At 36.0% G+C, this 72,089-nt stretch overlaps 2 pseudogenes across 1 annotated transcript; both read right to left on the bottom strand.

Moving 5' to 3' along the window:
- The window catches only part of LOC145687205 (DNA repair endonuclease XPF pseudogene), a 1,611-nt pseudogene extending 1,070 nt beyond the window's left edge, over positions 1-541 (bottom strand).
- Positions 542-18,048: 17,507 nt separating this feature from the next.
- Positions 18,049-70,413, bottom strand: LOC145688056 (DNA repair endonuclease XPF pseudogene; annotated as a pseudogene). The gene is made up of 3 exons (XR_014131837.1): positions 70,047-70,413; positions 52,937-52,990; positions 18,049-21,503 (listed from the first exon to the last, which is right to left on the bottom strand). The product of XR_014131837.1 is annotated as a DNA repair endonuclease XPF pseudogene (transcript).
- Between the last annotated feature and the right edge of the window lie 1,676 nt (positions 70,414-72,089).

Genomic DNA, 72,089 nt, shown 5'->3' with positions numbered 1-72,089 from the left:
GTGGCCACAGGTGCAAATTGCGCACAAATAATGTACGCATTATACGATCAACCCTTGCAGACTCTACAGTGAAGGACTGTGGGGAGCTCGAGAACGCTTTTATAAAACCAACTTTATTAGTCTGTCTATAAAGGCGCAAAGCAAAAGCTTCTTCGCACGATTCAAGGATACGATGGGCCTTATAAATCAAAATACCAGTCACGAGAGAAATGGGAACACGATCTTTCAGAAGATCGACCACTAGAATTCGCGATGAGATAAACAACACTCCACCTTCCTTGTACACAATTTCTCTTTCAGAGGCTGGAAAGTCAGCTGTAATGACACGCGGCAAAGGTTTAACTCCTTCCGTATCAAGCTGACTAATTACGAATTCTTCCTCTTTGTTTGTAGTTCCTAGAACTAACACTAAATTACCTGGATCGGAGTAAGATTTGATTAGGTTAAGGAACACTTGTTCTATTCCTAAACCTTTGGCTGCAACCAACAGTCCATCTTCTTGTAAAATGTCTATAAGCATTTGATTTTCAAACTCCAACATCATGCACAGATTATCAGTTCAAGCAACTTTGTACTTAAGGCACAAAACATTTGGTTCCTCCGCTGGCTATACGCCAAAACTCCTTTAAAAAAAAGAAACAAAATATTTACAATTTTTACGAAAAAGAATTATGCACAATAAAAATATTAGGAATAAAAGTTACGCTTTTTTCATTATCTTCATATCACTTCTGTACATGAAGGTGATATCATTAAATAGACTACGTTGGCAATTTTAACAATGTATTATATAAGGGGAAAGCAACATTTGACATATGTTACTGCTCTCACTCTAACAGCATTAAAACCCTATTATGTATGTTTTTCTTTATGACGTTCATTAAAATACCAAGGTGTACGGTGGCTCACCTAAAGAGCGCTTACGTTTGGTGCGTCAGGATTCTGGTTACATTCTCCAACAAGAAAGTTCGTGGTGGACAACATCCTGTCCGTGGAACTGCTCGGAGTACTCCCGTTTTCGAGTAATCAATTTCTATTATATACAGAACTTGTTATGCATGTTAATGAAACAATAACAAGTAATGTGTTGAGGGGTAAGCTGTTCGTAGAAACTTAAGCACATCAGCGAAGAGTATCTGCCACAGGTAGGGTCATAATAGATGGTAGAAAAAGATAAAACGTGTTTAATCTTAGAATACAAATCTGATTTAACGTATATTTCCTGGATCTAGGAAATTATTAGGGTACATATTGGAAGTTTTATTGAATTTGCACGAATTCTTGTTATAACACATATGACGTAGTATTTTCTTGGAAATAAATCAAGCGAAACGAGTCAATACAGCGTTTGCACAAGTTGACCAAATTCGTTTAAAAAACCCACCTGTGATTTTCAGCTTTTTATTAGGGTATTATTGGTATAACTAAACTATTATTGGTATAACTGTGATATTAATTTCCTTTTAACGAGATTTTCGACATTTGTTGACTCAACTCGATTAGATATTTTTCCATTGTGTAAGCTTTGCTTTTAGTAGACTAAAACCTGAAATAACCTACTCGCTCAGCAAAACGTTTATTGTAAAAAATACTATCGCGTAACAGTTTTGCCAACTATCCATTTGACTTCATCAGACGCTAACAGGATAGTGTCAGATGAAGCTAAGTAGATAGTTGGAGAAGCTCTTACACGTTAATAATTTTTACAAGTAACGTATTATTTTGCTCAGCGGGTAGTTTAAATCAAATTTAAGTATATAAAAGCTCTTGAAGAAATAATTTAATCTATCATTAATGGATTAAGTATAGCTAACCGTTCACCAAGTAGTTTTATTAAAAATGAACTTTTCAATCCTTTTCGTCATTGGCATTTATCAAAATCTGATACGTATTTTGAAAGTATCCTTGGAATAATTAACCCCATTGAATAAACGTTACATTTTTGGAGACCGTATCATTCACATGTGAAAGGGCTGTGTAAAAATTGGCATATCACCTTTTTGTGCGCGTACCTGAGCATGGTATTGTTGAATTGCGGAAATATTTGAAAATATCGTACTCCTTTTAGCAGAAGATACAAATATCGTCATTAAGGTAAACATCCTAGATTGTAAAATAAAGCCGAAGGTCATATGTACTTCAAGATTTAACTTTCTTCACGAATAACTTTTAAAGAAGAGAAACGTGCGCCTTATTATTTACACTTTGCCTTCCCTAAGTATCATTTGACTTGTTTTGTGTTGTGATTTGTTATTACGTGAATTATATAGTGACATTGTAAGCATATATAAAAGAGTGGGATAATTACCAGGAGTACAGCAGTAAAAAATTGAATATGTAAAAATATATTTATCTACTTGTATATAAATTAATAACTGAGGGCGTAAGATGTCGCGTTTTCCTTCAAAAAGTTCCCATGCGGAATGTTAAATATTATATTTTGTTTTGGTACATCGAGATTTGAAAGCGTTGTTAAAATTAGCCTACGCGGAAATTGACCTCTCGACCTCTGGGGGGAAAATGCGCGCATATGCAAACTAGACGGAAATCACACTCGGAAGTACCTTGCATCAAATATGTGAATGTAAGTACTACATCTACGAACTGTTTGCTTTTAACATATGCTGAAAAATCTTTCAAAACTGAAGGGAAAGAAACTAAAAAATCTACAGACATACGTACATACACGAAATTGTTATGTTTTTTTTTATATATCTACGATTCGAACTACATTCTAAATACACAGAAGCAGAGATAGAAATTTAACTCATACTTAAATTTGACACTCACACCTACATATATCTGGGTACATGCGCTCGTATGTTTTCAGAAGCACGGAAACGGTCAATATATTTTAACTGGCACATAGATGTTACTTGTTTGATTGCCTCTCGTGAACTAAAATTGCTCGATCTGTTGCTTGTTAATTGCACCCCTCAAAAGAATGAAGAACCGTATATTACCGTGGGCTATTGGCGAAGCTACCTAGTTGACAATACTTACGCCGAGAGAAAATTTCTCATTAAACAAGGTGGAAGGGGCGGAAATGCGAGAAAATAATTAAAAGCACATGTCCCTTGTCGCTCTTATTCCTTTCTGCCTAATAAAACCTACCAAGAAATGGTTATCTTTTACCCTTATACAATTTACGAAGAAATTGCTCTATGGTTAAAGAAATATTAGAATATTATGTCAATCTTTGAACAATTTACATATGATTTACATATATGTAGCTTACTAATATGTGGATTGAAACACTGCTGTTTGGTTGAAATCCAAGAGGGAATTACATGGTTGACAAAAATTTTACATTTCATTATAACACGCTTACATTTAGAAAATCATACTTTTCTTGCCTCTTATGTATGTTACTGGTCTTGTATGCATGTTTAAATCGGTTGTAAATAACTTGTGTACACAGTTTAAGACTACATTATGAAATGTTGCAGAAAATTCTTTAAGCATGAATGTGTGACGGGGGTGAGGTATTTACGAATAGGCGGAAGGTTCCGATTGAATGTGCAAAAGTCTCCAGTTTCACCAATCAGGGACGGTTGGCGACTATGTCCGTAGGATCACATCATAATATTTTGAACGGCATTTCGTTGGAATCAATGAAAATGTCGAATTGAATAAACAACATGGTAGACGGTCTATGGCATATATAGATATTGTTATACCAGATAATATATATATTTTGGTCTTAAGAATGTATTTTTGTACTTAAATTGACTATGCAAAGAACACGGAAATACACAAAGTATTTTCTTTGTAGTTCGTGCTCATTTCAGTTGCATTCAAATAAGTAGTCTCAATGCAATATATTAAACCCTTACCCCACGCCGTGCCATACATGGCACATACTCTTTTTTCACTTTAGCTTTTTTGTAATTTATCAAAGGTATCAAATGACTGTTTTGTCTGCTGTGTGAGATATTGACTTGTATGAATAAGAAATTTTGGTGTCATCTGGCATGTTCTTTGTGAGTTGTGTGTCATATATGGCACTTATTTATTTCTCGTCGGAATTAAGTGAAAAATCTCAAATTTAAGTTTTAATTCATTTTTCAAGTTCCCATATGAGGATTTCTAATACTGATTACTTTTTTTCGCTAAAAGTGAAAAAAATTAATGCAGAAAGGGTTTTAACTTGGTATTTTTCGAATATTTGATATATTTCGAATAATACGAGTTTTCTAAAAGGTTTTGAGTGTATTTTTAAAAATTTGTATACTGAGTTATCCAAATTTTACTTTAACTTTTCGCATTTTTAGAGGAAGCTTAACTTCTTGAGTTGAAACAAGTATTATTTAGTATAGTTATGCGTACTGTATGCAATGAATATAAACCTAATCACTTTTTGGCATTTATATGTAAAATTGTGTATACTGTATAACAGTATGTGGTTCGTGTCCTGTAGTTCCCTAGGAGGGCTTGGGCATTTACAACGGTCCGGGATTCGATCCTCTATCTTTTGGGCGTCTCCTTTAGACTTTAATGACAGCTTGGATCTTTTGCCAAAGCCGACCATATAGCCACTGGACAACACGGTTCAGAGTTCGAGTCAGAACGTTCTGGGAAATCGACACAAAAGCTGATTCTAATTGTATTCTCAATGCCGATGCCATTTAATAATGTCAAAATTATTATGTTGCATAGGCACTGGTTATTTATGCTGGAAAAAAAGTAAATTAGGATATTTCTTACGACTAGCAAATGTAAATTTATACCATGATAATTATTTGGTAAAGGATATGCAAGATTTCACTTTTCACTTTAATTATCAACACTAAAACTGCACAAACACATATTACTTTACATTGGCACTTTAATTTGAGTGACTGAATATGATAATAGAATTTAACACTCGGCCCAATAATTATTATTATTATCGCGGAAGGCGCGAGTTACCGGTTGTGTTTCGTTACATCATTATTTTCCACAATTACATATTGTCAGTTTTCACTTGTTTTGGTGCTGAAAGAAAATCACTTTTGGTGGTTCCAGAGGGGAAGTCGTGAAGACTGTGGGGTGTATTCCCTTTCTTACCATTTTGTCTTCCTTAGGTACATGGGAAACTATACGCTGCTCTGCTGCTCCTCGTCGTCAAAATGATGTTAAAATTAACTAACACGTGCAAATCTTTTGAGATTTCAAATTATCTTCTTAAGACTACATTTTTACAATTATCAACGTACTTTTAATGTTAAAGCACTGAACTTAACAACGTAACTAATATACAATAATATACGCAGTGTTGTGTGTTTTCACTCTTCCAGAACAGCCTCCATGGTAACTAGCTGTTGTCACACTAGGAACAATTGTCAGACTAACTTAGTTCTTCTCCCCGTCTCCTCGCGTTTCTACGCAGTGGACAAGCTCTCGATGCAGCCTGGTGATTTCATAGCTAAAAATAGCTATGACAACCCATGGGCAGGAATTTTTAGAGACGAAGTTTGCTCTTTGTGCTGAATTTTAGCACCTTATTTGGGGAGACGAGAGGATGACCAAGATTTCCGTCGCAGATGCGACGCGCACACACATATATGCATATTCGTCTGTTTGCTGAGAGAAAATTTTTTACGAGTGCTTCTATAGAAAATCTACTTAAAAATTAAAATTTTCTTCATTAATATTCGATCGGCTAGACCATATAGTTACATATGCGCCCGACAAGACGTTTGTTTTGAGGGGATTGAAAAACAAACAGGACCCTGCAACACAGATCACTTCACTATTGTCACCAAATTTTTCACTAGTCTTCAAAGGGTTAACATCAATGAAGCCTTCTTGTGATGATACGGCGAAAAGTTTTTAAAGTCCATTCGGAAGTGCGGTAACGAACACGTGGGCCATAAAGACGAATTTCGGATTACGGTTGGGCCATAATTTTCATAAAGTTTATTAATATATTTTATTATATTAATATTTGTTGTTTTAAAATACAGGGCCAAATACTGTACTTAAGTGCCACAATTTCAAACACATCAAAATACGAACAAAGTTACTATCATTTTCTTTCAAAATAGCATATTTGAGGATTTGAATAACTAATTACTGGCATTATTCACCATTAAACACAAATATTATGCTTATAAATATACTGAATAGTTATTACAACATAAAACATTTACTAATGTAGTGCCTTGTACTCTTAAGTTTGACACGAATTAGTTTTATTACTGCTATCAGAAAGCATTCATTTTCTATATTTACTTTCATTAAAAACAACTTCAAACATTGGAAAAAGAACACAATAAATATATACTTGTTTTCATTTATTTTTTTATTAGTAGTAGTATTATTTTGATTATCATTACTACTATGAAACAACGATATGGCACACAATTTAAATTCAAGTAAGAATACACGTAAATATTTTCAAAATATTAGTTACGATATGAAAAATTTTACTTAAATCTACAACAACACTAGCTAATCATGATACTTTACATTTATTACATTCTGGTTAAGAATTGACCAAGAATGGACTGAGCAGTGGATGGTTTGTCAGACCATTACACTTTTTATAGTGTCTGCCCCCCTAAATTTAGAAGATGCCACCCACATTAAATTTATTTATTTTCCTCCCCGAGATGAGGATTAATGATAGAATAAAATATTAATATTAAAAAGAATACAGAAGGGTATAATACGAAAATAGCCTACTCCGGGCTTTACATAAATGTAATATTACCCAAAAGTGGGAGGGAACCTCATGTCATGCCTTGGCAAGCCACTTGGCATGTTTCCTTCTACAATATAAAGCTTCGGCCGTCCGGAGGTCACATAGTGGGTCACGGACGCCTACTAACGCCGATACGTACTATGCAAGTGCTGCAAATCATAACAGGGTAATTATTTTGTTCCACACTTTCTTTGAATTACCACAATCACTGCAAGTGTCGATTTCATAAAATACAAGCAGCCCGGCACAACGAGGTTTTTGCTTACCCTACCCTTACTCGAGGCTTTTTCAACACAAAAAAAAATTCAAAAGGTTTCATTTGCCAATAAAGGACTAATGTGAATTTATAAGCTACTAAGTGGTTTTCACCAATTCTGATTGCTTTAGGAAGCAATAGCTCAAAACGCAAAATTGGTTTCTCAACATGTATGATCGCTGCATAACACAAGAAGTCAACTAACTTATTACTGCTTGAATTGCAAGTACTTTTCTTTTGTGATGTTTTTCTAAGCACACCAATTTCACTGTATAAAAATTGAACACTAGATTGTCTTTTTCGCTTCATTAGGTTTTTCCGTTTACTTGTGTGCTTGACCTATGTTACTGCATCACGATCAGCTGATGGCACATCACTGATAGTAATTGGTGATTGACAATTAACCTTGCTATTACATACATTTTCAAATCGCTTAGACGTAAGAGGTTTATTCACCCAATTACCACATTCTTCCTGAAAAGGTTTGTGATTTTTGTGAACTGCAGGTGATGCGTGGTCAGCACCTGACCCCTTTACTAAATCATTAATTACCAAGTTGCTACTATGATTCGATTTAAAATTTTGGACACCTCTTTTAAGAATATATGCAGAATATTGATTATCATGGTGTGACAAAACAACTTTACGTTTCCACTACTTGTCTGAGCATTGCTTTGACTATGACATTTATTTCTCAAAGAACATTTACGAACAAACTTGGAAATTTTACAAAAACAATACAACATACGTTTAACGCTTTCTTCGTTTGACTTTATGAACTTTCTTTTTATGTTGTTGGTGCCTTTTGCTACAACGAACTTGCAAATTATATTTCCTTACAATGTGACGAATAACATTTTGTAACCTACTAAAACTTTCTTGCCAGGTTTTTAATTCCTTTTCCCACGTTACTGAGTTATGGTTACTATAATAAGGCCTACAAGGCATAAAGACATTCTTACTATTTTCTAAATTCACAATTTGTGTGCAAATAACTACGCAGAAAGTAACACATCTCATTTCTTTTATTTGTATTTCCTTTTAACTTTCAACTCTCAGTTTAAAAAATTACTCTTCTCTTGACATATCTCAACAACCGTAACAGACACAAAAAATAAACAAGTTTTGTGAGAGGGAACACATTCTAATTTATTGGTTAGCAAGGTGCCGTAGAAGCAATTTTGCTTTAACTAACATAATACACTACAAAGATGCGTGAATGGGCTATCTTGCCTTCATTTTCAACGCAATTTATTACTACTTTCGTAAACCTCTTCGTAGTGAAGCACGCGTTGCACCCAAGAATGCTTTTCGTTCCTTTACAAAACAAACAAATAGCGGAAGCAGCTGACCGCTGATTCACACGTACAGCTGCGGTAGGCGTGACTAACTCGGTGGTTGAGGGTTGCGATCGAGAAACATTTTTTTCAACAGCTGGGTTTCGTTCGTTACTTTTTTCTTTTTCTGCTTTGCTCCTTTCTACTACAACACAATTCGAAAGAGAGAGGACAAATTTTTTGGCCTTGTTTAACTTAACATTAACATGACTGAAAACATGAATTATTTCTTTTCCTACATTTAATTCACAATCGGATATTTCTTCAACCTGTTCAAATTTATTGTCAAGAAATTCAATGTTGGCTTGATTTAAACCAACAGCTGGTTGTTGTGGACTAACACATGGTAAAATAATACAACTTTCAACACATTCATTTTTCACTGCTCGTGCGTATATTTTTGGGGCTACTGGGGCAATGTCCCACAAAATACCTTCAAACTCATGTTTAACAAATTCTCAATTTTATTTAGCAAATTTTATTTCTACTGGTACTGTTTTGCTTTTACAATTCTCGCAATTTTGAATATTTTCTAAATTACTAACTTTTACAGAAGGATGCGCAAATGTTACAATTTCAGGAGAATCAGAACTAGTTTTGGTGGTACGGTTTCACAATTTGCCTTCCGATCATCGCTGGAATCCTTATTACAACTAACGTTGTGATACATCAAATACTTTTTGCATATTCCTTCAGCTAACCTTTCTTTCGCAATGTGTATAATGTCTGAGTTTTCATAATGAACTTATGCTTAATATCTGACAAAGAAACAAATTCTGATTCAAGAACACACTTACCTTTGACTTTTTGATAGATATCAGATTTACGTAATTCATGCATTTTAGCAACAATTATATCTTCAATTTCGCCCCTGTATTTTATGTTCCTTTCCGAAATAGATTTTGCAATTTCCTACTTGGCTCTTTTACGAAATTCACATAGTTCCTTATCTACTTTTAAAGCATTCTCAACTTCTAACAATCTAAATGGTTCTTTTCTATATCTGAATTGACTTCCTACTATTAAATACTGTTTCTTTCCATATTTCCCGCATTTCATGCAAAACAGTTATTATTTCTCTATTTACGGGCATGATGATTAATTTGTTAATGCCAAAACAACAAAATTAAATAACACTAAAAAGGCACTACAATTTATCTTGATAAAAGATACAATTAGCGTCGCTTTTATGCGATTTTACCAAACGTTCCTTTGCCATCGGGCGCCATATATTACAGTATGTGGTTCGTGTCCTGTAGTTCCCTAGGAGGGCTTGGGCATTTACAACAGTCCAGGGTTCGAGTCCCTGTTCGGGCGCCACTTTATAACAGTATGTGGTTCGTGTCCTGTAGTTCCCTAGGAGGGCTTGGGCATTTACAACGGTCCGGGATTCGATCCTCTATGTATTGGGCGTCTCCTTTAGACTTTAATGACAGTTTGGATCTTTTGCCAAAACCGACCATATAGCCACTGGACAACACGGTTCAGAGTTCGGGTCAGAACGTTCTGGGAAATCGACCGAAAAGTTGATTCTGATTGTATTCTCAATGCCGATGCAATTTAATAATGTGAAAATTATTGTTGCATAGGCATTAGTTATTATACTGGAAAGAAAAGTAAATTAGGTTATTTCTTACAACTAGCAAATGTAAATTTATGCCATGATAATTATTTCGGTAAAGGATACGTAAAATTTCACTTTTCACTTTAATTATCAACACTAAAACTGCACAAACACATATTACTTTACATTTTGGCACTTTGATTTGGATAACTGAATATGATAACATTTAATACTCGGCCCAATTATTATTGATGTAAGCGCGGAAGACGCGGGTTACCGGTTAGGTTTCGTTACATCGTTGGTTTCCACAATTTCACATTGTCACTTTTCACCCACATTGGTGCTAAAGGAAAATTATTTTTGGTGGTTCCAGGGGGGAAGTCCTGAAGGCTGCGGGGCGCATTCCCTTTCCTACTATTTTGTCTTCTTTAGGCAGATGGGAAGCAATACGCTGCTTTGCTGCTCCTCGTCGTCAAGATGATGTTACAATTAACAATCATGCGCAAATGTTTTAAGATTTCAAATTATCTTCTTAAGACTACATTTTTATAATTATCAATGTACTTTTAATGTGTTAAAGCACTGAACTTTACAACGTAACTAATATACAATAATATACGCGGTGTTGTGTTTTTACTCGTCCAAAACAGCCTCCATGGTAACTAGCTGTCACACCAGGAACAATTGTCAGACTAACTTAGTTTTTCTCCCCGTCTCCTCGCGTTTCTACGCAGTGGACAAGCTCTCGATGCAGCCTGGTGATGTCAAAGCTAAAAATAGCTATGACAACCCATAGGCAGGAATTTTTAGAGACGAAGTTTGCTCTTTGTGCTGAATTTTAGCACCTTATTTGGGGAGACGAGAGGATCACCAAGATTTCCGTCGCAGACGCGACGCACACACATATATATGCATATTCGTCTATTTGCTGAGAGAAAAATTCTTACGAGTGCTTTTATACGAGGTTTATTTAAAAATTGAAATTTTCTTCATTAATATTCGATCGGCTAGTCCATATAGTTACAACTATATGTTAAATAGTCTATAATATTATCAACAAATTGTGAAATAATTCAGAGCAAATTTTGCATACTAAAATTATATCAAGTTAGTGTATACAGTAATAAAAAAACCTCAATTCATTGCATTACTAGGGATGACTCGGAGTATTAGTATGACACACCTTTGATAAACTTGTACTATATGAACATTGCACTTGCAAGCTGTATGCTTTTAGATGTACTATCTAATTATGGAATGCATGGGGAAGTCATAAATTGAGCGTTATATTGGTTTATGATGTTCTAAAGTATTTGTATCTCTTATTTATCCTAAGATTCAGTATAAAGTATTTAGATACCCACTTTTGAGTTGATGAGATACATGAAAAGTCTTGTACTAACTTGTTCAAACACGTTTCTCTGCGTATGCTGGTGTTACAATGACACGTTTACAGTAGCGTAGCAAGAATTTCTTCAGGGGGGAGAATGAAGGGCCCAAGAAAATTTTGAGGGGGCCATCTATGACTGAAAAATTTTATTCACACACACCTATATATATATATATATATATATATATATATATATAGGGTGTTAATGAACCATACCAACACACTGTAAGAGGTGATTCCTCACATCAAAATAAGAGAAAATGTTCATATGGACCTACGGCGAAAAGTGCATAGTTTTAGAGCTAGGGGTGCCCAAAATCGCGAAAAGCCAAATTTCAAGAGGCCTTATTTCGTAATTCCCAGACATACCATTAACCGAATCTTGAGATATGCTCTGACTTTCAGATTGGTACAAAGTAGGGAAATGATAAGCCTTGATAGAAGTGAATACAAAATCATTTGGCGCAATGTCGAAGTGTTAAGGATCGTCAGCAGCACTCTCTCTCGTACTCGGGAAAACGCATGCTGCGATTTTTCCTTTTACGCTTATAAGTGAAGAAAACGTGATATATACTGTGACGAAATACATCAAATCACACATTATTCAGAACACACACACGCAAAAGAAAACATCTAGCTGCCGGTTCCTAATACTTCCGACTTCCCTCCGAAGCACTGGATGTCCATTATTGTGAAGGCTTAATTCCTGCCTGCTTTGGACCCTCCTTGAAATAGGGTATATCTAAAAATTTTATTGAGTTCATATCTGAGAATTACACCTCGTAGGGAATAGCCTGTGCAGTATACGTGGTTTCCTTTATGCAAATAAGGAACACCATCCACAGTTTCTGGAATTCGAAATAGGACCTATTGATATTTAGATTCTTCGCGATTTTAGACAGCCCTAGCTCTGAAGCTACGCACTTTTCGCCATCGTTCATATGAACTTTTATTCTTACTTTGATTAGAGGAATCACCAAGTAAGTTTTCGGTATAGTTCATTAACACCTTATATATATATATATATATATATATATATATATATATATATGTGTGTGTGTGTGTGTGTGTTCAAGGTGAATTTTTCATCTTTATTGTTCATGATTTTCTTTTTTAACAGTGAAAATGTAAGAATTTACTACATCAAACAATTAGGACACATTAATATAATTGATTTATAATATAAGTAAGTAGTTATTTAATCACTGCGTTTAAAATGTGTGTGGCAGATTGATTTAAGTGAAAGTAGAGAAATATACTTTTACACGTAAAGGAAATAATTTATAGGTTCATAACTCTGCTTAACCCCTTGCACTGAAATGACGAGTCTAGCTCGTTATGGCCTTCTGGTGCCAAATCGCACAATGACGAGCTACACTCGTCATAAAATTTAGACTATTGTACATCATGTAGTGTTACTATATTGATGTTTTGAAACTTATATGATAAACCATCTATAATACACTTTTATAACGTATACTTCAATTATCAGAATTTAGAAAATAAATCGTAGTGGAAGGGGTTAAAAGAGGATCTTTCTATTCTTGTGGATAGCAGCAAACTTATCAAAAACTTCAAGACCTAATGATTTAGCAATTTTCTTCAATATAAAGTAATTCTAAGTTTTTCAGCCTATCATCAGTCATTGAATTGCGTATGCCTTTAATCTTTTCAAACACGAGAATGGCCTTTAACATGTAGTATTAGAAACTACCAATTACACTGAAGCTCTTAAAAGTGTCATGTGACAATATTCTTTACCTCTGACAACAGTGGTACATAGAACGAGGAGAGAGTATTTTAAAGAGGGTCGCAAAGATATGCAGGAAAAAATGTTCTCTCCTCCTTGCTTGTTTTCCCCTTACTTGACAAATGTTATATTGTTTTGCTTGGTGAATCCTTTTCCCTCTGCCTTCAAAAAATCGACTTAAACTATTGCTTTTGCAAAGCTCTGCTTTCTTTTAAGCACCAAACGAAACATAATGAAAGTTTCGGAAATTCGTGCTATTTTTACTGCTTGCTTTTCATTTTAGATAGCATAAATTTACAAGGAAGGGGGTGTACGTACACCGGTATACCCCCAAAATCCGGCCCTGGTCACAGAGATTATACCTAGCTTATAGGTTTCTAGGAAGCGTTTTTGTACACGCAAAAATCAACGAAATTCATCAAGGAATCAACTTCGGTTTTCTCTCTTCTTAATACAACCTGTGTTTGGGAGCATTTTGAGTTCAGATTTGAATATTTCCAGATCACTTCCATAATACTGGGCCATAGGGTCCACAATGTAATTTAGAAAGTTTTCACTTTTTGGATGTAGAGTGGTGATTCATGTACTGATTTTGCTACATGATCCGAAACGTTTATCCGTCTCAGTCATTGCCTTATCAATAGTAGGCATAAAAATTCTTTTAGTACATTACCTTTAGAAAATTCTTTTTCTGCCTCCAATGAAGGAAGAGGTTCATTCAAAATTTATGTTTATGTTTATCCTTCAATTCGAAACTTCGCACAGCACATTTCACAGCATTTCACATATAACATATCCTAAATTTCTTCAAAACAGTTGTAGGTTTTGAAAAAATAACCTTACCATTGGGTTTCTCTTCGAACGAGGATGTTGTTTAATATGTCACACAACCAAGTTGCCATTTAAAATAAACAAATAGATTCCAAGACGGCGGAGGACAACCTTAAACATGTCATAATGTTTCCCCCCTTGCACCACCATTGATCCCAATTGGCTTCGGATCGACTGCATTTACAGTTTCTCAAATATCTAGCCCGGTCCAGATTTTGTATTTCACTTAACAAAATATTATCTTTCAATTACTTCGTACATTTGTACATTTTCCCATATGGCGAACGAAGAAGTTGTGCGATTTTAGTATGTCTTTTAAATAATCTTTATCAACATCTATGTCAAATTTTAACTTGTTAATAATTACATCCTAAGTTTAATAAAATTTTAAATGTTAGACAGCAGTTTTCGGAATTTTAAAATTTAAGAGCTAAATATTTCTAAAAGTATGCGTTTTATGAAAACTTGTTTCTCTTTAAAAATATTTATCTATGTTCTATAAAACGACTCTATGTTTATCTGAGTTTATCTCTTTATGTTCAACCATAACGAAGATATTGCTATTTTTAACTGGGTATTGTTCATTTGACACTTCCGGCCGCCATTTTCCAATATGGCGGCGAAGGTCACCTGGGATTTCAGGGGACTTTTAGTATGTTTTCTTGAACATCATTCCCAACATCTGTTCCAATTTTCAGCCTGTTACTAATTTATTCCTTACTTTTTGCTAATTTGACTGCACTATTGGTGTTTCTTTCCTTTCGCCAAATACTTCAAATATTGAAGTGCTAACAAGATTCTTCATGTGATTCTGCGAAACAGGTATGGGTAAACTTGGCAACGTTGCACACTAATAAGGCACTCGGGCGCTGATAAGGCGGATTAACGGGGGAATTTCTCCCCTCAAATCACATTTTGTTCCCCCCAAATAAATCAACGGAAGTATCCCCACCGGGAATGCTCGCCCCCCCCCCCCAAACCGTGCTTAGTGTAACGCGAAGTTTCACTGATTTGTCATTTCTTGCAAGCTAATCTGCTAGTTGTATGTCGGAATGAACTATCTAAACTATTCAGTTTTGGTGTTTCTAATTTTCGTCTGTTTTCACCGTTGTTTAGTCGAACTATATTATTCTGGCTACAATTGTTACCTGCTACCGTATAAATCCTTTCAGTTGGTCGTTGTTCGTTAATTTGAATTTATTAATTGCGCATAATAAAGTCAATAGGGATAAACAAATTGCTTTACCCACCAACTGAAGATCTGCCACAGGGTCTCCTCATGCTAGTATTGCGAATTGATTCTCCAGTTCCTCAGCGTGATTTTCTTCTTTAGTGTATCGGTGACAGTAGCTGGCAACGCTGGTTCTTGGTTTGTCACAGTCGGAAACTTACACTCACACCTCATCCAATATAGGAACGTACCACCATATTTGGTTTGCCAGATGCTGTTTGTACAGATTTAAAGAATTATACTTACGTTCCCGTCAGTAAACATTGCTAAGGTTTTGACGACTAGCCTTGGATACTTTTCCAAGATTCAGGCGGTGGCATCAAGATGCGGTTGACAGTTCGCGAAGACATGTAGACGATCTGAAATCTGTCTTTGGGTCGGGAGATTCTTTTTCACGCCCTTCTGCAACATTTCGCCTACGTACTGGTAGTGGCTTGGGTTTTCGTCCCTTTTCTTGAAGCAAAAACTAAGACCACTGAATATTTATACTTGCCCATCACATTCTTGATTAATGTCAAGTTGTCAGAAAACTTTATCTTATACTGTCTCCAGATCACAAACATTACACTAAGCGCCATGAAGGGGTACAAATAACCCTCCCAAAAGCAACTCATTTTTGCCGACATTTTTAGCTCAGTGAAATAAACACAAATACTTGGTAAAATTAAATAACGTATTCCTCCTGAAAGCGGTTGTTTGGATGTAACTTTCAGCCCAGCGAGAAGATACAAAAACTCACCGTTCACACACTACACTGACAAATAATAATGATAGTAAAAATCTCAGAAATCGTAACAGACAGAGAAGCAAAATTTTGCGCCAAGAAGCTATAGGCAGGGGACAACGTCCTAGGTATTTTGTAGCATCACCGGATGAACAGTATTGCGAACCCGACATAAAGTGTTGTTTTTTTAAATGGCACTACGCCACGTTACTACATTTTTTAAATCAACATGTAAAACAAAAAGTTAAACAAAAAAATGTATTTATTATTCAGTGTTGGACACTAAGGATGCTATAGTATCACAAACATTCAAAGTTTGGAAGCCTCTATCTCACATACAACACAACGGACATGGACAGGGTAATTCACATCGAAAGTGCCTTAGGGTTGGATACCATGGATGGCTTGTTTCGAATGAATAGGAACGAACTTAACAGGGCTTCAGATTTTGATTTTTTTTTTTTTTTTTTTTTTGAAAGGGTTTACTTCGAAAAATTGCATAAATAAATTACAATATCTTGTTACTTGTATGGTTTGCAATGAACGTACAAATTAATTTGCCGTTTACAGCACTTCAGTATCTCAAACCGTTCCAGTTTGTGTTCACAAGGTACTTTCGATGTACATTACCCTGTCCATTTCCGTTGTGTTGTGATAGAGGCTTCCAAACTTTGGATGTTTATGACAACATACCATTCTTAGATCTCAACATTGAAAAAGAAATGTGATATTTTAAGTTTTTCTTTGACATCTTGATTTCAAATATGTAAAAACCTAGCGTAGTGCCGTTTAAAAAACAACTTTATGTTAGATTAGCAACACTATTCATCCTGTGATGTTACAAAATACCCAGGACGTTGTCCCTTTTCCTATAGTTTCTTGGTGCAAAATTTCGCTTCTCTGCCTTTCACGATTTCTGAAGATATTTACTACTATCATTATAAATGGAACACCGTGTACGACATCTTTCCATTCCGTTCCAATTGTCAGGATTCGAGTTTCGATTCCAAGTTGGCACCCCTGTCACTACACGACGCAGTATTCGGCAACATATACGAGAACTTGTCTTTTTTTGACGTCACGAATCACCTCTCGGAGATTGTGCACATGTTTTTTTCAAGCTCACCGTACATTTATAATGTCCAACCGTGGTAACGAAGAAACCAAAAGAGAGAGAAAAGCGAAACTTTGCACAAAGCAACTACAAGGAGGGAGATAATCTCAACTTGATCAATTTTGACACGAGTGAACCATGGAGAACTTAGTCTTTTATCATATAATCGGCATGGTGGGTGCGAAGAAGAGGGGTGGAAGGTGGATAACATGTAAAAATAATCGAAAGTGACCGAAATAAAAGTCTAATTCATAGTTTTGGGCGTCTATGAGATGAATAGGACCCTCTCGATACCGTTTATGCCTAAATTAATCTTACATAGGCATCAGAGTTAGGGATGGGATGACGTAAAAATAATTGAAAATGTCCGATATTAGTATCCAATCAGTTTTCGGAGTTTCTCAGATGAATAGTAACACTATCAATATTGTTTAAGTCCATATTCATCTTCCATCGGTTTAGGAAGTGACAGGCAGCGGCTAACATCTAAAAATAAATGAAAATGTGCGATATTAGTACCTAATCCATAGTTTTCGGAGTCTCTGAGTTGAATAGTGTCACTCCAGATGCCGTTTAAATCCAAATTCATCCCGCATCAGCACAGGCCAAATATCAGGATTTCTTAAATTACACTTTCATTGAAATGCGTATCCTAAGGGGAAAATGTTTAAATACTTTCCAAAAACATATTCCCCTCATTGGAACAATGGGCATTTCAGCTAGTCAAACATAAGCAGAAGCACTGCACTGATATTTTCGCCTTGACTACTACGTTTTAGAGAAGACACTTTTGCTTTATGAGCCTAAAACCTAACAAAAACTTTAAAGATGTAGGTATGACAAGTTTTAACACTTGGTGCACCTTCAAGCACCTGCCTAACATTATTACGTGACTCAAAACAACAGTTTGTAATTACAAAAATGATTTATTGGTATAATTATCTCAACAGCAATCTCAACATGTGTGGTACATAGATTGAATCCAACCTAAATGTTAGTTACAGATGAAAGTTAAACCTCTGATACAGAAAACTACATCTTAATTAAAGTCTATTATTCACAGTTTTCAACAATTTTTAATTAAACTAAAATAACCACATTTGTTCACTAAAAGATCCTCACTGAAACAATGAAATAAACATAATTGCTACAAGTATGACATAAATTATAACAGAATATTGCACATTTTGGTATCTCGCTTTGCACCAAGGTACAGTATGATGTGCCTGATAGCATACAACTTGTAACTGAGTAGAGAAACATAACTTAAAAAAGGTTGTAAATCTACAACTCAGGTACCTCAATAACAATGTCACAATACAACCAACCGACAATAATTATTCACAGTCATGTGTATTAGCTAATAATGTCCAGAAAACTAATATATATCAACACGAATAACGAAGAATGAGAATTTCAAGTATGAAACTTGTTATATGTATCATTACATCTATATGATATGGAAAATTAACAAAACCAAAGCTACCTGATAACTAAAAACAATCATGGTTTGATAAATGTATCTATATACAGTCAGTGTGGAGTACAGATTCTGTATTCCCATCAATCTGTGAAAAGAACAGTATGAAACGAACATACACCTGCATTCTCTCTTTCAGATTTTTATTACATATGTAATTAACTCAAATATTCTACCTACAACTGCCAACATTGCCTTAAAAATACTACTACTTAGTAATGTATATAATAATATATACATAACTTACATTAATAATAACCCAATCAATGGATAATAAGGTACATAGGTTTTTCTCAATTTCTTATTGTGTATAAGAAGTTAAAGCTATTCTACTTTAATCATGAAATTTCATCTCTTCTGACAGATGTCTCTGTGTTACTCTTCTTGTCCTTCCGACGGAAACCCCTCCTCTTTTCTTTCTTATTCGGCTGTGCAGCACCAGAACCAGAATCCTCTTGTGGACGAATCGGATTATGAAGAGCTTCCCATAAAGCAACGCCATTTGCACTATTTTCCAATATCTTCCCCAAATCCTCCTTTGTTTGGCTCACCAGTACATCTAGAGATTCAATTTTCCGCAGAAGAATATGCACATTTTTCGAATTCACACCAGGTAGTTTGCTTACAAGATCATGAACCTTACTATGATGTTCTTCATTGTCATTGTCCATTACCATATCAACACCTACGACTGCTGCTTTCCCAACATCAGGTTGGTCTTTGCCTTGTTTTAACTCTTCAAAGAGCTCTGCCGTTGCATACGGACTAGGAGACCATACAATTCGTAGCTGCGGAAAATGCATTGTCAAGAGCTGAAGTTTCCCTAAAATACTATTAGTACTTATATCATTTGATACGTAGTATCCTTGCATAGAGAAAGGCTTGTTTTGATCAAACTCTATCAACAACATGGGTTTGTCATAATGTCTTGTCATAGCTTTAGCTTGAGAATACAAACGTCCAGAATTGAGTGAGCCAATTAAATCACTGACACTTTTTCGTTCAACACATATTTCAGGTGTTAAGATATAGTCTCCAATCTGCAATGTCACTGGTTCGATATCAATACCACGATAGTGAATAAGACCAGGTAGTTCACTACGAAATTCTCGCATATCCACTATTATTACTTGTTTCGTAGGTTCCTCCGATTGTACACCTCCACGTCGAGTCGATAAATTAAGATTTCCTATCTCACTGGGTTTCTTTACATTTCGCACGAGATCAGGGTGATCATCTTCCCGGCCTTCTCTGTCTTTGGGAACGACCATCAGCGCCTTCTCCTTGATCAAAAATTCAAAAGCTTCCTTTTCGCGACGGATTGTTGTCAGATAAGCTTGTTCTTCCACAGATCCTTCGTACATCAGGAAATATACCCTAAGATTTACGTCGGGATGAGAACTGGAATAAACTTCCAACTGACGAACCGCCGCCATCTCAGCATCATAGATTATAACATACGACGGTTGATGATCTTTCAATGTTTGTAATAAACTGCATGGTTCTTCACCTTTTAATGGTTGGAAAACAATAACTGGAGACCTCATAAATTTTACTAATCCAGTAGTTGAATTGCTTATATTCAACTCTTTTTCGTTTTCACTCACATCTATATTCTCCTCTCTTTTATCTCTACATTTTACCAATTGCGTTAAAGTTTGAGTTGCGTTGCCTTTGGGATCTGTTTTCTCTTTGTTTTTAAGTGATTTCTTCGATTTTGTTTCCTCTGAAACTGGCTTAGAGTACTCTTTATAACCGACTACTTTGTTGTACAATTGAAGTAGTACATCACGTGGACCTCGCGACAGAACGTCCGCTAACTGACTACATATTCTACTATCTTCAGCAAGAATAAGCACTTTTTGGGCTACGAATTTTTCTTCCTTTGCTTCTTGTTGCTCTTGAATTTCTGACAAGATTTCTGATAATGCAAGCCACTTAGGATTAACTTCTAGTTTCAATAACGATATGTTATCTTCATCTTTGTGATCACGTTCACTCTCTTCCTTCCCTTTTAATTTATCTTTCTGAGAAGAGCTACAACTCCCAAACACTCTCTCTTCAGCCTGAACAAACAAGGTTTCAGCAGCGCCGAGAATAACCCACCCTGAACTTTTCATTGCATATTCAGCACTTCTTAGTGATTGGATATAAGTATAAAATGTCACACAATCGTGCTGCGTCAGGTAGCTAAGGACTATTCTCAAAGTTTTCAAATCTGAAACAAGTTGCTTTGTTTTAGCACTTAACTGATGCCAAATAGGGTCTAACTGCAATTGTAAGATTTTGTGAAATGACTTAGATATAGCATTTTCCACGGTTAATTCGTCTGTATCTAACGTTGGATTTACTCTTTTCAGTTCTTTAACGGTGAAGTTCATCAGGTCTAACACAGCAGTCTGAATCTGTAGCATCCCAGATGTCATTTGTAAGTGAATTTCTATAAGCTGAGGCTTATGCTTCTCTAAACTGTTTTTAACTGTAGCATGAAATCGTGGCCACAGGTACAAATTGCGCACAAATAATGTACGCATAATACGATCAACCCTTGCGAACCCTACAGTGAAGGACTGTGGGGAGGTTGAGAACGCTTTAATAAAACCAACTTTATTAGTCTGTCTATAAAGGCGCAAAGCAAAAGCTTCTTGGCACGATTCAAGGATACGATGGGCTTTATAAATCAAAATACCAGTCACGAGAGAAATGGGAACACGATCTTTCAGAAGATCGACCACTAGAATTCGCGATGAGATAAACAACACTCCACCTTCCTTGTACACAATTTCTCTTTCAGAGGCTGGAAAATCAGCTGTAATGACACGCGGCAAAGGTTTAACTCCTTCCGTATCAAGCTGACTAATTACGAATTCTTCCTCTTTGCTTGTAGTTCCTAGAACTAACACTAAATTACCTGGATCGGAGTAAGATTTGATTAGGTTAAGGAACACTTGTTCTATTCCTAAACCTTTGGCTGCAACCAACAGTCCATCTTCTTGTAAAATGTCTATAAGCATTTGATTTTCAAACTCCAACATAATGCACAGATTATCACTTCATGCAGCTTAGTACTTAAGGTATAAAACGTGTTCGCACTTAGAAGATCACATATATTTTCCGTTGGTTATACTTCGAAATTCCCTTGAAAAAAAAAATAAATATAAATAAATACAATATATATACAATTATTACGAAAAAGAATTATGCACAATTATTAAAAAATATTACGAGTGCAAGTTGCGTTTTTTCTTCATTCTATTATATCCATGTCGTTTCTTTACACAAAGGTAATATCACAATTAAATGAACTACGCTAAGAATTCTAACAACGTATTATATAAGAGAAAGCAATTATATTCGACATTTGCTGCTGCTTCGGAAACTTTCTTTCACCAAAGTGTGCGACTAACAATATTCAATTCCCTATTATGTATTATAAATATGCAATTCGTACCAAAAGGTTGTGATATTGCCTATTTTCTCTCCCCTTATTCACTGTCTAAATTTATTCAAATCAATTTCCAATATCTAAAGAACTTCTTATACATGATTGTTAATTAAAAAATAACCAGTAATATGTGTTGAGGCAAGCTGTTCGTAGAAACTTAATAATGACATCGGTGAGGAGCCCGGATTTCCATGCACAAACAAACCTCAAAATATGCACGAAAAATATATAAAATATGCACTACAATATGCATTTAAGAAATTTAATATATGCACTGAAATATACACTAAGAAAATAAAATGTCAGTTTCTTACAAAAATATCTTAATGGTCTCTGTTGCAATGAACAATTAACATTTTCCTTAGGTATTCTTCTGCCAACCCTCTGTGTTTATCAGTAAGAAACGTTTTGTAGGTCGAGAAGTTTCTTTCTACATTAGCAGAAATCAATGGTACATATGAAAAACACCAAGTGTCTTCCTGTTACATTCTCTTCCAATTCCATTTTTTCATCATTGAGTACATTTGCAATGGCACAGATTACTTTGCAAAGTTTATCTGACGCTATTTTCGCAACACCGTGAGTTGTTTCACTGGAACAAGTCTGAGATAATTCGCCCAACAGGGAGAGTGAACGCTGCAAACCATTCTTACAGGATTCCAGCTGTCTGATAATTTCAGGTATTCTCGAGAAGTGGTTGTGTATGTACTTAATTTTGTTCTCAATGCCACTTGTAGAGAAACATTTTTTAGACACATAAATAGCGGCTGCATCACCGGGACTTAGTGAGCCTACAGTTGTCTTCGCTTGATTTAAGTTATCTGCATAATACGGCACAGCTTCTAGCCACGAGCTCCACTGGTTGAGAAGGTACTGAAACACTTTTCGCAACTTCGCGAAAGATACTACAGCGAGGTCCGGAAGTGAGCGCACCCCTAATTGGTTTTCTGACGGTTTTAGGTTTTACCCACCTTTGTTTGGTAACATTGCTTGGCGTTGTGGCAGTGCCTCAACTAAAAAAAAAAATGTTATCAAAGATACTGTTGTGATACAGCAGGATGAAACACCAGCGCACTTCGCGATTCACGTGCGCAATTACCTGAATCATACGTTTCCTGGCCGCTGGATTAGAAGAAGTTGTGTATCTTCACCTGCTGCCTTTGCCTGGCCTCCAAGAAGCCCCAATCTGACGACAACAGACAATGCTCTATGGGTTATGATCTTGAAGCTTTGCTGGCGTCTACTATTAATCCAATGTTCTCGGGATTGCTGCCAGAGTGAGTGTTGCTGTGCTGAGCTTTCGTCACCATACAGCGGCAACATCTTCCGAGCTATGAAGATGTTGCCGCTGTATGGTAGCGATAGCTCAGCACAGCAACACTCACTCTGGCAGCAATCCCGAGAACATTGGATTAAAATGCTCTATGGGGTTTCATAAAGTAACAAGTAAGAAACACTCGATATCACACAACACAGGAATTACGAGCAGCTGTGGAACACGCCTTCACCCTCGTCACTCCGGAGTATCTCCGCAAAACATCTGCGAGAACTTGGCATAGAATTGAGCTGTGTTACGACATGGATGGTGATCATATCGATGTTTATGAGTCTTAAGACTCTTTAAGACTTCAAGGTAACTGTGTACAGACATTCTACCATAACTAACACTATCCTGTTGAAACTAAAGGGGAGGGGGTACGCACACTTCCGGACCACCCTGTACATGCGATGGAGCTTTCACAAATACTTTTTTACATTTGATACAAGCGCGTCTTATGCTAGATATTAACATCTGATTGTTTCTACTACGCAATGAAAACTGTGTGCAAGACAAGTCAGGTGGACTAATTTAAGATAGAATACAACATTTTCTACTATTATTCTATACATTTTATTCTACATCTGCGTTTACAGAGTCAGTTCACTTTAAATATAACCTACTTTCTTGTGATATACTCTCAAATATGCTAGTATGCAACATTAAAATTCGGAAATATGTATTATCCTTCGAAGTTTACGAAATATGCATGCACATCGAAATTCACTCAAAATATGCACTTATATGCAGCATCACATGCTTCTCAAATGAATCCTTGTAAGTTCGTCGAAAAAAAGAAAACGTTTTACATATGTTCCTGCATGTTACTATAAACATGAATTTTACATATAAACCCGGGCTGTAGTGATGAGGATTCACCATGGGTCATACGAGACGGAGGAATAGAAAATAAGACATGCTTAGTTGTAAAATACAAATCTGACAAACCTCCTTCCATCCGACTTTACAAAATAATCAGAATGGGTTCTCTCTTCATGCTATATTGTACTTCAACTGGGAACTTTTACAAAACTTAAATTATCTGTCAACATAACAAGTGTCCCTCTGAACACTAGAAATATATTTACACTCATTTACAATATTTTCACTGCAATTATGTATATAATATGAGCAATGTCCAACAAGTGTCGTTGATATAGAATGAAATTTCTAGTACCACACTGTCACTCATTTGAAATATGCACTTCGTCCACATATGTGAAAGCTTACACACTGTAAAAACACCAGTTAGTCAGCAAGCTATTGCTCCATAGCATGTGTTGTAACTTTTACCCGCATCATTTTCAAACTTCTACCCGCGAATATGCTGTTTTAACTCGGGGAACAAATGGAAGTCGCTGGGAGCGAGATCTGGGAAGCAGAAAGGATGTACTCCCATGCGCAAAAAAAATTGCGCGTATACTGTAACTCACGATTTTTCTCAATTATTTCATTTTCCTTATGTTTATGGGTAAAATTCAGTTATTAGTATGTGGAGATGATAGAAAGCAATCCATCTAAGGAGATATTTCCAAAAAATATAATAATAAAATAAAAATATAACCAAAAAACAAAATTATGTTCGGTTTTGTGTATACTGGCAATAATGTTTTCGAGGGAATTTTTGGAGCAGCACAGCACGATTGTAGAGGGAATTACAGAATTGGTAACAGAACAGTTGAATCAAGGAACACGAAAGTGGAGTAAAATATTGCATTTATTGGCTTAAATCTAGGGTGTAAATTGTCTGCCAAATATAAATTAGCTTCTGTAACCAATATGTTGTACGGACATATACAAACAAAGAAAAAAACTGTTGTCTTAAGTTTGGAAGTGACATGCTCTATAGCCATGAGCATTTATTTCTTAAGAAAAAGACAAGCAACTAAAGAAAGTCTGTGTGGTCAAGTGGGTAGAGTGACGGACTAATAATTCTTATACTGTTTTGACCCCAGATCGAATCTCATCCGATCCTGTTCATTTTTTTTTTTTTTTTTTTTTTTTTTTTTTACGAAATATTATAGAAGTGTATAATTTGTATGTTAATAAAAACTGAAACAATACAATAATGAAATAACTTTTTGTTTCCTCTGATGACGTATTTATTTAGAATTAGTGTACTATTAGTAATAGCGATTGCTTTCAGTTTATGCTGTTGTATAGCTTCTTTTATCATGCTCTTTTCTTGAAAAAAATTGTCTCCAATAAAGTATGAAAAATATATATAAACAGAAACAGACATCTTAGTATCAAACGTGATTTATCGTGATGAAATAAACAAGTTTCCCGTTATTAAAAAAGAAAACTATAGAAAATCATTAAATTTAGTCTTAGGTTTTTAGCATGCTATATATATTCTTTATAAGACTATACTTTATAAGGCAAGATGTGCGATCATACCCACAAATTTAGCTAGTGGTTGAAAGATGTTTTCGGCACAAATATTTTACAGGTCTAGGTGCATGAAATACCAATACGCCATGGTCTTGACCTTCGTTTATTTCACATTATTATCCGACATATCATAGCAAGTAAAAAGCAGCATCAATCGGCAAGAAAAACTGCAAGTTGTGGTCTTAGTCTGTTTTTGGTGCTCCGGACTCGATCGCCTAGCACGCCCGTCTATACCTTGACTCATACGTCTATCATTCAGTGCAGGCACATATCCAGCTTTACTTTTCGGAGGGGGCCCGACACGAAAGCTCGTAAGCACGTAATTTTAATGTTTCAAAAATATCAATAATAATAATAATAATAATAATAATAATAATAATAATAATAATAATAATAATAATAATAATAATAATAATAATGCAACAGTTCTTTGCATTCCGGCGTTCTCTCTTTCCGGCATTTCTTACTTTTCATTTATGAACCGGTCAAACTGCATTCTAACACAAACGAAATAAAAAAAAAAAAATATTTTCTAGAGACATATAAGGAAAACTGTCTGCTACGTATATCACATAACAAAAATAGCAAATGGCAATGAGTGTATCGTTCTAATACAGTAATGTTATAAACAGAACGGAAATGAAATTGTAATCCCATTTAAAAGTGTTCTTTAATTCCACCTGGTATCAATGACATTACGGTATATTCTTACAAGTAACACTTCCCAAGTGTAACACTCCGATTTTGATAAAATTTGACAGGCAGATACTACACATAAAATAAACGAATACATGTTTTTTTTTTAATTTTCTGCGGAAAAACGGTTTTAGGGGGCAAAAGCCCTCACCCAAAATTTTGAAAGTTAACGCCCGAAAGACAAAAAAAAGTGAACGAAAGTGGACCAAAGTGAACGAAATTGTGCACAGATATGGCAGACGTAAAATGAAGGAATACGTGTTTTGTATTTTTCTGGAAAAACGGTTAGGTGGGGCACAGACCCCTCCAAACCTTTGATCATGAAATATCAAAAGTGCTAGTAACAATATGTCTGATGTGTGTAAAGGACGAAGAATTCCAACGACACTTTGTGTATGGACAATACGCAAAAACTAAACGAATACCTGTTTTTTTTTTTTTTTTTTAATTTTCTGCGGAAAAATGGTTTTAGGGGACAAAAGCCCCCATCCAAAATTTTGAAAGTTTACGCCCGAAAGGCAAGAAGAAGTGAACCGAAATGAATGAAATTGTGGAAAGATATTGCAGACGAAAAATGAGGGAATACGGGTTTCGTATTTTCCTGAAAAAAAAAAAAAAAAAAAAAGAAGAAAAACGTTTGGGTGGGACACAGACCCCTCCAAAACTTTGATCGTGAAATATCAAAAGTGCTAATAATAGTATGTCAGAAGTGCTTAAAGGACATGAAGAATTTGAACGACACATTGTGTAGGAACAATACGCAAAAAAACAAACGAATACGGGTTTATTTTCTGGGAAAAAATGGTTTTAGGGGGCAGAATTCCCCACCCAAAATTTTGAAATCGTGCATAGATATTCTAGACGTAAATTGAGGTAATTGTGTTTCGTATTTTCCTGGAAAAAAAGCGGTTGAGTGGGGAGCGGACCTTCTAAACTGTTGATTACGAAATATTAAAAGTGCAAATAAGTATACGTCAGAAGTTCCTAAAGAGTATGGAGAATTGCAATGAAATTTCGTATAGGGACAATTTGCAAAACAATAAATGAAATGCGTTTTAATTTGTACAACAAAACTGTGTTGGGTTCTAGAGCCCCTCCAAAAATAAATAAATAAATAAATAAATAAATAAATATTACCGTAAAAGTGCAGGAAGGAATGGACCGAAGCAAATGAAATTGTGTGTAGATATTGTATAGACTGTATATAAAATAAGGACTTTCGTGTTTTTAAGATGTCCCTATCAATTTTGGCACATCAACAACAAACAGGAAATTAATCGGCACGTGTTTTTGTTTATGCGGAAAAACATTATAAGGGTTAAAGTTGCCTCGTGATATACTACAAAATACGCTAACTGTTTGTGCTTGTTGTTGATCTGCCAAATTTGAAGAAATCTGATGGAGACGCTTGTGAAACACGAGAGGCTTTATTTTTCATATCCAATATCTACAGACAATTTCATTCGCTTCGGTCCTCTCCTTCCGACACTCAACGCCTCGGTCCACCCAACAGTTTTTTTTTCTTTTCAGGAAAATACGAAGCACGTATTCTCTCATCTTACCTCTACAACATTTGTGAACAATTTCATTCAGTTCGGTCCATTTCTTCTTGCCTTTCTTGCGTCCAATTTCAAAATTTTGGGTGGGACCTTTTGCCCCTAAAACCGTTTTCTCGCAGGAAATAAAAAAGCCGTATTTGTTTATTTTTTTGCTTATTGTACTAACACAAAGTTTTGTTCCAATTCTTCGTGTAAATTTAGGCACTTCTGGCATACTGTTATTAGCACTTTTGATATTTCATGATCAAAGGTTTGGAGGGGTCTGTGCCCCACCTAGCTGTTTTTTCCAGGAAAATACAAAACACGTATTTCCTAATTTTATGTCCACAATATCTGTTCACAATTTCGTTCACTTTGGTCCACTTGTTTTTGCCTTTCGGGCGTCAACTTTCAAAATTTTGGGTGAGGGCTTTTGCCCCCTAAAACAGTTTTTCAGCAAAAAATAAAGAAGCACTTATTTGTTTATTTTATGTGTAGTATCTACCTGCCAAATTTTATCAAAATTGGAGTGTGACACTTGGGAAGTGTTACTTGTTAGAATTATAACAACAACGCATTGTCCACAGTTTGGACACTGACTCAAACTAATCTGACATAAAAGAACCTCAAAAGGGAAAAAGTAGGTTTATTAAAAAGTGTTTGAGGTTTGGTAAGGGACAGCTTCCAGGACCTCACGCTGGATACGTCACTGAGTCAATGCATAGTATTTGTTTCTTGCAAAACATGATAATTAGATGCGTAATATGTAAAATTATATCATAGTTTGACGTTTAATAGGTCTTTCCTTAATACATCCATATTATCCGGCGTTCTGCCTGCCTGTTTCAGTCGGATAAGCGAAACTCTACTGTATTTTCAAAGATAGCATATACACAGGGGCTAGAGGTCGGCACGGGCCGGAATTTTTAGAACGGACCCGGCCCGTCCCCTTTAATTTATAATCTATAGGCATTAGCGGATTAAGGGCGGAGCCAATGGAGCCCAGGCTTCGGGGCCCCAAGCTCAGGGGGGGCCTTTAAAATCCCTCTGTTTAATACTAAAATATAGTAATCAACTTATTATATTATAGGCTTCAGACCGATGCTATTTTTTTTTCCCGCTCGTTCGCTCGCGGTATCGCTAGATTTAAGTCTTTCTATCAGCAGCATTTACCTGTTAATAATGAATGCAATTATTTAATTGTTAATAATGAATTTAACTAAACTAATTATTCTAAACTTGGAGCACATTCAAATATTACAGCATAGTTCTCGGTAGTCCCATAAGCCTATGAGGCTGTGGAAGGCAGAAAACAAAATTTATGCACTGGAACTATTCTTAACATAGGGCCCCCTTAAAACAGTCGGTTCTAGGTCCCCAAAAGCCTTAATCCGCCCCTGTCTATAAGCAATATTTCACGAAAAGCTGGTATTTTTTAACAAATGTGTTCGTCATCAAGTTTTCATAAAGTAGTCCCTTTCTCCTTTAAGAAATTTCAGAGCCCACGGTGTTTCAGTGGTAGAGCGTTCACCTCTGGTGCATGGAGTCCTTGGTTCGATCTATGCTCGTGCCAAGTGAACCTTGTGCTGGACAAACACTGTGCGTGGGTTTTCTCGAGGTTCTCCCGTTTTATCCCACTTCCTTCACTCGATCATTTCATTCATTTCTTATCATCACTGTCTCCTTTAGCCTATCCAGCATAATCGTGGGACGTAAAACTTAAAGATTTCATTTCAATCATTTCAATCAAAAAACACTTGCAGGAAGTATGTAATTTCGAATAAAACAAACTACTATATACAATTCTGAGTATATTATTCTTTTATGAAATTCTCGCGAAACTTATTTCTAAATCGAAGGGTAAGAAGACTAAATTCACTCTCTTATTATTATAGATCCATTTCAATTGAAGCAGTTGGAATAGTTGGAAAAAAATAAAACAAAACATACCCTATATTCCAGTGTGCCACAATCGGTATAACGCGGCACACTGGTGTGTCCAGCAAAGTGAAGTGTGTGACGAAAACTTTTTCCTATTATTTCCAAGAATATTTGTCGAGCTTCTGTTATTTATTATTATTATTATTATTATTATTATTATTATTATTATTATCAACGATTCTTCCATGGATCAGCTGTCTGTATACAGTTAAGCAACCACAAGTATCACATTGAGGGAATGAGTATAATTATTTACTTTAATAGTAATACAAAATCTATTTGCTTGTATATTCTACCGGGAATAACTGCATCCGTCTAGAAAGCTAGAACTAACAACAAAGGGATCCGAAGTTGTGACCACACACCGCCCCAAATCGTGAGTGCCACAAGTTCCCTTCTACGCCTTAGCACAATAAGGGCTGTTGCGTTCAGGGAGAGAGAGAAACAACTTAATTCCATTGCAGTTATATGCTTATTAAATGTTAACTTATATTTATAAATTATGTAAGTGATCGTATCGTTTTCTGTTTATTAATTATTATTATTATTATTATTAATTCTTATTATTATACATTTCTTATTACGTTGATTGCCATGTGTATGGAATTCCAAACACACGGCTCTCCTGTGCAGTAGAGCGTGATTATTTTCCATACGCAAACAATGTAGATATTCCAAGTTTGTTGTGTTCGTTCTATAGCTGTGTATGTAATTAGATACATATGGCGTAGAAATCAAAATTTAATGTTCATGCCACGTATATGCAAAACCATACACAAAGACATTTAGTTTGAGTTTAACGTCTCGCTCAGCAACGAAGCTATATGAGACGTCGGCCTACTGATTAACGTGGACTCCGAAGCACGTGAGCTCTCGCCGGGAATCGAAGCCGGGTCTTCCACGCCAAAGGCGCGTACGCTAACCGCTTAGCCACTAAGGAGCTCATGAACAGAGACATTTAAAACAAAGGCGAAAACAAAGATGTGTGATGTGATTTTGAGTTTAACGTCCCTTTCAGCAACGAGGCTATATGAGACGTGGACCTACTGATTAACTTAGAATCCGAACCACATTAGCTCCCGCCGGACGAAAACAAAGGCCTTTGGAATTGACAATAATCGTTTGGACATTTCAGTCGCACCTACCTAATATTAACAACATTTCTACGATAATTTCGTAACATTGTATTATTTCTTTTGTTGATTAGCTTGCTTAGGCTTATTTAAACACTTTTTTCTTTGCACCGACGTGTCACATCTCTTGGATGAAAATACACTAGCTCTCACTGGAAATCAAATCCAGAACCAATGCACTTGAACCATTTGACCACAACAAGGCACATATAAAAAGAAGTTTCGATTTTGTTCGGAAAATTGTGATTAGGTGTAACATTAAAAAATATATTTAAGAAAGGATACAGAGCAAACGCACTGTACTTTCTCGCTCGAATTTTTTTACACTGACTTATGTTAGGCTGTAACTATTATTGAAACATTTATTTGGGAAATTGCGAATAAAATAATGTTTTGGAAAACTTTGCTAGAAGAAACTTCAGGCCCAAAAGTAAAGTACCCATTGGTCATATTTTCGTTAGAAATAACTTGATCCATATATTACAATTATTAAGGATATAATTGTATGTGAACTATAAGCAAAAGCGTCTGAATAATTTCTGAGAAAATCATGAAAATAGTCACTCCCAAGAATAAATTATCCCTTGTGGATCTTTTCAGGACAAACGAGCTATGCTATATTGTTAGTGTTTTCGTAGAACATTTATTTATGAAATACGAACACAATCGCCTGAGTCGTTCTTGAGAAAATTGCAGGGTAAAACTTACTGTCAAAAGTAATATACCATTTCTAGTTTTTCCGGATGAGGGAATTATACCATATAGCTAGGTTATTTATGTCACATGTGTTTATAAAATATGAACAACAAACATCTCCTGAGTGTTTTTAGGAAGGTCATCGGGAAAAGCTTACCCCCAAAGGTAAACTCTTCTATCTGTAATTTTGACAGTATATCGAGTAATTTTTAAGCAAATCGTAGGGAAAAAATTCACTGTCAAAGTATCTCTTTTGGATTTTTCTTTTCGGAACAAGCGAGTTATACCATATTGTAAGATTATTACAGAAAATATTTTACTGAAATTAAAACAAATTTGTCTCAGTTATTACTGAGAAAATTGTCCAAAAAAATTCAACCCTTGAGAAAACCACTTCTTCTGTATGTTATCGGAATAAACGATTTATGCTGTATGTTAGTTTATTAATGAAACATTTCTTTACGAAATATGAACAAAATTGCCTGAGGCGTTAATGGGAAAACTATCGGGGTAAAGCTCACCCTAAGATTAAGCTACTCCTTCGAACGAGTTGTTTGTTAGGTTATTAATGATACGTTTATTTATGAAATGTGGTTGAGAAAATTCTGCAAAAAGAACGCATACCATACAGTAAATTACACCATATATATTTTTTCAGAAAAAATATTCATATGCGGTGGAGATTCGTTAATAAAATATATATTTATAAAAAGTAAATAAAATCGTCACAGCTTTTTTTTACTTGAGAAAATTGAATTGTTTTAAATTTTAATCCTTCAGTAAATTACCCTTACTTTTAGATGTCGAAGGACATAAAATTCGAAAGATAGTATGTTATTAAAACGTTATGTCTAGAATTCGGACCAGATACGTTGAACAGTATGGCCTCTATTTGAGTGCGTGTAAAAGCGTGACGAACCGAGAGACGAATAGATGGACAGACATCGAAAAATCATTTTTTCGATATGTAGGAGCCATGTAACTTGAATTCATTGAAATCTGGTATTCGGTTTTTATAACTAACCACACTTTCTTCTTTCGTCGCTCGAATGTGAAAACGAATAGGCCTACACCGACACGTAATGTGATAATTTGTAATCCCCAAAATTTAATTTGTTATGTTTAATGTGTTGTCACGCTAGAAAAAGAAGCTTATGCATGTTAGATCATTTTATTATCAGTTTTTCACGCTACTGTATAATTCGTCGGAAGCATTCGTGTTATTCACAAAGAGAGTTGTAAAATTTAGTTTTGCTTAAAGAAAGCATTCTTGATTTTTTTTTTTTTTTACACAGACTTGCATTTGTTGCACTTGTTGATATGAAACAAAAGTAGAGAGAGAGAGAGAGAGAGTCAATACTCTAAAAAGGAACACACACACACAGAAACACTAGAACAGACAACGAGCTATGGCTGTGATTGTGTTCGTCACGCTGTGTGTAAAGCTGCAGGTCGCGCTTGTTTTGTTTTTTACAGACACACTCGCAGTGAGTTGAAGTTTGAAGTTACTTCTGCTGTGTTAAAAAAAAAAAAAAAAAAAAAAAAAAAAAAAAAAAAAAAAAAAAAAAACGCAGAGGGAATAATTAAGCATACCATACCATAAACTAAAAACAATCGCTATTAGTAATAAATAGTAAGCTAATTCTAAATAAATACGTCATCAGAGGAAACAAAAAGTTATTTCATTATTGTATTGTTTCAGTTTTTATTAACATACAAATTATACACTTCTATAATATTTCGTAAAAAAAAAAAAAAAAAAAAAAAAAAGAAATGAACAGTATCGGATGAGATTCGATCTGGGGTCAGAACAGTATAAGAATTACTAGTCCGTCACTCTACCAACTTGACCACACAGACTTTCTTTTGTTGCTTGTCTTTTTCTTAAGAAATAAATGCTCATGGCTATAGAGCATGTCACTTCCAAACTTAAGACAACAGTTTTTTTCTTTGTTTGTATATTTCCGTACAACATATTGGTTACAGAAGCTAATTTATATTTGGCAGACAATTTACACCCTAGATTTAAGCCAATAAATGCAATATTTTACTCCACTTTCGTGTTCCTTGATTCAACTGTTCTGTTACCAATTCTGTAATTCCCTCTACAATCGTGCTGTGTTGCTCCAAAAATTCCCTCGAAAACATTATTGCCAGTATACACAAAACCGAACATAATTTTGTTTTTTGGTTATATTTTTATTATTTTATTATATTTTTTGGAAATATCTCCTTAGATGGATTGCTTTCTATTATCTCCACATACTAATAACTGAATTTTACCCATAAACATAAGGAAAATGAAATAATTGAGAAAAATCGTGAGTTACAGTATACGCGCAATTTTTTTTGCGCATGGGAGTACAAGTAATTGAAGCCCTGCAGCTTTAATTGCTGCACTATGTAGTGACTTCTGTGGGCAGGAGGATTATCTTGAATGAAGAAGAAATATCTGCGTAACATGCCTCTCTTTTTTTCCTTGATGGCTGCACGTAATTTGGGAATTAACTATGCGTAATAGTATGTCCACTTTTAGGATAACCAACGAGATAATCATCCTTGGCATTCGAACACCCAATGGCTATAAGTTAAACATCGGATAGTTGAGATTTGAATTTGAAGGAAGGGGAAGATCCTTGGTGTCGCCCTGCATCTCTTGCTGTTCACCTTTAGGTTTAAAATAGTGTACCCATGTCTCATCAACGGAAAGATTTCAGCATTTCGTTTAATCAGGGTTACACTGGTCTCTGATGTACACATTCTTTCGCGCGTTTATTCCACAGTTAACATTTTTGGGATCTACCGTATAATGTCCGCGCTCGCATAATGTCCGTACCCCAACTTCAGATATCTTTTCGGAAAAAAAAAGTGACCGTGTAATGTCCACACCCTAAAAATCACAGCTTGAAAAAGTTATGTCTTATGGTATTTCTAATACGGTACCAATTTTCGTAATTCTGGCACCAGACACACTATTTAAAAATTTAGAATAAATTGTACAAAATAATTGTGGATTATTTTATTTTGTGTAAAATATAAGTTTAAGCTAAATAAAATAATTTATATACCGGTACTAGCTACATATTCTTTATGGATTTTGAGTCAATCCCTTGAATCCAACCTTAATAATAATTTCTAGAATAATAATTGAGTACCGGTACTATATGAGATATAATAATATCTATAATTAAAAACGCGCTTTTTTCTTTATTTTCAAAAAAAGAAAAAAAAAAAGTAAATTTTCGAACTTCTGGCACCAGACACTCTATTTAAAAGAGAAACTTTCCTTTACATTCTCGTGCAGGTGTCCGTGAGTCATAACGTCGGGCGCCAGAAATCCGGTCGGCAGACGGGAAATAAAAACGAAGTGTAGTCCAAACAGGTTTTCTGCGCACCTCCATCTTGGATTTCGAAGAAATGCTCGCTTTGCAACGACATTCCTTTCCCCTCCTTTAATGAATCTCGTATTTCAAGCTTTGTTTTCATTGATTGTAACAGTGCCGATCGAATGTCTTGCTAGTAAGTGGCGTGCGTAGAATAAGGTATGGAGAAGTACAACAGCTATACAACGGCTTTTAAATTAAAAGTCGTTGAATTTGCGCAAGAAAACGGAAAATGATCTGCAGCAAGAGAATTTAAGGTGGATGAAAAATGCGTGCGCAACTGGTGCAAGCAACGCCACGAACTGACGACAACAAACAAAAACTGACGCGCGTTTCGTGGTGGAAAGTGCAAGTTTCCGAACATCGAGCAAAACGTGGTTTCATATGTTCGTGATATGTGTGCGCAGGGCTATTTGGTGACGCAGGAAATGTGCCAAATAAAAGCTCTTGCTGCAGCACGAGAAGAAGAAATTCCTACTTTGCAATTCAAGGCAACTGAAGGCTGGATGCGAAGAATGAAGAGGAGGAATGGGTTTTCCTTTCGCCGGCGTACAACAATTTATCAAAAAATGCCTAGCGATTACGAAACAAAGTTAATGGACTTTCAACGCTTCCAAAGCGCAAAGCCAATCAATATTTAGCCTCGCAAATTGCAAATGGCGATCAGACACCCGTTTATTTTGATGCTCCCGATAATTACACAATAAATGATCGCGGGGCGAAGTCTGTACCAATTCGCAACGTGGATCCGAAAAGCAACACGCTACCGTTATGTTAGCCATAACTGCAGATGAGAAAAAAAAAAAAAAAAAAAAAAAAAAACTTCCACCGTATGTGGTTTTCAAAAGAAAAACCATGCCGAAAGAAAAACTGCAACCTGGAATTGTGGTGCGAACTCAAGAAAAAGGATGGATGGATGACGCTTTAATTCAGGACTGGTTACAGTGTGTGTGGTGTAAGCGACATGGCTCACTGTTACGGCTACGTTCTCTTCTTGTTTTGGACAGCTTCAAAGGGCATCTCACAGAGGCAGTGAAGCAACATCTTAAAACTTCGAGAACTGATCTTGCTGTAATTCCAGGAGGCCTAACATCAGTTCTTCAGCCCCTTGATGTTTCCGTCAACAAGCCATTAAAGATTGCATTCAGGCGCAGCTACCGTGATTGGATGGCTTCTGGTGAACGGGCTACAACGGCAACTGGACGTCTAAGAAAGCGTCAATCTCGGAAGTTTGTATCTGGATTCTTGATGTGTGGAAAAGCATATCCAGTGATCTCATTGTTAAAAATTTTAAGGTAACTGGTATATCAAACGCATTTGATGGATCGGAAGACGATCTCCTTTGGGAAGATAAAGCGAACGAAGGAAACACCAATAATGACTCGAACTTGATCAGCAGTTCGTGAGATGACGAGTGAAAAAAGAAAGGAACAAAAGTGCCGGAACTGCTTATGTATTAACATTTGTTTCTTTTGAGTGGAAAAAACTGCTTACAAGTAACTTTTAATATTTTTACATTTATGATTGTGTTGTGTTTGTGACTTAACACTAAGTGTGTGCTGACGTGGTTGAAAATTATGTTCAAGGAGAAAATAAAGGTAAGATTTAAATAATTTGTTTCTTGATACTAAATGCCATAAATTTGTTTCAATTAGTGGTCCTCATTTGCTTTACATTTAATTATTTACCGATGTTATGTAGGAAGTTAAAAATGAAATTTACTTCGAGAAAAAGGGACTTAAAATTGCGCGTTTTTTGAACGACCCGCGTAATGTCCGCACCTGCATTTTGACACCGCCATTTTAGTATTTAAAAAAAAAGTGCGGACATTACGTGAGCGTATACGCTATGTGGCATACAGTTTCTCAACCTTAAGATTTTATTCAAAATTCTTTCTGTTGAACCAATAGATATATCCGTGGTCTCACTTATGTACTGTTATTCTATTATCATAATTAGATCATGCACAGCACTGTTTTCTTACGTACAGACTGCTGTAAGAGGACCAATACGACTTAGATCTTCACATCTTTACAACAGAATTCACATGACCAGTCTTCTATCACTTGATAGCAAGGAACACTATCACTCAACATATTAACCATGCCACCGTGCTTCTTCACCGGGGTTAAACCTTACACCTGGAATTATCTGACCGCGGAACGCCTTCAGTTCTGTTCATTTTCACAATTCGCATGCAAAACAGAGAACACACCTACTATCAATACATTGATCTGTACTTCGGCACATACTCTTCTAAAGCTTGAAACTACAACATATCACAAGCACAACATTTTTATTCATCTCCTTCCATCGAGTAGCCAAACAAGTACTGAGCTTCTTGTGCACGAGATGGCGAAAGTGTCCCAAATCTCAAGATATATATGGGTGAAGCTGGGTCAAGCGTAACGACACATGACATTTGACGCTAGTAGAGGTGCAAAAGATGTTGGAATCAGGTGTAAGGTATTCAAAAATGCGCTACATTTTACAATACTACTTCGATAAAGCCGTAAATGTTGCAGAAATCCCTGAAGAAATTTATTTTATTTATGGAGAAATACCAAAAACAACAGTCAAAAGATGGTTCAGTGGCTCTCGTTCCGAAAATTCCGACGTCGGGAATGGTGAAGATTCTATTCACCAGTACCAAATTATAGTTCATCTGAGACCTCTGTCAAACCTGTGCAGCTGGCTGACTTGATTGATTTGTATTTACATCTTGTGTCAATAGCACAGCTCTTAACTATATATAAAATTACATGAGCTGACATAAATTAAAGGGTTACTTCCGGTTGACGTGGAAAGTTGAAATTTGGCATGATTGTAGCTTTCCGAGACTAACCGACAGGAAAATTGCAAAAAGTGAACATTTTTAATTTTTAGTGTGTCTAAAGGAGGGATGAAGAATTTCCCCATGTTATTTAAATGGGTGTTTTTTGGACCCATAATCTCATGTTTTAGGTACTTGGAATTGGAATAGAAACTTGAAATTCGGTATGCCTGTACGTTTTCGTTAGCGTTAACTAAGTAAATAAGTAAAAGTAAAAATTTCCAACTGTAGAGCGGTTTTACGGGGAACCGAAAAATCTTTCCCATGTTATTTATATGGGACATCTTCTACACCCCAAAATGTTCATTCCGGCAGGATTAGGATGATGAAATTTCGCATGGTTGTAGCCTTCCGGGACTAACCTACAGGAAAATTGCCAAAAGTGAATATTTTTAGTTTTTAAGGGATCTAAAGCGGGGATGAAGAAATTCCCATGTTATTTAAATGGGCGTTTTCTTGGAATACAAAATTTTACATTTTAGATAGTTGAAACAGAAAAAAAAAACTTGAAATTTGGTAGAATTACGGGTTTAAGAGGTGCGAGGCCGTAGACCGAGTAAACGTGAGGGTCAAGGGGCGAAGCCCCCAGCTGTGCCAAATTCAGGAAATGTAATTAAAGTGCAAATGCACAAAATTCACTCTTGAAGCAAAGGCTGATATAGATAAGAGATGCGAGGCTGTAGGCCGAGCAAACGCAGGGCCTGAGGGCGGAGCCCCCAGCTAACCAAAGGCTACTCTATTATCATAAAATTGAAAGTGACTGTTTGTGATTCAATGTCTTGAACCGCCCGACCGATCTCGATCAAATTTTTAACGTAGATGCGGTTCTGGCCTGGGAGTTTTAGCTATTTACTTTGACGGTACAACTTAGGGGAGGGGGAGAAGGGGATATAGAAAAAATAAATAAAACTTAATAACTTGAAACACCCGACCGATCTTGATCAAAATTTCAATGTAGATGAGGTTCAGGACTGGGATGATGATTTTTATCATTTCACTTTGACGGAGCAACGTAGGGGAGGGGGTGGGGGGGGGAGATATACAAAAATCAATAAATATAAAAATAAAAGTGACTATTTTCGTGAATTAATTACTTTTGAACCACCCGATTGCTCAATCAAATTTTCAACATATATGAAGTTCAAACCTGGGAAGTTTTTTTTTTTTTATCATTTCATTTTGACAGTAGATCTTAGGGAGGGGAAGGGGAAATATATGAAAATGAATAAAAATTAATTCTTGATCCATCCGACCGATCTCGATCGAACTTTCAACATAGATAAGGTTCGGACCTGGAATGTTTTCTTCATTTCACGTTTACAGTGCAACGAAGGGGAAGGGGAGATATGTCAAAAAACTAAAAATAAAAGTGACTGTCTTTGTGACTTCATCACGTTTAAACCACGAGACCGATCTTAACCAAATTTTCAACATAGATGAGGTGGTTTTTATCATATCACATTAACTGTAGAACTTAGTTGTGGGAGAAAACTATAAAAATAAATAAAACTTAACTCTTGAACCACCCGACCGATCTCGATGCTAGTATAAGATAAAATCTAAACAGTTAAACTAGTACAGTGAAACCTGTCTTTAGCGGAATCGAGCGGGACTTGCAAAAATTTCCGTTAAAGTCAGGTTTCCGCTTAGTGGAGGTAGACTTTTCGTTTCTTTCTTTTTTTTTTTTTTTAAATACATGCTTATAAAGGGACATACTGAGAAAATATATTGCTGTACGTACATTGTTCGATTACAGTACTTCTTTCTTCTACGAATAAACACACAAAAAATTAAAATGAATACAAAATATACTATGCACACGTTATCTTTATTTTTCTAATAGCCAAGCAGGGTTTTCTGTGTACATTGCTGCTTGACTTTCCGCATACATTTTAGCCTGAGAAATTATACTAAGTGAATCAGTATCATTTTTCGGTAAGGTAAATTTTTTGCAGTTCCTTTAAAGTTCTGAGAGCATTTTGATATGTATTTATTCTACACTCTTCTTGGAACTCGGTATCGTATTCCTCTTCTTCCTCTATCTCGTTTTCTTCTTTCCGACATTCCGTATGATTCTTGATTAAGTTGCGGGGATTAAGGACAATTTGTGGGGGCGAATATGAGTAGTGGTTGAGGAAGGTCAACACTGTTCAGAAATATTTAACAAAAGAACGAACATTTTTATCGCAAACAGTGTAATGTATATGTCTCACAGAATGTCTAAACATCTAAACGCTGTAGTCCGGAACTCAGAATTTTCCGTTAAATGTTTATTTTTCTTTCCGTTGTCCGCGTAACACAGTTTCCGCTTAATGAAGGGACTTTTACAAATTTTGTTCTCCAAAATTCATGGGACCGTAAAATATTTCCGTTTAAGACAGTTTTCCGTTTAATAAAAGGTCCGTTGAAGACAGGTTTTACTGTATTTGAAACACAGTAAAGCGTTCGATGCTCTTTCACTGAACGAAACCAGAGAAATCATGCACAAATGGTACATTCGCAAGTCATTTCGCTAGCAAAGAGGGCTAGAAATCTGCCTTTCTTAAGTGATTTTACTGGTATGGTATCAACCAAACCTGCCATTTCGGCATTATGAGTGTCTCCGGTATCACAACGTTCTACAGGAGAACTCTATCGGTAATAGGAGAAATGCATTTTTAGTACTCATTTTTGGAGGTCAATGTTCAACTGCCCTCGTATTACAGATTCCATGCACAACATTACTTTTAGTCTGTAGTGTGTGCTCGAAGAATATTTAACACAACTTACATCTTATTTATAGTTACTTTCTTTAGTACAAGAAGAAAAGGAAATTCAACTAAATTATGATAAACATACAAACTAACGATTTACAAAATAGTGTTTATATAATTTACCCAAACAGTATGAATTGCAAAATTTAGAATTTCTTTTCCGTAACTCTCGGCGCTGGCGACTCAATCATTTTGTTGCAAGTAATCTCATTCGATTCTTAGTAAGAGTACAACCTCAATTAGCCAACAGGAAATAGCTGTTGGAGGTAACAAAATATTTCCTAACCTTTCGAAATTACATGAACATGACACTGAAGAATATATATATATATATATATATATATATATATATATATATATATATATATATATATAAACAATTTCTATACTCTATCACAATACAACAATATCATTTCATTTAAAGCAGCATATATAACAGCTATTTCCCCTTTATTTAATAGTATATCGTGTTGCAAAAGACAGTACACTCATTCAATTGTTTTGTTCCTAGAATTTAATTATGAACACAGCACTTTGATGATGATGAGAAATGAATGAAATGGTGGAATGAAGAAAGTGGGAGGAAACAGCAGAACACCGAGAAAACCCACGAGCACGAGGTTTATCACAAAGTCCACAAGGCGCAAGCTAGGATCGAACCAGGGACCCCAAGCACCGTAGGTGACCGGTCTACCATTTATCCACCGCGCCCCCCAATCGTGAATGTAGGATAACGTAAGAACATCAAACTTGTGAACTTTATTTTTAACGGTTTTTCTCGTTCAAACATTTTCCAACATAAAGTTGAAAGTTTTCAAAATCCATGTTCCTTTCTTTAAGATAAACTTAACTCTCCAATTTCATTTAAAGAAAACTACCAGCCTATAACAGACTATAAGAGCTCCTTCGTGACTATACGATTAGAATACACACCTTTGGACAAGAGAACCGGCTTCAACTGCCGAACGATTTCAAGTGATTACGATCCTACGTTCAGCGATAGATTCACGTTTGATACAGCCTCGGTGGTGAAAGGAAACATAAAAATCCAAAACAACCAGGAAAAATATACCCTATGACCTTGTGTCTTGTCAAAGTGTTTTTGTTGGTCATGACCTTCTATGCCATCTGCTGTGTGATGTTGCCACATCGTCATATTTTTATTGGAGTCTACCGCCGAAACAAGGCTCGGAGCTTAAATGTCATATTTTGGTCTTCTTTCTACCTCCAGCATCACCCCTTGGTGAGCACGGGCGCGAAGTTTAGAACACCTGATGTACATCTACCTAAGTACATAACGAAACTGTCACTTTACCTGAGAACAATAATGCTAAGTTAGTGTACCAACTGAACAGCGGTCACCATGTGCGTGTGGCATTTTCATTTAGCAAAGCGCACTAAACACGAATAACACCACAAAATTTTAATGCCCCCCCCCCCCCCAAAAAAAAAAAACAATTGTGGCTATGCTACTGCTTGTAAGATTGTTCTATTCTATATATAAAATATGGCAAAATTAATTTTAAAAATGTCAGCTATAATTTAACGATTCGATTATCCTGTTTCATGTGTTTTCATGTGAACTAGGTTACACGAATATAAAAGGTATAAATTAGAAACAAAGTTGTAGAAAATATCTATGCAGTTATTATACACTCACGAGTATATTGGTATCGTGACAAAAATTACAATTTGATAAATTTGGTTTGCTCGAACAGAACTGAGTAGTTCTTGCACATGTTAAGCGTAAACACATTTGTATTATCTAAAACATGCACCAAAATCGCACACCTCACTGGTCTAGTAGCTAGTGTGCGTGCCTTTGTTGTACCCGGACATGTATTCAATTCCCGATGGCTAGAACGTGCTGCAACAAGAAAAAGAAATTTACCCACTTTGTATTTCGTTTTGTCCTTTCTACTATTCACTCTGAATATTCGGAAGTTAGTAGTAATCAGTAGTAGAAGTATGTTCAGAGCCGTAACAATTGATGGCGGAAGCGGTACAACGTACTGGGGCCCTCAGACGAAGGGGTTCCGTCCCGGCGCCCCATAACCACTGTCTGAAGCTCATATTAATTAATATCTAAATTACTCTGTTATTCATATTGTGAGAGATTTGTACATTTTAATGTTGTGTATTAGTAGTAAACTTGATTTGGTTTCCTTCTCCATTGTTGGAATGCAAGTAATGTTTAAAATGTAAGAAGTATTTAAATATTAAGACAATTAACATAACTCGCATTGTAAAATACACACTGGTTGATATGCATAAAAGTGAGATATTACTCTGTGCTTAAGATTTTGAGAGTAAGATGCATAAAATTTATGCATAAAATGCGAAACAATCTGACATCATTTGAGTTTAATATCAGGCACCTGAGTAAATGCTCAGAACTTATGAATCATGCTGATTTCTCACTTTTCGTATGTATCAAGTTGAGTATAATCTCAACTAGCTGAAATTAATCTACAAATTTCGAGAACCATCTCAGTACCTGTTTCACCCGTCTCAGTGTGTGAGAGTGGATCGAAATGGCTCAATTTATGGATGTGGAAACAACAAGAAAAGTGTACAAAGCTCGGAGAGAGACTGACGTGCATGACTATAAACGTATATATATATAGATTTGAAAACAAAATGTACAAAGGGTGGCACAGCATTTGCTTGGTGATTTATTGAAAACTGGACCCTGGCTTTCAAATTGGCGTTGCAGATGATGGCGTTCATCAGTCCACAATATAAAAAATGTGACAAAATGAACAATGAATACATTTCTCTCAACAGCTGCAGCGCTTCAGGATGCGGAAACTGTATGGTATGAAAAATATGTTTCCCGACGCTATAGGGTTGGACTGCTAACATTCTTAGCAAGAAACAAGCTGAACATGGGGATGAATATATTAATACGAAAGAAAATGCGAGCATCAATGTTCAATCGACGTGTAACAGCAGAGAAATATTTACAAGTGCAGATGGCTCGTAGCCTGATTCACACCACCTAAATTTACTTCTTTAGAAATCTCTACAAAAGAACATGTTGAAACATTGTGATTGCTGTGTGTGTTTCGCTAAATTTGTGCATGTTAGTTTTATGCGTCGTTCATTTGTGTCAATCGAAAATACATCTCCAATGACTTTTCTCAACTGGTTTGTAAACGTCATGGTTTTAAATGCTATGTTGTGTGTGTGAACTCTTTCGCTGAAACTTCATCAAACAGAGATGAAGTTGGATGTTTGCTAACGCGCGCTATAGGATACATATTTATAAATGAAATACTACTGATATCGTAACAGTAAAAAAGAGTTAAATCCGATTTCAGAGGGACATCGTTCTTCTTTTCCTTCATACCTGTTAAGCAAGTGTTTTTTTCAAGCTTGAGTGAGATCCGCCCACCTCCCCCGAGCAGCATCTCTGATGTTGCCTGATCTTGCCCCAGGTGGTAAGACTAATACGTTCCGATCTCAGGGGGACACCATGAAAACTGACATTTTTTTAGAAACTTTAGAAGAGGCAACATATTACCATAGACCATAAATTATTTAACTTACTAATTAATATATTACTAGTAAGTAAGAATTAAAGAATATGGTTGCTTTAAGCAGTAAAATTCAAGTCGGTACCAACTCAAATCAACTAATATATAATATGAAATGTACAATTTCAATGGTAATTTTATAAGCATTAATTTGTTTGACTTGATACAGTTCGCAGCAAAAAACCTGCAACATAAGCATGTAAGTTTTTTTGTGAAACGACAAAGTCTTTTGCTCCAAAATAAGTGTGCAGGGGAGGACGCCGAGGTTTCTCCTGGCGAGATTCGTGCCACTCAGACGTTATGTTGATTCCCTGCGCTGTTAGGCGTAGTTTCACAATAAACTTACATGCTCATGTTGCAGGTCTTTTGCTGCGGACTGTACCAACTTTTCTTTTTTTTTTGTAAAAGATAATATTAATGAATTATGTTCTGCTTTCTGAAGTTGGTTATTCTTCTTTTAAGTTTGTTTAATGTTTCCACTTTTTTCGTTCCCTTAGTAGTTATGGTAGGTGCCAGCACATATGCTATTTTCTGATTTTTTAAATGTACTGTGGTACTAGTCCATAAGTTCCTTAGACAAGATAATCTCAATTTTGACAATTGTGATACTCTTAGGTGGCAGGTTTTCTCAACACCTTATAATATATTAAAAAGCAATTATTTATTTTGTTTTCACCCTCAATTCATGTCAATATATTTACTTTTAAACATGACAGTTCACATTATATACACGTACGATTGAGTTCTTAAATAATTCGAGGTTAATTGATATGACTTAAGCTAACAAACTTTAGAAATACGAGGTTTCTGGCTTCTATAAACCAACTGACCAAAAACAGTCATTCAATTCTTGTTCCCTCTAAAAATGTTGTTCCTACGCTCCTAATATCATATGTAAAAATGGATCATAAACTCGTATTATATCGGGCCTTGTTCTTTCTTATCATCTGATTTGGAGTAGCCCGAAATATTTCCTTGTGATAGATATAAATAATTGCACAGAGCGAATTTTTGCACCCGATTAAAACCTATTACCATATAGTTTGTTGATTTAACAGTAACTAGGGCTGGGAGCATAGTGGCTCAATGGTAGAGGGTTTACCTCTGGTGTGTGGGGTTTTTGATTCGATTTACGGCTAAGGAAGATAGTGGTGAACATCTTGTCCGTAGGTTTTTTCGGGATACTTCCGTTTCCTCTCTCATTCTCATTGCACTAACTCTTTTATAGTCATTTATTTGGCTTAAGGCTGATTCGCACAGGGTACCGTGCCATTGCCGTTCCCCTGCCATGCTTCGTCCTGCCACGGCCGTGACCATACACACATACCATGCCATGTCGTGTCTCAAAATGGACTGCAAGGAAGAAAACTTCTTGTTCCTAAGAAAGCCGAAGGATCACGGATGACGAGCCACGACCAGGCTGGTTTCTCTTCAAGGTGGCCTGTCGGGGCACGGCTTGGAAACAGCACACTGTGTGTGGATTAAACTTTAATCATCCGGATCCCTTCGAGCGATGTAAAATGAAGGATTTCATTTAATTTTCACCAGGTAGGGTTGTGTTACTGTTGTAACAAATATCGTGCTAGGTGCTATTCTTCAGTGTTATGGCAGGCAAACAGTTCAGTTTTTTTTTTTTTTTTTTTTTTTTTTTGCCGCGGATTACTAAATTGAACTTTTGTTTGGTTTATGTTTAATAGCATATATCTAAAGAGTTCTATCAAAGATATCATACTTTTTTCAGCGCATACTTTATTCTAGTCGTGTAGTTATTGTATTTTTAACTGTGCCTGAAATAACTCGGGACAATCTAGAAGTTTTCTTTTTCTAATGACACAATCGTACGTGTATATAATGTAAACTGTCATGTTTAAAAGTATATATATTGACGTGAATTGAAGGTGAAAACAAAATAATAATTGCTTTTTAATATATTGTACGGTGCTGACAAAACCTGCCACCTAACAGTATCATAATTGTCAAAATTGAGATTATCTTACCTAAGGAACTTATGGACCAGTACCACAGTACACTCAAAAGAGCTGTGTGCATATCTCATTCCTGCAATTCATTAAAAAAAAAAAAAAAAAAAAAAAAAAAAAAAAAATTAGAAAATAGCATATATACTGGCACCTACTAAACTACTGAGGGAAAGAAAAAGTGGAAACATTAAACAAACTTAAAAGAAGAATAACCGATTTCAAAAAAGCAGAAAATAAAAATATTAACTGATTTTAAAAGAAAAAGTTCAAGAAAGCAGAACAAAATTCATTAATATTATCTTTAACAAAAAATTGGTACCAAGTCAAACAAATTAATGCTTATAAAATTACCACCAAAATTGCAAATTTCATATTATACATTAGTTGATTTGGGTTGGTACCGACTTGAATTTTACTGCTTAAACCAACCATATTCTTTAATTCTTACTAGTAATAGATTAATTAGTAACTTAAATAATCTATAGTTTATGGTAATATGTTGCCTCTTCTGAAGCTTCTCAAAAAAATGTCAGTTTTCATGGTGTCCCCCTGAGATCGGAACGTGTGAGTCTTACTGCCTGGGACAAGATCAGATAACATCAGAAATGCAGCTTGAGAGGGGGGGGGGGGGGGCAGAGCAGACTCGAGCTTGAAGAAACACTTGCTTGACAGGTATGAAGAAAAAGAAGAACGATGTCCCTCTGAGATCGGATTTAACAAAAAAGGCAATAAATTTATTCTCTTCTGAGATAATCCTAAGATGACAGGATCCATAATGGTCCCAGTTTAGCAGTTCAAGAAGTTAATGAAGAAAGTACTAGAGACTACTGAAATAATTTAATAAAGATAATTATCTTTTTTACGGATACAAGGTTAGTAGTACTTCATTTAAAATGTGGCACCATATCTTTCTAAACGCAAGACTAGAACGTCAGGTCGAGAACCATTTTAGCATCCCCAGTCACATTCGAATAACCAAAATGAAAACTTCAATGTTATAGAGTACGACATCAGCAGCAAATAATTTTATATCGGTGTGTCCATTTCAAGTTTTTTAGATTAGGTATTAGTTATAAATGTAGTATTATTGTTTTGCAAATTGTCTTACAAAGGCAATACATAAATATCTCAGGACAATCATTCCATTTTCTGCCTTCTCGGATACTGGTGAATTTTTTAGAATATTTCAATATTTCAAGCTAAATGAATGTTTTCGAAAATTTGGGAATTCGTCACTGAGTCTAGAAACATAGAACTGATTATTTAACCTGCATGTGATTTTCTATTTACTTGATTCACCGCAGCTGTAAATATTATTTTAACTATTACTTGTTCATGTAGCAGTATCAAACTCTCTGTAACCAAGTATGCATTATAATGCTCATCTTAATTTCTATCCAACCAGTGTTGCCAGACTGGGCTACAAGTAGCGGATTGGGCGATTTTTTTTTTTTTAGTTCTCCCGCTACCAAAATTTCAAATTGGACGACACGATACTTTTTGGGCTACTTTTAATTATCTGTTGGTTATAACTCTGTAACAATGCGCTTCTTCCTTATTTTCATATATGAAATCACAAATTGTTAGTCTTATATAATATAAGGGGAGATCAACTGAAACCCGTTCGTTCCATATAGTGTGTAGGAGGATATTGTTTGTTTAATAGTGTGTAATGGCTAATGTCCCTGTGTGTTGGGTGTAGGAATGTTGTTGATACGTGTTTCTGTTTTGCAGGTATAACGAATGAAATATGGCGTTCAAGATCCCCAATCCGTCCAAACAGGATCAGCGTGCCGTCATCCAGTTTCTGAGTGCCGAAGGTTGTCAACCAGCTGAAGTGTTCCGACGTATGAAAGACGTGTATGGTGATGCATGCGTCTCCAAAACAAGAGTGGTGGACTGGACCAGAATGTCTCGGAAGGGGCGTGAACAAACCACTGATTATCCCCGTCCTGGTCAAGCCCATGTTGTTGCCACAGAAGACACGCGTGAAAAGGTGAATGAGGCTACAGCTGCGGATAGACGCATTAGTATTCCAATTCATAGCTCGTGACTTTCACATCTTTGGGCCTCTAAAGAAGGCATTGAAAGGTCAAGAGATTTCAGTCTGACGCTGCGCGTGATTGGTTTTACTGCACGCCTCTAGATAGTGTACAAGTTTCCGCTCAAAATAAAATTAACTTCATGAATTATGACCACTGAACGAGTTTCAGTTGATCGCTCCTTATACAATAAAAGTTTTGATTCTTGAATATTTTATTCACAATAAAAAAATAGTTTTGTTAAAACATATTCGATACTAATTCAATTCTTGTTTTAGTACTTTTTAATCTCAAAATCTGACAACACTATACTTTTATTGAGTTTGCGCTGTTGCAGTATCACTGTTGCTGCTATCTCACTTACTTCCTAGGCTTATAGCTGTACGGAGCTGTGCAAACGTGAATATCGCAAATCTAACTGTTACTGTATTACCCATATAACATACTGAGTAAGTGGAATTGCAATATGAACTTTCAAAATTCACGGTTCGAAGGTAAAGAATTTGGCAAATGAATTAAAGAAGTGAGAAATAACAGTGAACAAGCATACTATAAACGTTGTAAAGTGTATCTCAGAGCCTACAAAACTGACTTAAGCAAACATGTTTCCTAGGAAATCAGAAAGATACCCCATTTTATATTAACACCGTCTGTCCAGTTCATTGCACATTGCAGTTCAACTTCTCCTGATGTAGTACTGAGTTTGCCGTAACATACCACCACCAACAGATCAAAATTGCAGTCGCCGCTTGACCGTTGCCAACCCAAACATTTGACGTATTTTCAACTCCAGGTGTTTTCATCAAATCGATAAGGATATATATATTTCATGAAAGTGTATAGCTGGAAAATAATTCATTTGTATGTGTGGCTACAAACAGTTCAAATCCTCTAATTTTGGAGCACAACTTCGCTACTTTTTAATCTTCAGATCTGGCAACAGTGTATCCAACCATAATTATTCTAAATACGTCCCGGAACTTCATAAACAAGTCTTTCGCCCACAATAGTTTAAAACAATACACTCTACAATAGTTATATTCTATTACTTGATGGTGATCAAAAATATAAAGACAAAATCAGATAAATCATTTACTATAAGCAAAGCAAAATTTATAATTAACATGACAAGTACCTCTCTTGTGGAAAATCTCATACTTTCTTTTTTTTTAAAGTAAAAAAAAAGAGAGAAGAAGCTCTTTTCTATGCAAGATAAAACATTTTCTCTGTAATAAAATATATCACGTAAATCTATTTTCTTTATTAGAAAAATGCTATTTTCAGCGGAGATTCGATACGGTTCAATTTAATTTCCAGAAACTAACACTTTACCCAATCACGCAACACGACCACAATACAAGACGTATCTGACACAATATCAGTTGATTTCTGACCGAAGCTAGCCACTTTGAATCTCGCGAATGTGTTTTTCTATTTGCTTCTGAATTTATGTATGAAATCTTCTGACAAAGAAAATATTGGATTACAGATAATATATACATTTTATACCAAAGAAATGCTACAATATCAAATAATGTAGATCTATTATTATTACTATTATCTGCGTAATGGAATTTTTTTATTTCCTGTCCTTTCTTGCTTATATTTTTATTATTGTAATATGTATTACGTGAAGTTTTAATAAATATGGGCTTTCTATATTCTTCAGTTACTAAAAACATGAATCTGACCATACATAAACAAAGTTCAAAATACTTTGGAAAAATCGTCAGTTACAGCACATGCATATACACTATTTGAATGTAAGTATACAATCATCAGCAAATTTGTATATATAAGCCCCAGTGGATCATTTGAAATGAAATCTTTGAGTTTGTCACATGACTATGCCCTGTAGGTTAACGGAGACTACGATTAAAGCAAGTGAATGATGAAATTGGTGGAATGAGAATGTAGGAGGAAACGAGAGTTTCCAAAAAATCCCACGGACACGATGTTGTCCACCACAAACTTATTTGGCCAGGAATCAAACCAGGGACCCCACGCACCAAAAGGTAAGCGTTCTTTCACTGAACCATTGTGGCCCCTTCCACTTGATCTTTTACTTCAACTTCAGAACGAATGGATGGTACCTAAATATAGTAACCGTTCACGTATGAGATAAGCAACTCTGTGTGGCTTACCGAGAAAACATTTAAATTGGCTTATTCCTTCCAGAGTTATTAACAAGAGAGCAAGTTTTGGGAAGTTAGAACTTATACTAGTAACTGTACAAAAGATTACACAATTTCAATGAATGTGGTACTGACAATACAATAAGAATGCCCAAGAAATAAAAACTTTTCTTACACCTCCGCGATCAAAATAGGTGATTCTTAAGGAAACGGTCATACTGATTTCGAAAATCACCATAAGAATGCCCTGTCACGTCAGGTTCAAAAGATATGAACAGATTTATTATTCGTATTATAAACGTATTGTACGTAGATTAAAACGTTTCGATACAGGTTGTTACATGGTCACGAATATAAAGTTTTAACACACTTATAGAATCACGTAACTCTCTTTCTAGATCAACTTACTAATGTAAATTGATATGCATGCAATCATTCGTAACAATGGCGTAGAGAAGAATTGAAAACCTTTTGAGATGTTTATAAAAGGCCTTGGAAATATCTAATCAAACTTTTGATGATGATTTCATTATTAAGTGTCCCCCTTTGTCAGGCTATATCTACACCATTTTATATTGTAAAGAAATATCTCTCTTACCACTAGCGTACGCAAGAATTTATTTCGGCGGTTTCCAAACTCAATATGAGTGTATGTTATTTTAAAAATCCTAAATTGCCCCTAAAATTAGGCTAAATTTAGACAAAAGTCGAAAATTCGGGGGGGGACCCCAGGCCCCACCCCCTGCCTTTTACCTTCGTTACAAAAGGTTGCGTTTGTGCTGTCTCTTGTAATCCTGTTCACTCTCGCGCAGAGGAAACTAACAATAGTCTCCCATCATTGCTGGTATCTATTCTCCATCATGGAAATGTCTTAATGAAACCTTTCCCCTTGTTCATCACTAACATCTCCTAAATTGTCAGGGGAAAAGTCAAGATGTGAAAGGAGGAAGTGAATTCGAAGGATATACTGCAACCCATGTTTTTGTAGAATTCTAACAAATTTCTGACCAATCTTTCGTAATGTTCTTCTTTTCTCTTTCTAAAACGCTTTTAAAGGACCGCCAAGCTGCTAACTTAGCATCTTGTCGAAGATTTTGGGCTATAGGAACGGAAACACATAGTGATACGCGGCGCGAGTGACCAAATAAATGAAATGTTTATAAACTAAAGAGTTTCCAATTAGTGTTGCTAATTTAGGGATTTCGTCGCTAAATCTAGCGATTTTATAACATATCTTAGAGACAAGATTTGTTTCGCTTATCATTGTTAAACTAGGGATTTAGCGACGCGTACAGCGAATAAACTAGCATTATTTCCATTACGATTAAGCTTTCTAACGACTTTTCGTAGTACGTTTAGTGACATTATTGTCAACGTTGTTGGCAGCACTGCTTATAATTGTTATCTATTCGAAAAGAGATAAGAGGGCTTTAAGAGACTCAATGAACTTATGGCAAAGTATTTTAAACTTTCACTCTTCGATTCTTGACAGTTAACTGGGTTTACTTTACGTTCTTCATTTCAATACATTACATGTATGAGCGAAATATATCTCATGCCATATCTCAGAACTGTGGGGTGATGTGCAAAAATTTTTGTTTTCTACGCACCGTCATCATTCAGAATCACCTATTATTCTTCCGGAGGTAAAAATCATGTTGGGCAGTGTAATTAGAGACCGGGTGTTAGGCAAAATGCCTGTTTCCTAATGTTGGAGATGAACATGCTGAAGTTCGTTTGTAGAGTCCATGCTCCAATCTCAGTAACATTTATTTTGCCTATTTCGCTCTATGTTGTTTGTATTATAGTTTAAATGCCTAATATTGCCTATTCTCTGTACTTTGTTCAAACAGACTTGACAAACAATTACATAGATTTGTTGTTCGAAAAAGGTTTCTGTCAATTCCTAGAAATTTAAAAGCAAAGTGAACTTTGTCCACATCAGAATTACGCTCTATCGTGGTGTATGGAAAGAATGTCACCCCAAGAAATGTGAGCGAGTTATTGTGACTAATAAAGACTTGGACAAATAATTAAGGACTGGAAATGTGTTCAAAAGTGAAATCGACATGTTCTTGCGTGCTTCTTAAACATGTCTCACCCGTAAAAACAAAGATGGGTACAGATTTTTGAGGTGTGTTGTACAAAGACATAATTATTAATCGATAACTAAAATAATAATAATAATAAAAATTGCTATCATGTAAAACCGCAATCAATAATGGACAGACAAAAGGTATTAAATTTAACTTGTACTCCGTAATTTGTCTAACCATTCGAAAGTGACCAATTAATTTTTTCATAATGTTGAGTGCTAAGTAATGTAAAGCTTTACACTATAAAACACTGAAACTACTTTTACATTCACATGTGAAAAAGAAATCGTACTTCTTTCTTTAGAATAATGTGAACCTTAGAAACAACGATCTGATTGCAGATATTTGAAGAAATATTATTATTATACTAAGCGTGGCTTAATTTCATTGGGTATTTGTCTTTGTTATTTGTGTGCCTATTTGCCTGTCTATTTTCCACGCTTTTAGTGCCTGAACACCCGGTCTCTTCAATAAGTTTATGAAAAGAAAAAGAAGAAAAACTTAGAACAGAAATGAACACGCTGTTTTAACAAGATGATAATTATGAGTAATCACATTCTACCCAAAGTTTGGAATAAATATTAAATCAAGTAACAAAACCCACTTTTGCGGCTTTAAAAACACCACTTGTAAACTGCAACAATACTTACTTTTACTGCAATCAGTGTACCGGATCACTGTATCCAAAGGAACAGCTCCAGTTCCTGCAATGAAGTGAAGCGTCATCAGTAAATAAATCAAGCTCAACATTGATTTCTGACACAAACAAAAATCTACTTACTTAAACAACTTCATAAACAAAATAATAAAAGCCATCTGCACATTTTATACGCTATCAAGTTATTTGATGGAGTGTTTAAAATACACACAGAGAGCAATGAACACATACTGACATTCAACTTTCAACCAGACACAATGGTTCGTGAACGTACAAAACACAGAAGAATATTACAACGAGAGAGGCAAAATATGAAATTTCTTAAATCATTACTTCTTAGGGTAATGGGGAACAAGGTTCTTAACGTTTTGTGGTACGTTGGATCAAAATAGTATAATTTCAGTTCTCACATTTTATAATATACCGACAAATTTTCCTTTTTAGTAATAATCTTCATATCTTCATAATATTCTGTATATGTTGTATGCCTAAACTGACCTCGTTAATCTCGTTAAACCCAGTGAATCTGCATCACATTCAAGGATAAATGCGCTTCCCCTCTAACATGTACAATGGAAAGTTGCTTTCTTATACGATCAACAGCAATGATACGAATCCCATACTCAAGTTATAGGTTATAGGTTATCTACCGGTGGAGAGAACTTTCCTAACAAATGGGAGTCTATCGGCATCTCCAGTATTGGCGCTGGAGCGTTTCAAAGCACGCTGATGGTGCCCGGAAGCCAGGGGGCGCATCCAGAAATTTCTTGAGAAAGTTCGCCGTATTACGAATATATATATATATATTTGCAGAACTGCGAACCTTCGCTGCTAAATCCAACTTAAAATATTAACTTTCAAGTTCCGGTATCCCCAACATTTGACATTTGTACATTGTAATTTTTATTTTGGACATAAAGGGCAATCGAGAGTGAATTTGGATTTAAATAGCATCGGAAGTGTCACTGTTCATCTCAGCGACCCCGAAAACTATAGATTCCACACTAATATGGGTCATTTTCGATCATTTTTAAATATTCCTCCCCTCCCCTAAGTTGCACCGTCAAAATGAAATGATACAAAGCATCCCAGGTCCGAACCTCATTTATGTCGGAAATTTGATGGACATCTGTCGGGTGGTTTAAGAGTTATTAAGTTTTATTTATGTATTACCCCTCCCGTAAGTTCTATCGTCAAAATCTCAGGCCATCCCAGCACAAACCTCATCTGATCGAGATGGGTCGGGTGATTCAAGAATTATGAAATCACAAATATAGTCACATTCAATTTTATATATTAGAAGATTAACGGACACTAGTTGCTTTATATTCTGAAAGAAAGAAAGAGAGAGAGAGACAGAGCGCGCGCGCGCGCCCGAGAGAGAGAGAGAGAGAGACAGAGAAACACTGCATTATCTATAGATGGATTGTAGCTTCCTAAGTTACAAAATCCAAATTGAGAAATGGAAATTAAAATTTGTTGTATTTCCATATAGCATTAAGAACAAAAGGGAGTATTTGCATTTCATATGGATTTAACTCCTGCTCTATAAAAAAGAACAAGACAAGCATTAAATTGTTTATTTACAGTTTGTCTTCCGAACGCACACAACATGGAGGTTCCCCGGAGTTCACTAATTCCTTCCCCACTCGCAGAGCTAAGGTAATCTGAAGTACGATTAGACGTCACTCTTGTGCAGAATACGTCTGTTAGAAACTAGTATCCCAGTACAGTCCCCTTACACTTGGATTTTGCGCCCGGACAAAATTATCTAGAAATAAGTCTATTCAGCTGCTTGTAGGGAGTGTTTCTAGCTACGCGATCCTGCTGAAACAGGTTTGGCGCCAACTTTTTTCAAAGGACGTAACGGGTATTGAATGTTTCTTCATAACGTACTAACTTATTACTTCCGTTTTACAACTTGTTAAAAACCTTTATATAATTCAATTCGAAGTTGCTGGCTTTTACTTTTTAAATATATATCTCTGGCTAGTCCGGAAAGGTTTATGCTCACTTTGGTGCCACGGATGGCGAGCGGTATCATTACAAAAACAGTCTGGAATAATTCTTGTATTTTTTTTTTTTCCAGTGCTAGACCTTCAGTGTCAAAAGGTTTATCTCTTCATTGTTACATCAAACAATGGTAGGTTCGAAGGGGAATAAAATATTACTCGCTATAATACTTGAGGATATTAGGAGTTAACACTAACAATAGACTGAAGGTAGATTATTGGTCTACGAAAAAATAATTTTATCTCATATTGAAAAAAAAAAATAATAAATAAATAAATAAATAAAATGTTCTCCCTTGAGGATGGTAACCCCTTCTGAATTCATCGCTGAGCCACGTAGTTAATATTTTTTCATTCAAACGCAACACGATGAAAGGTTCGGGGAGGACGAAAAGTGTTACCTCCTGTAACCATTAGAGATATTAACTAGTTTGTACTAACAATATATATTGAGAGAGATCAAATTATTGGTCTATTCTAGGGTCCTTGTGCAAAGGATGTTTTATATATATGAACAAATATATATATATATATATATATATATATATATATATATATATCTTTCTGGGAAAATTAAATTGAAAGTTTAAGCATAGTGCTGATTTCTTGAGATACTTCAGAATATACGAGTTCATAACTTCGGCACAAGTGTGAAATTCAGTTAGATTCCTATACACATATGTAGATTTTTTTTTTCTTTTTCCAGTAATACTTTTCTGGAAGTGACTGGAAAATGGAGTTTTGTGACTTCTACCCTTTGCACAAGCACCTAAGATACAAAGCTGGCACGTGTATACTCTGTGATCGACCGTAAGTACGAGGTGAAACTGGCCCACGAGGTAGCGTCGAAAGCAGACTATTTGACATGAAGCAGGTTATAAAAATGTCGAAGATCATTCAAGGTCCGGTATCCACATGATAACAGATTCTGAGGTCATATCATATGCCATTGCGGAAAATCCATCTACCTGCATATAATAATTGTCAAAAGAATTCGGAATGTCCCACTTCCCTGTACTGCGTCACCTTCACGAACATGGGAAAACCGTCGGGAGCTTCCGTATTATGCCACATGAGCTGGTCTCAGTTCACGCCCAGGAGAGAGGATGTGTGCTAACAAGTGCTGCAAAATCCACGTAATGTGCGTTTTTGAAATGGTATCACATACGATGTGAAGTGAGTGATTTACCGAAATCCGAATGTGCAAATACTGTGGTTGGTCAAGGCCGAAGTTCAGTGGCAGTTAAACAGGGCCGTTTAAAGCATAAAATGTGATAGTGGAACTACAAGAGTAATTGATTTCGAGTTTGTACCTAACGGTCGTACTAACAATGCCTACCTTTAACAAGAAGAGTTGGAGAGGATGTATGCTGCACCATGTCAAAAATATCATGAATAGGTGTATCGAAAGTGCGCGCTGCTGTAATAGGATAACTCAAAATCATACAGCTTGAGAAACGCAACAAAAATTCAGGAGTTTGATGGCATCGAATTGGTATCACTTGGCATACAGTCCTGACCTTCGGATTATTGCCGTTTTCGGTCCATCGCGCACTTCCTGAAAATACGATGCTTCACCAACAAGCAGGACTGACTTCTTTGCCTCTAAGAACAAGACATGGTATCAACGTAGCATCGAGGAACTGGCAGGAAGGTGACTGCAGACAATCCAACACGAGGAGCTAGAGTTTGAGTGTTAGCCTGCTTTCATTGTACTGTAATAACACGTATGTTTTGCACCAGAACATCGCAAGATTTATTACTCGCCCTGAATCGACACAAAAATACTTTAGTTATCTCATTTCGTTGAAATAACACAAGATTTATATTTTCCCAGTGGGAGCCCCTCCTCCATTCTAGATCCACCACTAGGCAACGGAAGGTTTAGATCTTTCCACTCATGTGCAAAAGCATGGAAGGTACGGAGGAGGAGCAAAGTATTACCCGTTGTTAACGCTTAGGAATATTAGCTAGTTTGTACTAACAATACACTGACAGGATATTATTGGCTTAATATATTGACAGAAAAAATACTCCTGTTGTCTCGTGTTCATTAAATATCATGAGATATATTTTCCCTTGAGTGTGGTGCGCGACCCTTCTTAATCCGCTACTGGGCCACAAAGGGTTCGGAGGAGGAGCAAAATATTACCTACTGTAGCACTTGGAGATATTAGCTAGTTCGTATTAACAATAGACTGAGAGCAGATTATTGGTCTAATATGACAAGAAGAAAGAAAGAAAAAAAAACTTGTCGTCTCATCTCGTAGAAATAACACAAAAAGAGTTATATTTTCATTTTAAGAGGAGAGAGGTGCCGAAAGCATCCTGATTCTGGAAAGGTATTGAATCCCACGGTATGCCCAAACACAGAATACAATTCATGATCTGGGGTCCCCTGGGAGGAGCTACAATCCCAGCCTTACTTCCCTCACATTAGGACTAAGGCTGCATATTATCGGAACCTTTAATCTGCCCACTGGTAGAAGAACGAATCTCTTCTCCCACAGCAGGATCTCTTCATATTTGGCTTGCCTTACCGTATGAGAAAGGAAGATAATGCTAGCGTAGGATTTACCTGCACCCACAATATTTTTAACTTAAAACTACTTCACTATAGCTCACAAGGAACGGAGTTGTGTAACGCTAATTTCTAATTGACGTCCCACGGTTATGTACTGTAAGGTAAAGGATTAGGATTTCAGATTTCTGGGCTTTCCGCATCTAAGTCAATTTAGCCCGTCACGTTTGAGAGATGACGTCCCTCGGTGAGCACATCATTTGGGAAAAGGGAAGGAAGAAAGCGGCCTGGGACCTATAACTTAGGTACAACCCCGGCATTTGCCTGGTGTGAGTGAGAAAATCCCAGGAAAACCTCATTCAGTATAGCTGGTCTGAAAAAGCTTTTTACATTTTTTCGACCGAGTGCCCCCACCGGGAATCGAACCCGGGATCTGTAAGCTAAAGGAAAAGTGTGACAAATGATATGACTGGTGGGATGAGAATATGGGAGGAAACAATAAATCCGAGAAAATCCACAGACACACTGTAGTCCACCTCAAACTCGCATGTCTTGGGATCGAACCAGGAATTTTCGCACCAAAGTTGGCAACTCTACCACTAAGCCATCGTGCTCCCCTTGTACAGGGTGTCCGGAAAGGGACTGCCTGTTTTTAAAAGTGTACAGGCCTGGTTTTACTATAGTCAGAGATATAGAAAAAAACATGCATTTTAAAGGAGAACTCAAAAACTTTATTTGGTCTTTCTTACAACTCATTCTAACTCAGTGTAACTCCACGTGAGCTCCATTTGTAACTCTTACAACATCTAGGCTGAACTCACTCACTCTCTCCACGTATTCTGTAACATCTGAGGCGTTACTGAAGCAATCGCATTCCTAATAAGGTTCTTCAGTTCATCAAAGTTACGCAGCTTTTCACCAGAATATACAAGGTCTTTCACATACCTCCACAGGAAGAAGTCCATGGGTTAACATCAGGAGAGCGTGGAGGCCACTTAATTGGTCCACCACGGCATATCCAACGGCCAGGAAATTCAGTATCAAGGTACTCCTTCACTTGTAGGCTTCAATGTGGCGGGATACTATCCAACTGGAATATCACTTGAGGTTGCAAATGTTGTAACTGGGGAACAGCAAAATGTTGAAGCATCTCTAAGAACACATTTCCTGTTATGGTTTGCTCTATGAAAAAGAAGGGGCCTATAACTGCATTATGTTTTAAATCACACCAAACATTCAATTTGGGACTGTCTCTAGAATGTTCTATGTACGCATGCCGATTCTCAGATCCCCACATCCTAACATTGTGTCTGTTAACACAGCCAGACAAGTGAAAAGTTGCCTCATTAAAGAAAACGTTCATTAGGAAATTATGGTCATTATCAACAGTGTCCAGAATTTCAGTAGCAAACGCTGCTCTCTGTGACTTATCGTTGGGCTCAATTTCTTGGAACAATTGCACCTTATACGCGCGCAAACGTAATCGTTTGTGTACCGCATCGTACACTGTTGACTTTGGAATTGCCAATTGCCTGCTCGCTGCGAGAATTGACTTCCTCGTGCTACGTGAGAAACACTCTCTTATTGCTTCCACATTTTCTTCTGACACACGCGATTTACCACCACTGTGTTGTTTCACTACACTCTCCCCAATTGACTGCCATGCCTAGATACTGTTGTGAGATGGAGGATCCTTGTGGTAAACACGTCGAAAGTTTCGTTGAACTTGAACAACACTTTTTTCTCTGCAAACCACCACATGCATTGCGCCTTTTCGACTGCCGGCGCCATTTCTGTTTATCGGTGATACTAGCGCCGTCACAGGTAGTTGTTAAAGTATGAAAATTTTTAACTTCACATTTTCTTAACTTTTAACTAACATTTTCTTACTTTTTAATTCATACTTTGCCTCTCTTTAGTCAATAATCTACAGGACCCGTGTTTTTCTTTCTACGATTCTTCCTTTCTCTTGAAACCCAACTCCGATATTGATCTGACTACACGTTCTTTCACAATAACATTACACACCGTGACTCTCCCCCTCTTTTTTTACATTTTTTTCTTCATTCTAATCCGTCCACAAGCCGTCTAAGAAAAAAAATCTAGTCAGTATTGTCAATGTGTATGTCTTTAACTTTCCCTAAAAGATAACTTCACAATCGCCACCAATTCGATTCGGGTTCATCGAGTGGATAAAAATACTTACCGATAAAATTAGCTTAAGGACAAAGTGGTTTCATTCAGGGTTAGAAATACGTGTGTTTAACTTTGCAGAGACGCACGACGTTTGTGAGGAAGTAATTTCGGCACTTACACGGGACTGTGAGACAGGAACGGAATTAAAAGCATGGTACAAATCAATGGCTACATCATATTTTATTTCAACATTGCACTGTCAACTGACAATTCAACGCCAAGTGAGGGTAATGTGTTCAGATCCTATTTTCGAAGTAATGTAAGTATCCTGAGAAATCACCTCTTGAGATCCTATTTAGGTTCCTTAATAAGAATACTAATCTACCTACACACAGAAGAAACTAACAGAAATTAAGGTATCCGATCTCATCATCTATGTTGTCACCAAACTCCTTGAATGCTGTCTCGACAATAGTTATTTCCATTTTCAAGAATATATATCTACAAGCAAAAAGGAGGTCTTTGTATGGGAAGCCCATTATCTCCTCTATTTGCCAATATAAAGTTCGTTTCGTTTCGAACACAAAATTCTTAGAAAAGAGAAATACAAATTCTTCAGGTAATTTCAGTGTGTTGCTGATCGTTTGGTCATCTACAAAGATAAGTACACCTTCTCGGACCTGGTCAAACAGTTCAACAGCATTCATGATAAAATAAATTTTACAACAGAAGAGAAGTCAGAAAACGGCATAAACTTTTCAAACATCCACATTTACACCAAGCACAACAAATTCTGTGCTTCGGTCTTCAGGAAGAAGCAACCTGATTTTTTATCTTTTCTTTCGTTCACAAAGTGCAGGCATATTCGGATCTTATCATGAATAATTTGAATACACTTCTTTTCAAAAGTCTCCAGAAGTGTATCACTTTTGAAAGTTTCTCATCAATATACGACAATTATTTCAAGGATGAATTTGCTTCTTCAGGGATCTACAATATTTCAGACGAATGTAATGAATCATATATTGGTATGACAAAGAGAAACATTTATTAGGGACACTAATGGAGAAGAACCTACCACTTCGGGCCTCCCCAAACATCTGCAAGATACAAGACAACACAAATTCAACAAAAACTCAAACTCAACTTAGGTAAGGGGAACCTAGATCACAAATGGAATGATATAATCAACATCTCAAGTAAAACATAAATTAATGCACACATTAAAAATAAATAAATAAATAAAATTATATAGGCGCATGAGAGGATGATTCAAACAAAACATTGGTTACTTCCTACTAAATCCTTCCTCAGGAAACTAAATATTCTCCAAACGTATCAGAACAACAACCTAGTTTCGTCTTCAGTGGTAAGGTAACAAGGATAAAAACGGATAGGAGAAATATGGTATGTGAACAGAATACACACCACCAAATGATCGTAACGTAAAAAATGGTTACTAAAAAGAATGAGCAGAGCACAGTGGAAGAAGGAAAGAGCTGAGCTGAAGGAAGCGCGGAGTCTGTTCGTTACTATTGTCAGATCTAAAATATACATCAGAGGTAGGTAACTAGATTTTATCAATGTTGTCAAAATCCATATTTCAAGCCGGTTTATATTTATGAACAAAGAACGATTCTTTGATTTTCCTTTCCTAAACCTATTACATTAATTTGCTTTAAATTGTGTACATGTTGTTTTTGTTTTAGGTGAAGTGACAATCCTTGTAACTTAATCGATTGCCTGTGTTCTTTAATTCGTGTGTTAATATTGCGTTTGGTTTGACCTATACATGAAGAGTCACATTCACATGGGCACGATAAATACCTGGCTTTTTAGTGGATCAACAAAACTTTTAAAGCTGGTAAGATGCTTTTCTAAACTTTTTCGGGGATACTGGAAGCAGATGTTATGCTCTGCAAGAATACGTTGAATTTTTGTCGATAATTGTGGAAAGCAAGGAATTCCTATCAAAGCTTTTGCTTGTTTGGGAATAAGTGTTTTCGGGGCTACCACCGATCTGCGTGTTTGATTAAACTACTTTTGTAAGGTACGCAACTTGCAACCGTTTCCTTCTTTTTGCCGTATTTCATATAATCTACCTATTAAAATGCTACAATAGCAATTCAGAACGACTGAACTACAACCTATAACTTTAGCTTTCAAACCTTTGATTTACAGTTATTTGTGATTTCACGTTTATAACAAAGACCAATATTTTTAAAAAGGTGTATTTTAAATAAATTACTTAAAGAAATCATTTTCACAAGGTTTATCCTTTTAAATTATTGTTCAAAGCCTTTGCATTTTAATAAGCCTTCTACGTAATAAATGCAAATGAATTGTGTTGCCATCTCTGGAGTTTTTAAACTATACGTTTGTGCACGTTTATATGTTTGTGACAAATACTTTCGACAGTGAGATCTCGGAAACTACAAGCTCTAGAAAGATTGCGTTTTCATTGATCGATTGCAAATTTTGCGTAGATTGTCCAGTTCTAACTCAATATTTAAAAAACATGGCCATTATTTATTTATTTATTACATTTTTACGGGTACACTGGAAATGTTGAAATTAAAAGAAAAAAAGCATCATATCCTACCTATTATACATTCCAACACCATATAATTGTGTATAGGGGCTGCATATCTCTCAGGTGTTTGTTTCATGGCCAAATTATAATGAAAAACGAAGGATAACCATTTCTCCGGACTAAGTTAAATCTTTATTGTTTGGAGTGTTTTGCCCAATGAACACCATATATCACTGACATTATAATTGATTGTATGTGTAATGTATTAGCTTATTTTAAAATGTATAAAACGATAATCATGCCTGTTGTTCTGTATGGTTGCGTAATATGGTCTCTTACTCGGAACGAAGAACATAGATTGAAAGTATTTGAGAACAAGATCCTGAGACGAATATTCGGACCCAAGAGAAACGGGAATAGGGAATGGCGGAATCTTCATAACGAGGAACTACACAATTTATGCGGTTTATCCAACATTGTTAGGGTCATCAAATCTAGGAGGCTCATGTAGCCAGGATGGAAGAACGAACGAACGCTTTCAAAATCTTAACTGGAAGACCAGCCGGAAAACTATCATTAGGAAGACCTAGGTGCAGATGGGAGGGCAATATTAAGATAAATTTCGCAGAAATAGAAATACAAAGTAGAAACTTGATCCAATTCGCTAAGGATAGAAGTCAGAGGAGTGCTTTTGTGAACGCGGCATTGAACCTCCGGGTTCCATAGGCCATAGAGTTACTTAGTTTATGTACTTGCTTATTACATACTACATGCAAGAAGAAAACACAGATCATACATGAATTAAAAACTGCAACCGGAAGTAGGCTCAAATCTTGCAAACGGTACGTGATATTGAAAAAGTAATCGAAAGAATCTCCCCTTTACGGTATCTCTTGCCGATTTTTACCAAGACTTCTTTCACTTGTGTCTGCAAAGGGACATGTACAGATGTGAGGAATAACAAGGAGATTCATGCTCATATATGATTGCTGCGCTGTGTAGAGAGCTCAGGTTCAGCTAGTCTATATACTAAAATGCTAGGTTTATATGTTTGTCCGCAGTCTTTCGATAATGAGATCTCGAAAACCCCAAGTAATAGAAACATGCCGTTTTCACTGGTAGATTCCAAATTTTGTGTATATTGTCCAGTTTTCATTCAAATTTTTAAAAACCGTGTCGTCATTGTTCTATTCAACACTTTAGGGGCCATTTTGAGCCCATAAGATTAACATTGTTGCAGGCCGAAACTACGGTGTTAGGCAACCAGTACAGAAGTTACGTATGACAGGTTGACGGACATTGCAGGCGTTTCGCTTAAATCTGAATGGCAAAACCTATTGCATGCTGGCAACTTCAAAGGCCTCAAGAGACGCAATGAGATGTACTCGGACGGATATGAATTTAGTAGAAAAAAAAATCCACTTGATATCGTGTTACTTCTACAAATTTGCTACAAACTCACTCCAACATTTATACAGAGCAATTCACTTTTTGTGAGTCTCCTATCCTTTACTTGTGTGAGTAAGGAGACATGCACAGTAGGAAAGAGATTTATAGTCATAAGAGAATAATGTCCTGAGTAGACAGAGCAGGTGCAGCTAGTCTATATATTAAAATGCAAGCAACCTATTGGCACATCATTGCTCGATTCACTCACACAGGTCTCAAGTAATTACTAAGTATACATGTTGTTTGTGTTGAAGTGTGTGGGGGTTCAGAGAAGCGGGATAACCAGGCTAGAAACATTCACTTTCGATATTTTATAAAAATCTGTTTGCCGAACTATTAATATAATCAAACTGAATTTAATGTTAAAATTGAATTAATTTTTCATATCTAAAGTCCATTATATTTCAAATAACGTAGAAATGAAGGCTATATGCCAGTCCGGGGGGAGGGGGCGGGGCAGTACCGGATTATTTATCGATTAAGACGTACTTTCATAAATGTAATTTACAAATAGAAACAACAGGACCAATACGAAGTACGATCGAAACTCAATTTCGTACTTCTTTTTATCAACATTTACGACTGTTACTTTTTAGTTTTCAAAACGAAATAAAAGTAATGATTGAACTTTTCCACTACATTAAATTGAAAATTTGTAACCAAAGAAATATGCAAAACTCCTTGTGCATGAAATCAATTTCTTACCTCACCATATGCCAATCACAGTGATTGGATTTCACTATTTGAGACTGAAGGAACTTGCTGCTTCGTTTAAGCAAAACGCAGCCTGTATTGTTCCTCCACAAACTGAACCTCTTTATCTGAGAAATAATATACTCTTCCAGTACCTTTAGTAAAGGGGGGCACACACAGAACAAATAATATTGGATATCGGAACATGGCACACGTCGTATTTTCCTGCAGAAGGCTAGTAAAAGGATGGAGCCGATACAAAAGGGTGCATAAACTTGACTTCAACATCAATTTCCTCTTCATCTTTACCTAACGCTAGCCCAAAAAACCAATGGTTATCGTAAACACATGCAAGATACGAATTAGTGATGATGTCCGCGATGTTCATTCGAGAAGATGTCTTCTCTTCAGTAAAATGAAAAATGGAACTGAAATCAGGATGAGCACTGATTCGCTTTGTCACAATCGAGGTTTGGCTTAGAGGAGAGAACTGATGATACGATCGTGTTCCAGGAGTTGTTTTTGCACCAGAAAAACGATTTTGTAGTTTTTTGCGTGTATCTATGAGTTTCTTTTTTCAGCAAGCTGAAATTTATATGTTCAATGCGAGATCTACAAAAGGTAAAAACTTTTTCTGGTGTATTTAAAAAAAAAAAAAAAAAAAAAAAAAAAAAAAAAAAAAAAAATCAGAACATCTTTGAAGGCTTTCTTTAGTAAGCAGACGTTTAATTGTCCCACCAATACCATCACATGGGGATTTACCATGGCTTGTAGCAAAAAATGACCATGATGCACCGAAGGAGAAATCCTCATAATGGTACCACAAGTTCATGAAGTTTTTACAATTCTTGCACTGCGCAGCGCATCCATCACTAAAGTAATTTACATTTTTGACATATGGAAATTGCTCTTTCAGAAAACAAGTTATTTGTTTCTGAGTCTCAAACAAATGCGACATCGTGTTTCAAGTCATCTGATATCACACACAAACTAGAAACAGTCAGGTCTGCAGATCCAGGAAGATGTGTATATAGTACTGCTGGGTGTAAGGTACAGGAATCAGTAGACTAGTGATACCCTTGAACTTCGTCTTGAATTATGTACGAATAATTTTCACTGAAGTCCATCAGAACGACGGCTGTCTCTGGCTCGAGATTTTTCTTCCTTTAAGAAATGCGACTGTGCTTTGGAAATAAATGAATGTGGCACAAGCTTTTCAAGCTTTCGTATCAAAATTGTCACGTACTCGTCCAGTGTGACAGTACTTTTTACCAATTCCGTTCTGTCCGTTGATACCCACTGGTAATATGTTACTCCCTCCCCAGGATCAAAATCCTCGAATTTTGCAATCAGAAGCTGCCTCAAATTTTCACTGAAGGGACACTCGGAACAATGCCTAAGCATTCAATACCGACTGTATACAAAACAAACCGGATGACGGATCAAGTCTTGATATGTCTCTTCTATATGACATGCATGCAGTAGGAGAATAACGTTTTGATGTATTGTACACACGCACATGGAATGTATCCCACCAGAACCTGGTAATAGACACCACTTAGGACGTAGCGTGCAAAATTTAGAAAATCCAATTTTAATGTTGGGATGTTGATGTTTAAATGAGTATAATTCTTTCAAATTCCCAAGTACTAATCGCTTCTTCATGTGTACATTTTTTGAAATACTGTTTTTCCAGGTAGAATTCTGGAATATTCGTCATCAACGTAGAAATTCTTTACTATTTGAATTATATCTTCACTCAGCTGTTTTCTCTTTCTCAATTCAGAAATAGCTAAAACTCCTTTATTCTTCAGAACTTCCCTTGCTTGCCGGACGGCATATTCACTCACATTAAATTCATCGACAATCTGTTTCCTGCTCCAAGATGAGGGGACTAAAGTTAACAATTGTATTTTTTCTCTTCTACTGATTTTACCTTGAAGTTTGACCTTTATTAAATCAAGAAGTTTATCCATATCGTGAGCCTTTTCTTTCACATCTTTGGAAATCTTACAAGAATTTTGTTTAGAGACAAGCTCTTTTCCCACAACTTTGCTTATTTTACTTTTCACAGCAGAACTTGCTGAGTCAAGCTTTCTTTTAGCATATGCAGCCTTGCTGTGACGGAATGGCATTGAATTTTAGAGGCATTGTTTTCTTGTTTTTTTTTTTTTTTTTTTTTTTTTTTTTTTTTTTTTTTTTTTTTTTCGACAGATTCTTCTAAAACAGATACATCGTGTTCACTAAATCCGCCCACATCTTTGCATTCAAAGGAAATCCCAAGTTTGTTTCTGCGATTACCGCATATCTTTTGTCCAGGAATAGCCTTTACACAGTCAATGTTTTTATTAATTTCATTAGTAAAATCAACACTTACTTTTCGCAAAGCCTTAGTGATTGTTTTTTTCTGGCAATTAAATGGATCAAAACAACTTCTCTGATAATGTTCATACTTCTTCAAGTAATGTTTTATGATGTTCACAAACACTAGTTAACAAATCAGAACTGATTCCACTCCTTTGGGATAACAATTCTTTCTCGGATGCACTGATAATACAATGCAATTTGACCACCCGTTTATAGCTGTTTTTGTGGCATTCACTTTTAGTTTCCTTCCCTACACTGCACTGTTCTAATTCACTTCGCGACATCATTGTAGGCCAAATTATCACTTGACAGGATGAACAACACTGTCTTGCAGCACCCCCAATAAGTATTCAGTCTTAAGCACTCAACACGACATAAACATCTGCACAGAATCACAGCTGAAAACGAAATGAACAAGTTACTGTACGGGAACAATGCAGAATCAGGCAAGATTAGACATGTTCCTACTCGCATTGCTCAGACAAGATTTTTCACGTCAGCTTGATAGTTCAAGACACAACTTGCATGTTCGTGTTAACTAAACAATTTTCAATCCGTAACTAGTCCTGCATTAGATTTGATAGTTATTATGCATCGTGTACATTCACAGCTAAAAGTTCTGAGGTGAAGAACTGAAATGTACTCCTCTCCCACAGTTTCAAATTCGGTCAATTTCACTTCGTCTCAAATACTGAAAGCTACACAATAACTAAAAATAACAGTGAGTTTAGAAATTCAGATGGAGATAGTATTTTATTCGGGTGCTCATGAAACGAACATTTATCCTTGTGTACAGGATGTCTCAAAAGTCCCCTGACAAAGGGTAACGGTTATTATCAGAGTTACAACAAAATGTAAGAGGGAAAATAGTCTCCAAATGTGTTTTCAATCTAAAGTGTAGGATTTTTTTAAAATCGAACTAGCCCTTTGGGCTGTACACTCTTTATGTACCCAATGTTACATGAAAATGCAACACTGCCATTTACCTGGACCCACAACAAGTGAATGCAGTTTCTGCCTTTTACGCTAACGTGTCGATGGCCAGCCCCCATTTAAAACATGACCCCTATTCAGCATACTTTTACAAAATTGATTCACCTCTCCCAGCCCCTCTACTAATGGCAACGTTGCATTTTCGTTTAACATTGGGCGCATAAAGAGTGCAAAGCCCAAACGGCTAGTCCGATTAAAAAAAAAAAAAATCCTTCACTTTAGTTTGAAAACATTATATTTGGAAACTGTTTTTCCTCTTACATTTTGTTGTAACTATGATAATAACAGTTATCCTATGTCAGGGCATTTTTGAGACACCCTGTATATTTAACAACTACGAACGTAAGATCTTTGACACTATAGATACACATGTCAACGAATATATTAAATAAATGTATACTCTTCAAGTCATACAAAACTTTGCATTATGACTAAAAGCTTGTATGGTTAGGTTAAGTTTGGTTGGCAGGACTTTTATCTGGCACTGGCTTCTCCTTGACTGTTATATAACTTTCATTTCTATTTTATTTGAAAGATAATGGACTGTAGATTTGGAAAATTAATTCAATTTTAGCATTAAATTCACTTTGATTATATTAATAGTTCGGCAAAGAAAGAAAGAAAAAAAAAAACTATAAAATCTCGAGAATGAATGTTTCTAGCCTGGTTATCCCGCTTCTCTGAACCCCCACACATTTCAACACAAACAACAGTATACTTAGTGATTACTTGAGACCTGTGTGAGTGAATCGAGCAATAATGTGCCAATACCTTGCTTGCATCAATCGCAATAACACTTTACGGATGACACGAAAAGCTGGCTCGTTGACCTTGAATTACTAACCGAAGCATTCAAAAACCCACTAATTTTATTTTACAGTCTCTTAGAACATCCTTAAAGTTCAATTTTAAAAAAATGAGCGGCAAGGTAATTGGTCGGCCTCACAGCGATAATGCGCATTATGTAAAATTAGAAATTTACACAAAAATTAACTATTTATGAGTGCATTTTTCACGCTTAATGTACAGCAATCTTGATGGTGTTTATTATTATTATTATTATTAGCTCTACAGACTTACATAAACCTCGGGTAGAAATTTCCAAGTGATACATTGCTTAGATACTGAGATATGAATTTTTGTATTAAGTTCTACGAAATATTAGATGGCCTCGAGAACGACCGCAATGCCTGAAATTCTGAAACTTTGGTCTCGTATTTCTCACAAGCTATTAGGATTTCGGAAGAAAAATTTTACAGGTCTTCATACCTTAGTAGTGTTAACAAGTACACGAAGTTCCATTAAAATCTGAATTGGTGGGTGACATGGCCTGGGTGATTTGACGTAGAATGAGCCTTGTTCCTGTAAAGGGACATGTACAGATGTTATGAGGAGTGACAAGGAGATTCATGCTCATATGTGAATGATGCGCTGTGTATAGAGCGCAGGTTCAGCTACTTGTAACGAAAAGAGTTTCATAGACAGATGCACATTTTGTAATAACCAAGATCATGTACTATTGATAGTAAGTTCCAACGGTATGGACGGATACATGTCAACAACGTTGAGTTGATTTTGAGTTTAACGTCCCTTTCAGCAGCGAGGCTATATGAGACCGGACCTATTGATTAACATGAAATCCGAACCACATGAGCTCCCGCCGGGAATCGAACTCGGGTCTCCCACGCCCGTGTCAACAACGTGTATGAATGCTAGTTAAATAGCATTAGCATTTACAAGTGAAGACAACTGTTATTTAACGTCAAGACTATTTTTACAACATATTTGAAACCACTATAGTAATCATTAAGATTTTTGTATAACCATTTGGATAGTAAATAAGCTGGATGGCTGAAACCTGATATGATAGATGGAACGGGAATGTCGGGCTTGTACACTTTCGGAAGGCCATAAATAATGGGAAGGCACGATGCAATGTATTTTTATCTTTTTCAGAGTTAGTCAACTGTGGTGAAGAATCAATTATCGACTGTACCGTTTGGCACAGGACTGCGCAATGTGAAACAAAATTTCATTTCTCGGTTATTTTCAAAACACCGCAAGCGTATCACTGTTTAGACATAATTACATATAGATTTCCTTTGTCAGCCCTAAAACACCAAATTTCACGTATAAGAAATTTTCTAAACTGTGTAATAAACCCATGTACACAACCTGATTTTGAATACGGGACTGTTTTTCTGTGTCAGTATAAGAATGTGTTGATATTCGCTAAACCTTCATTTCTAATAGAATTGTGCGCTAAACATCTTTAGTAGTACATATAATAACTATTTAACAAAATGAACCTTTATTACAAGTAAGCAAGTGAACTGTTAATCCGACAATGATCCAAATGTACTCACAAAATGTGATGGCTTAAACAAGAAATACTCACCACATCATCATGACAATCTACTACTGGCAACGTTTCTTCTTATCCTTAACTTTCATATTTACGTTTCCATATTCTAACTTATTCCATTCTTCTTTAGTCATTAACTGTTTATCCATACGAGAAGACAAGTAACTCTTAGCTTCTTTACGGCAAGTTTATGTATCAATTCTCCTTCAAGCAAACTGTATACTTCACCATTAGGCGTTCGCATTCACTCTCGTGATCCAATGGAAAACTTCCTTTGTCAGGAGGAACTGCTTTGAAAGACTTTTTTCCAAATGTCATAAGAAACATAGGAAAAATACAAGCCTGAAATGACTTGTTCAAAATGTCAAAAAAAGCGATAACACGTCGTCCACCAAGATTTACCTAAACGAAAAATGAATTATCTTCATTAGGAAATATTTAATCGTAACTAGTTCCAGGCATATTAAACAACTAACATCTCTTTTTTATACATAACACCGAAACAGAAAATAAAGAAAATGAACAATAATAACAAAAAGTCAATTGTTATGCAGATGAAAAGACCAGCAAATGTCTTTCCAAACTTTCCACGAAGCTTCGATACAATAATACAATAACAAAGCATTGATTCTTATGACACATCCCAAAATAAGTTCCAATGTGCACAATGTATAGTCAACTTGAAGGTTTTTTTTTTTTTTTTTTCTTAACTGGTTGTTAATAAGGGTTTATTGAACAATATGACATTCGTGGTCATTTTCTGCAAAAAATATCACGCTTTATAAACAAATACATATGGAATAACAAGACAAATAAGTGTAAATTGGTCGTTTCCTCCTTTCATTAATCACAACCGTCAAAAGATGTTCTCAATATATATGGGCACTGGATTGTCCAAGCACAGCAGGTAAACTGTGGTACAAGTCATGCGGTCTGAGTGGAGAAAACCAATTACAGGAGTGAGAGTATTCGGCTGTTCTGGGAAGCAGATTGGGTGGCGTAGTGGCTAACATATTGGCACAGTATGTCGGAGATCCCGGGTTCATTTCTCGGTCCAGTCAAATCACTTTTCACCCTTTGTAATTTATTAAATACATACGGAAATTTATTTCACTTTCAGGATAGCACGATATTAACCATTTCCGACAGAAATATTTTTCTTCTCCGATATTGATGTAACTTTGTCATATAAACTAATTATTAAGAATCAACAATCGAAATTATGCTCGCATTTATTCTTTAAAGAAAACAAAATTTAGTAAGAGATGCAGAGAAAAGGATCTGGTGATACAATAAAAATAGTGCTGATGACGTTCTGAGAGAGGAAGGAAATATTCAAATAAAGAAATAAACACGATGGAACAAGGTGAGCCACTTTTCTTACCCGTTTATCTATTCCTGAGTGATTATTTCTGTCAAAACCCTTCTCACAGCTACTATCTTTAGTAGCATATACAGAGGGTTGATTAATTCGTGTGTCAATTTCATTTGTTCACTGTGCAAAAGTGGTATGAGATAAACCCTTGCAATTTGGTGTAACTTTAGATGAAGGACATAAGTTTTGTTTCGCCATAGAAGCATGTCACTTGTACTAAAGATTGAAGAGATATAGAGTCAAAGGTCTAATTTCGACTTTTTCCTTATGGGACTGCAATGGTAAGTTCTGAAAGAACCTGAAAAAACGTAAATCGAAATGATAAAGAAAAAGCTGTATGGTATGATTCTATGTCGCAAGGTAACCAAATATGCGTCAATCAAGTGTCAAGATCAGAGATCACGGTCAGATCAAGGTCACAGGTCATCTTGAGGACCCATTTGAATACACTGAAAACAACGCGATGTCCGTACCTCATCATGTCAAATGGGTTCTCAAGGTGACCTGTGACCTTGATCTGACAGTGACCTCTGACCATGACACTTGATTGACATATATTTGGTCGGCTTGTGACATATAATCATACCATACAACTTTTTCTTTATTATCACTTCAATTTACGTTTTTTCAAGCTCTTTCAGAATTTACCATTGCAATCCCATAAGAAAAAAATCGAAATTTGACCTTTGACCCTATATTTC

This window comes from Thermobia domestica, chromosome 6 (genome assembly GCF_964235325.1).
Source record: "Thermobia domestica chromosome 6, izTheDome1.hap1.1, whole genome shotgun sequence".
NCBI classification, from domain to species: domain Eukaryota; kingdom Metazoa; phylum Arthropoda; class Insecta; order Zygentoma; family Lepismatidae; genus Thermobia; species Thermobia domestica.
This window is presented reverse-complemented; position numbering and strand designations above follow the sequence as displayed.